Source organism: Solanum verrucosum, unplaced genomic scaffold, assembly GCF_900185275.1.
Source record: "Solanum verrucosum unplaced genomic scaffold, falcon-dt-bn FXZP01000208.1, whole genome shotgun sequence".
Lineage (NCBI taxonomy): Eukaryota > Viridiplantae > Streptophyta > Magnoliopsida > Solanales > Solanaceae > Solanum > Solanum verrucosum.
In genome coordinates, this window is record NW_026020329.1 from 3,738,457 (window position 1) to 3,810,545 (window position 72,089).

At 35.7% G+C, this 72,089-nt stretch overlaps 2 protein-coding genes across 2 annotated transcripts; both read right to left on the reverse strand.

The window, feature by feature from the left end:
* Positions 1-12,890: 12,890 nt before the first annotated feature.
* LOC125836003 (putrescine N-methyltransferase 2) lies at positions 12,891-17,978 on the reverse strand. Its single transcript, XM_049515096.1, has 9 exons — positions 17,741-17,978; positions 16,874-16,950; positions 16,613-16,735; positions 16,404-16,508; positions 16,214-16,286; positions 15,243-15,314; positions 14,766-14,961; positions 13,331-13,463; positions 12,891-13,187 (listed from the first exon to the last, which is right to left on the reverse strand). The coding sequence occupies exons 1-9, from the start codon at positions 17,925-17,927 to the stop codon at positions 13,131-13,133; spliced, it is 1,023 nt and encodes a 340-aa protein (XP_049371053.1). The 5' UTR covers positions 17,928-17,978; the 3' UTR covers positions 12,891-13,130.
* Positions 17,979-28,347: 10,369 nt separating this feature from the next.
* Positions 28,348-48,731, reverse strand: LOC125836098 (uncharacterized). The gene is given in 14 exon segments (XM_049515177.1): positions 28,348-28,704; positions 30,108-30,164; positions 31,740-31,838; positions 32,371-32,403; positions 32,405-32,548; positions 32,660-33,778; positions 33,824-35,043; positions 35,128-35,871; positions 35,874-36,493; positions 36,581-37,018; positions 37,492-37,565; positions 37,613-37,675; positions 37,791-37,816; positions 48,611-48,731. Coding segments are annotated over 14 exon segments (5,115 nt in total).
* Between the last annotated feature and the right edge of the window lie 23,358 nt (positions 48,732-72,089).

The window sequence follows — 72,089 nt, forward strand, 5'->3', positions numbered from 1 at the left end:
ACGGCTCACCAAATTTACATCATGGCATGAGTTTTTTTTAGCTAGCAAACACAGATATACAGGGGTGGGCCCACGTGGTCTTCAGCAGTTCATCCGAATACCCTCGGTAAAAAATTACACTATATATGGTAAATTTTATGAATTTATGTAGATATAATAATTTTGATCCTCTTAATGAACAAGAAGTAAGTCGTAGTGTAGTGGTAGATATCATTTTAAATTGTCCCTCATGTCCAAGGTTTGATTCCCATTGTGGTAGCTTTATTTTTTTTTTACCTTCTCTTCATTTAGTTTCAGGACCATCTTTCACTTTTTTGTTTTTTTCTTTAAAAAAAGAGAGTAGATTTTTAAATCCAAAAAAATTCAAAACGTTCTAAAAGATCTCTGCTAACGGAACTAACTTTTTGTACTTATAAACTATATACTAGTACTTCCTTGGAATTGTATTTTATTGGCTTATTCACACGTTTCAAAACCCTTGAATGAAAATTCTAAATTCGCCACTACAGATATAACAAATAATATAAGTGCTATTATATCATTGTAACCACTTAATAATAAAGTATGTGTGTGTATATTTGGCGCATTTGAAATCTTTGAGAAAAATAATAAAGGGGACAACAAACAAAAAAAGAGCATATATATTATATTTATGTTTACCTCTTTTTCTTTCTTATTAATTAATTATACTTATCCATCTCCAATCTTGCGTATGTCATTTACACACTTTTTTACATCCATGTGCGGGGTTGGAATTGGAAAAGTAATTGAATCAAAGAATCGGATTCACTCTGATATATGTCGAAGCCAGCCTGTGGAAAGAGTTGGGCAAAGGTAGCCCTCAATCACTTACTAACTTATTCGGTAAATTAGCAAGCAAGAGGTCAATCCTTAGAAATTTGATTTCCAAGATAAACCATTTGAATGCTACTAAACGACGTGAATAGTCTATTTGAACAGGACACATGCATCACACGTAAGAAAGACGCTGAAAGACTTACCATGAATTTGTCTGTTTCTTTTTACTTGCCACAATTGATTTTATTATTAAAAGTCATCTTAATTAATTGTTGAAGTTTAAATTGGCTAAGAATAATTTAAAATCTAGATATTTGAAAACTACATAAAAATACTATATATTGCAATTCTTTTCATATCAATATAATGAAAAAATATATTTAAGATATTGATCATAAGATATATAATTTGACTTTTAAAAAATAAAATATGACAAATAAAAAGAAACTAAGTAAGTAATACTAATTTCAGTGTATCATAAAATTTGTTACTTGACTATGGCTATGTTCACTTGATTGATGCAATTTCCAAAAACGTCATATAATAGTTTTGTACAAGACAAAGCTTACATACATTTTAATATCAATAAAAAGTAATCTTGGCCTATTTTCCATAAAATATTGTCAGAATATCTTGGTCCATTCTAAGAATGATAACAATAATTTTTGCATAATTATATTACTCTTTTGTCCACTTATGGTAAGAAAATCCCCTTCATTATTGGTGGCTTACCTTATTTTATTAGATTTTATCGAATATATTATTATTGTGATAAAATATGGACCAATTAATTGAACATATGATTAAAGAAAAATTGTTAAATATATTGCTAATATAAACATCAACAAATTGGGGGGGAGGGGGGCATAACCTCTCTTTTTTAAAATAAAGTTGGATGAAGACCAAAAAAAAACTGTGAAAGAGATGATGATGAAAAGGAGATTTTGGAAATGGATGAATTTAATATGAGATTAACTCTTAACTCACAATGATTTATTTAAAAATAAATAAAAAATAATAATAGTAAGTCGCTTAAATATTAATGACTTAATTTTATTTTTTATTAAAATAGGAAAACGGGCATTTAAATAGTCGTTATTAATTTAGATAAGTTGCTCTATGTCTAACGACTCGATAATGTGAAAAAGTATAAGCCTGTTTATGTATTTTAGATAAGAAAAATGACCTTTTCATAATTCCAGATAAGATTATATTATCTTCATTCATAGAATAATTTTCTGCCAGAAATGTGCTCAGTTGCATTTAACCCTATGTCATTTTTCATATTTCCCTATTTTAATTTATTTGTCAGAGTTTAGCTTGATAAAAAAAATAAATTAAGGAAGTGAAAAATATTTTTGAATCTTGTTTTCTAAATTAAAGATAAAATATTGTATCAAAATATTTTTTAATTATTTGATCTTAAATATATTTATGTTAGAAAGTTGAAATTAAAAAATTATCAAAAAAAGTAATAATATTATTTTATAAATAAACAAAAGTAATACAAACAAACTGAAACCCCGAAAGTATTATTTACGCTTTGACGTTTTAGACTTGTATGGATTTATTTATTGTATGAAAATGAGTTATTAGTAGGGTAATAATTTACTCATTCCCAAGTAGAGCCGTCAATATGGGCTAGGCCCGTTAGGCTGGTCTGGTCTAACCCGTGATTTGATAGGGTTGAGCTACGATTTTTAGCCCATTTAAGAAAAAGGTTTTCTAACCCAGCCCGAATAAGCTTGCCGCTTTGTGGGGCTTGAGAAATATGGATAGGGCCGGCCCGTGGGCCAAAAAAAATTAATTAAAAAATAAAAATAAAATAGAGTATTAAAAATAACAAGAGTGTAAACTCAAAATTTGTTTAAAGTTTGAAATATTACAATTTAAATACAAATTATGTTTATAAAATATGTACTACATAAAATAAAAATTCCCTAAAATTTCTAGGAAATCACTACATAGGTCACGGGCTATGGAATATTGTCATAGTTTTTGTGTATTTATTATGATCATTGGAAAATAATTAGGTTAATATTTGGGAAACTTACATAAATATACTATAATAAAAAAATATTTACCATTTATAGCAATAATTTTTTTTTTCACTCGAGCTGTCTGTAACATCCGGTAAGTTGAAATAACTATGAAAAGACTTGAAATTGGAAATAGTCATTTTTGGAATAAAATTCAAAATCTGGAAATTTGGTGAAGTGTGGGAAATCAGTGAGTTTTGGCCAACTTTGAGCAGTCATAACTCCTAGCTCAGAATGAGTTAGGAGTAGTTCCAGTTATATTTGGAAAGCCCTTGGAATGATCTTTCCAACTCCACCGAGTTTGCTCGATTCCGAGTTCGTATGAGCGAGTTATGCCCTTTGAAAGTTGGACAGTTGGCAGGGAATCCGTCCGAAAATTTTAAGGGCATTTTGGTCTTTTCCCTAGCCATTTCTTTTGGGGTTATATTGTTGTGTTAGGCTGATTTTTGGATCATTTGGTCCCATTTTAAAGAGTGAGAGCTAGGGCTTGAGAATGAAGAGGAGAAGAAGAAGAAAAGAAGAGGAGAAGAAGAGGAGAAAGAGGAGATCAAGCAAGTTTACGTCGTGGATATCGTCGGGGGTGATCCCCACTAGGTATGTGAGTTCATAGTGTTGGTTGGTTCTTTCCCCCACACGCCAAACTCATTTTTATTATTGAGAAAAGATTGGTTGTGTTGTTGAAGTTGTTGGTTGTTGTTGATGTTGTTAATTGATTGTGTTGAAGTTCTTGTTGATTTGGGACATGTTTCCGGTTGTGTTGTGAGTTGAAATCTATTGTATGTTGAGGGGTTTATGATTCTAAGTGTTTGGGGATGGATCCATTGAAGTTAAGGAGGTTTAGAGTTGAAAAAATGAAGGAGAAGAGTCGGATTTTTGGGGGAAAAGGCCGGGGCGTCGCGCCAGCCAAAGCGTCCTAACAGGGGTTCTGAGGTTTTACCCTTGGCGTGACACGTCTCTCAGAGCGCCAGCGGGCCCCTTCTGAGCTTCGAGGACTGGCGCTCCGCGCCTTCAGAGCGCCAAGAATGCCAAGGTTCCCCATTCCTTCCCCACTTTCTCATAGGTATTATACCTATGTTTCCTAGTTGTTTCCAACACTCCAAAGTACTTCTAAACGTCAAGAACTCATCCAAAAACGTGTGATCATACACCTTGAATCCATAATCCAATTCAAGGCGAGTTAGTATCAAGTTAAAGTGAAGTTAGAGTCAAGTCAAGCAAAGTTAAGAGGTAAGTTCAAGCAAGTCTCTAAAGCTTTTCAAGAGCCGTTATTAAACGTTTTACCTTCGTTTTAAGGTTCAAGTTTCAAGTCGAGTAAAGAGTATAGTGTTCAAGCCAAGTGAAGAGTCTCAAGTTTCAAGCTAAGTCAAGAGCATAAAGTCGAGTCCATTTCTCAAAAATTATTAGGGAACTACGTATTTCTCGAAGAAGTTTCTAAATGTTTTTGTTTTACATTTGAGTAAGAAAGGAACTATGATTTCAAAAGAGCCTTTAGGCTAGTTTTCAAGAAAAAGGAACATTGATTCCAAGTGAGCCTTTGGGCTAGATTTTGAGCAATTATCTCAAACTAAAGAAAGATGTGTTTAAAACACTTATGAGCTAAAGTATATTTTTGGGAGTAGTCTTAAGCACCGAGTTGGGGACACGAGTTCATATTAACTCAACTCTCCATAAGAACCATGCGGCCAACATGGGATTTTCTCGGGTCATACTTTTTAGATGATCACGAAAGTTAAGCTACTGGATCCACTTAGTAAAGATAGCTTCTTATATCACGGCCAGGTATATGATGGTCCTTGGGTAACGTGAGGTAAAACGTTGTACCACCACTAGGGCTCATAGTGGTGGTTTTCGGTTAAAGAATCTCCCACTAAAGTTATATTACTTTTATATAAGTAAAGTTGAGTTGTTATTGTTTTATCATTAACGAGCTAAGTTATTTACACTATTTTGCAAGCTTTATATATTGAATGTGTCTTAATGCTTTATATATTGAGTTCAGTTATTCATAAGTCAAACAGAGCCAAGCTAAGTGTTCTCTTGTACTCTTTTCAAGCTTAAGTTGCGGTTTAGCTTTCCATCTCGCATACTCGTACATTCAATGTACTGATGCCAGTTGGCCTGCATCTTATGACGATGCAGATACAGGTACCCCAGATCAGCATCCTGCACGTCGTTGATCCAGCTGAGCACTCCAGAGTCAGTGGTGAGCCTCCTTGCATTTTGGAGGACTCAATTATTTTGTGTTCTTAGTTTTGTTTTATTAGGGTGTTGTGGGGCCTGTCCCAACATCCATCTCAGTATTTTAGAGGCTTCATAGACAGACAGTCAGTCAGTTAGTTTTGAGTTTCTCATCTATGTATATATGTAAATATCCTATTTTGAGGTTCGAGTTGCCTTTGTGGCCAGATTTTATAAGTTAAGTTGTTTTGTAACCTTGCGTTTGCATTGAGTTATTCTGTTGAGGTTTTCGATGAGTTAAGAAAGCCAGGCCAAGGGTTCGCTTGGAGCCAGAAATGGTCTTCGGGTGCCGGTCTCGCCCAGGGTGTAGGTTCGGGGCGTGACACTATCACGACCTAGACCATCGTGATTGGAACCACACTAACCCTCCGGTGGGAGAACCTCTACTACAACCCAAACCAAGCAACTAAACCAAAAACTAAAGCATTTAAGTTACGGAAGCAAGTTAAATAGCTAAGACTGAAGTTCCCATAAACTTCCAAAAGATCTAACAACTAAACAATGCGAAAAATACACCTAGAACCTGAAAGTCAATGTACCAAAACATCTAAAGTTCAACAAGTCTAAACAAGAAGGGATACAACCCTAAACTAACGAACTAAGAACTAACTAGAAAAGTCTAAGTCTGGAATGTGGACATAGACGGAAGGAGAACTCATGGCAGCTTGGAAGAACTGGCTCACACTTGAATTTGAACGATGATCACTGATCTTCTAAGAGAGGTATGTCAATAGCCGCTTGAAGATGCCCTGTACTCAACAAAGAAAGAGCAAGTGCAGTATCAGTACACAACCACAGTGTACTAGTAGGATCACACGACTATCTCACTAAGTGCAACATACATAAGTCAATACAACAATATAATCATATGCATAATATCGAACATATACAATATCATCATCATTTAAGAACAACAAACAACTTCACATTTCTCAAGATATACAATTATGACAAGTCATTGGTCCTCTCATGGATCCCAAACCCAAACAGTTAACATGCCAAAATGTGGTACCCGATCCAATGATTATGTCAGAACATGGTAACCAATCCTATAATTATGTCGGAACGTGACAACCGATCTAAGTTAGTGTGTCGGAATGCAACACTCGATCCATTCAACAAGCCCCAATCACAATAATAAAGTACATTCTCATAATCATACAATCAAGTCATGATTCATGACATTCATCATTCATATATCCTCATTTACAACAAGTGTGATCAATAATGCAACATCCGCATACATACATGTATTATAATGAAGCAAGATAAACATATATCACACAATCATAGAATCACAACCATCACCTACCTCGAAACAAGCTTGAAACCTAAGAAACTTGATCCTTCCCTTTTTGGATTCATTCCGCTTGTTCTTGGTCTACAAACAATCAATATAATACGGGAATCAATAAACAATCACTAATTACCCAAATTACTAACAATCCTATGCACCATAGATCAAACCAATGATTCCAAGTATCCAAATTAGGGTTGTTTCCACCATAGATTCCAGATCAAAACCCTTCCCCCATCGATATTTACCCATTAGATTACGTTCTACAGATCGAAAAATGGATTTGGTGAGTTAAAATCTTACCTTTAGCCTCAAGAATGGTGAAACGGTCAAGAACTCGTATGGGGTCGTCTCCTAGCTCTCAAAGTAAAAAATTGCAGAATAAAATATTTTTGGGGTTTATTTATGACCTTAAGTCGCGTTTGGCCCGCCATAGCGGCCCTCACCCCGCTATAGCGACCCCGCCAGAGCGACCAAAACTACCGTCAAAGCGGCTTGCACGAAACAGTGAGCTATTTAAAGATTCCAAAACCCCCACTTCACAATACACCTTCAACCAACGACGCTCAGAAAATACCGTCCACACTAAGATCGATTCGGGGAGTTCTACTCACCGGAATTCAATTTCATAAAGTCGTACGAATTCCTTAACGACTTATCTAACTACTCATGTAATCAAAATCATAAATAAGTCACCCGATTGCCACCAGATTTCCCTACACCTTAATGACTTCGATTTCATCCAAATCTGGACTAGGTTGGAAAATTCCAAGTTACTACGAAAAAGTTTTCCGGCCCAAAAATTTTCCCCATTGGCTTTTCCATAAAGATGGAACCCGGTCGTTACATGAACACTTTTAATACATTTATAATACAGTTTTAATACATGTTGCAAATAACAATTTATTATTTACATATAATACAAGTTCTATTGATGGATAATACATTTATCACACATTTTAATACACTTACAATATAATGTGTCAATTTCTTACCAACAAGCATAATATATTTTTAAAAAACAGTTAAAATAAATATATATTGCATACATAATTCACTTTTAATACAAATTACAGATTTAACATAGTATTGATATGTATTGCTATAAATGGTAATAAATAAAAATTATCGCTAAAAACATAAATTATTTATTAAAAGGTACAAATCCAAGTAATTTTTTCTTAATATTTCTATTTAGCTATTTACGCTTTTACTTGAAATCAAACTTAATATATTATAAAGATAATTTTATTTGTGGATTTGATTAATAATTAGTAACACTAACACCATGTTATATTGTGTTGTTAATATTTATGATAATATTTTTAAATTATAATTAATTTAAAAAATTATAAAAAATATACTTTTGAGAAAAGAGAATTGGCCCGGCAAAGCCCGTAGTCCACGTACTTGTGGATTGGGCCGACCATATTCTAGCCCACACTAAAATGGGCTAGCCAGACCTGACCCGTCTCCGAATGGGGTGGATCAGTTCATATTGGCAGCTCTATTCCCGATGTTTAGCGTTACACCTTAAGCAATTTGATTGCTTTTATTTTTCTATCTCATGTATTAAAACTAGACACCATATTACCCTTCAAATTGCTAGGCAGGCATGTTGACCTCCTGTCTGGTTAAGCTGCTTCAATTGCCTCTTATAATATATATATATATACTAGATGTTTATTGGCCGTGCTGAGGACGGGCCCGACATGTGATTTTGAGTACTTTTTACATGTTTGGATCCAAATTACGGAGATGCACCAAGGAAATATTATGAACTTGTTGATCTTGAATAGACAAAAATGAAATTACAAATTTACTGGTCTTGATTGATGTTGCAATCAGACTAATCAAGCTAGAAATGTAAATTTTCTAGAGGAACAAATCCAATTAAATAAAGAATCTCAGTAAACCGCTACACTCCTTAAGTGGTGTAAAATATATTCCAAACGAAATCGAGCACTCAAAACAGAGCCTTATTCCGCTAAACAGTTTTCTCCATCATTTAGCTTTTACCAATCTGCAACCAAAAGTTTACAGCCTTGAGTGCATATAGTCAGGTAAATGGTTGACAAATATCTTTGGAACAACTTTTAGTAAAATCAACAAGTGCAATGATAAAATAGCTTTCATAATTACAAGTATATATCTCCCTAAATATTCTGAAGAACACAATAACTTATTTGATGATACAACTTTAATTGTATTCTTATCTTTATTTTCTCTATTTGATCAACTTGTATTTAACCGACTTGATATTTTAGAAAGACAAAACAAAATTAAAAATAATAATAATAATTCTGCACAAACTACAAATGGCTCAAATAGCAGAGGAAATAAGAATAAAATCAATAGCATTTTGATCACAATGATAGCTCATACTTGTATATATTTTTAGTTAGAATGCCAGCTCTAGTAGAATTAATTACCTAAATGGTCGTTCAAGTTCACCCAATTACGCACTTCTTCTTAATTGGAGTAAACTCACTCAGCTATTACATTGTTTTTCTTTTAAAAAAATCATAATAGCTATGAAAATCTCTTTCATAAAACAGAAGGATGAGTTGACATTTTTTGGTTCATTTCCTAGGTGATTTAGGAAAAGATCTTTTTAAGTAAGTTAATCGATCCACAAACCCATATTCTAATTGACAGTCCATACTAGAATGTTTGATGCAAAAGCTAGTGGTATATTTATAGAGAGGAAAATAAGGAAATTTAAAGCACACATAAGAAGGCACATTATGAAAAAAGAAACAGCATGGTCATGGCCATGGAAGAAGAGACGGAAGTAAACAAAAATCCATAATCGATTTAATTTACTGAAAATATAGCAGAAATAAAAGCAGAAAAATTCAATGAAAGGTGATCAATGATGAAAATAGACACAATCTTAATCTCAGCAAACAACAATCTAATTGAGGAGAAGAGATCAATTATAGAAATGAAAAGTCAAAAAAGAAAAACAGAAATGATGAGGGAGAGTTCCTGAATAGAGGCCACATGTCCATACATTGATGCGGTGGCTCTTGAATTTTACTACAAATGACACGTTGAAATTTTATCTAGCCTGAAAACTCTGAATTACCCTTATATTAGAATATATTGTCTTTAAGCATACACGTTGATACCACTTTTAAATCTCATTCTTCTACTATAGTAGAAATATATATATATCTATATTATCTTAAAAAACATGAACTCCTAACTTGAATGTTAAATTACTATAATATTCTTAACTTAGGTTCTGACTTTTTCGATGAGTTGTGACTTTTCTAATAAGTTGTGACTTTTTCGATTATATGTGGCTTTTATGATAAGTTGTGACTTTTTTCGAAGGGTTGTGATTTTTCGATGAGTTGTGACTTTTCCTAAGAATTGTGACTTTTTCAATAAGTTGTGACTTTTCCATAATTTTTTTTATTCTTCTACTCTCTTCTTCTTGCATTTTAAATTTTAAAAGATTTTGTGTGATTAATTGTCATTGAGTGGGTTCGAATAAGGCTGTAAGTGATGCCTTTGCTCTTAGTATATGTTGATTAATGTCGAGTTTGTGATTGGAAAGAAATATTTATTTTTGGTGAAAACAGAAAATGTACATTTTTGTCGGTGTATTACTTGTGCCATTAGTTGTATGACAGCCTGGTGCTGCCTTTTTTTGCAATAATTTTATCATATCAAAATTAAATCATTTGCTAATAGTGGTCCATTTGTAAGTTGCTAAGTGCATGGTTGTGGTGTTAACTCCCCTTTGATGATATGCTTCAATGTTCTATCAACAATAGAAGAATTAAGCAAAAAAGGAGAAATTTTATCTTGAGTATTACAGGAAACGTGTATGGCCTTTCCCTTCACTCAATATTTTTATGGTGTCTCTACATTGCATTTTGTACATTCACCTTTTCTCTTCTTTTTAACAATTTGTGAAGAAACACACCGTCTTTATTATTGTCAAAATGTGGTTGTCTTTACCTCCCCTTTTGATAGTGATCTTTGATGTTTGAGTGAATTGCCTTGTTTTTTTTTCTCAGAATTGTTGACTGATGAACTTCTCGATTGGCACTACGAAAGGCCATCAATTTGCATAATATTTGCATTAGTATGTAATGTTGCAATATATGAATTTAACACGATGTAGTCTAAATTCATTTGTTTTTTTAACAATTTCTCATGTAATGTAAATATATGCTTCTAAACATCTTTTTCCAAAATTATTAAACTTCTCAAGAGTTAGAGAATTGTCACAATTTGCTTTTTTGATGCTCAAGACAAAAAAATAATTTTATTTATCAATGTTGCTTATGTGATTTATAATGTTAGAAAGTTTGCTTCAAAAATAGTTATTACTATATAAACATTACCCTTTTATTTTACTTATTTACTATTTCTTAATATTACAGTATTTTAGACGAAGATCTTCTAACTTCAAGTTAACAAGATCTTCTAACTTCAAAATATATTATTTTAAATTGTTTCGAGTTCTTTTTTTTTTTAAAAAAATCTCACAAATGTGAAAATATGTGAATATATATGAATCGTTTAAAAACTATCATTTACAAAATAAATTTTATTTTCAATAATATGGAATAAACATTTTCATTTTGTCCCTACACTAAATTAAAATCTAATAACTATATAAAAAATATAGCAACATTACTTAAAAGTCCTATTTATTTATGTAAGTATAATATTTATTAGAAATACAACTATTGCACATTAATTCTTTAGTTATAACATTATAAAATCTCTTAGTTATTACTAATTACTGCAAATGTTATTCACACTCTTTAACATTCTTTAGTTATAAGATTCTAAATTCTCATAGCTATTACATTAATTATTTCTATCTTTCAACTTTTCGTATCGTAATTTTTTACCAATAATTTTTCATATTATTATACAGTCCATGTATATGTGATAACACAGTGTTGTTATTTTTCCTTGGACGAATTATGCTTTATTGAATAAATTGAAAATTGTTTATAAGTATATGAACTACATCTTTGTTGGGTGTAAGATAAACAGTTGATTACATATATGATTTCACAGATATAATATATTCTTTAATTTCAGTTTTTTGTTTTTCCTGTAAAAAAAAAAAGGAAACATTTCTCAGTTAACTATGGATAGTCAGATAACTAGCTTTATTTATTTACACAACCAATTGAGAAGTCAAATATGAGAGTCAACAACAAGAACGTCATTTATTATATTATAACTTATTAAATAAAAATTAATATACAAAAATTAGTTCTAAAAAATAAAATGTAGTTGTTCTCTTCACATGTTCATATGACATTTGAACAGTTTAACGTGAAATACACGTGCAAACATATCTGGTTAGATGACAAAAAAAATACACAACAAATATTGTCTATAAGGTAATATTATTGAGATACAACCAATTACATGATTGAACCTTAGGAAATTGAAATAAATACATGCATTTAACTAATACAAATTTTCATTGACCATCTTCATAGATTCGCGTGGATAAAAGATATATATAATGATCCATATTGAACGTTCACAAAAAATCTGCAATATTATTTTTTGCAAAACTTATTATTCAAATCTTTGCTTAAATAAGCAATACTATTTACTATAACATATATTTTCTGAATTGAAAATCACGTGCAACGCACGTGTCGAAAAACTAGTATATATATATAAGAGAAAATTATAAGAGAATGAGAAAATTATAACTCAATCTTTTTTCATTTAAGCCGTTGATTTTAATTATTGTTCATGTAAGATTTATACTAGATTTGACAAAACTCAGGTTGTCTTGATAATAAGGCCATTAAAAGTAATCGCTTATGCTTCGTTTTTTCTTGGGATCCCAAAATATATATACAACTAAAAAAATAAGGTATTTTTATGAAATTTAGCTTTAGGCGCCCAAACTTGTTGAGATGATCCTGGATAAACTGTTCAATTTACCTCCTATACGTTCTTGATATCCCAGTTTTAACACCACGTTTCTTGAATTATGACCTTTTATAGGCTCATATGATATTTTAGATTTTTTGGTAGATGTTGAATTAGGTTTTGCGCCTAACTTACACTTTAAAAGACAAAAGCTAATTTAACGGAAGAACCAGATAAGGATTATCTAAGTTTTATATCAGGATTTCATTCATTCATCGATGTGGAACGTTCCATTCATCACCCCTCTCATATTCGAATATGAATATTCTTCATTTGGAATTTTATTATCTAATTTGACACGTGTACATTCATGAACCAGGTGGCATTATTTGATTTTTGAGTGAACATGGTGCAAAAGAGGTTTTAAGCTTTGATGAAAAACAATCTCACATTTTTTTTATACATGAACAAATAAATTTGAATTCTTTTTATATTTAACCTCCCTAAAACTAAAATGACAAAGAAGCTTAATTAATTTTTGTTTCCTATTTTATAGTTTGTCATACTCTTCGTAAATAATAAAATTTCACTTTTTCGACATCAAATTAACCATTTTGGTAACTATTAAAAAAAAATGGACACAATTTGTGAATCAGGAAATTAATTAATACTGATATTTAATATGGAATTCTTCTACTATACGTACATATCATATTTGATGCCCGGTAACGTATACTATAGTTTTATTTCAAGTGATATGAAAAATAAAATTACATAAATTAACCGATCTCTAGAGGTCGATATTATTACATATAACAAATAAAGCAAAACTCAAGAATTCCAATCCCTCAACTCCTAACCATCAATCTTGATTCTTTATTTGATTAAGACTCAATCAAACTTCTGGCAAAAGATGGCAAAATAAAAGCTGCTTTATGAATCTGGAAAGAAAAAAAAATGTTAATTATAAAATTGAATAAGAAGATAATATATATATATATAATAATAATAATAATAATAATAATAATAATAATAATAATAAAAGGGAATTAAAAGAATAAATTGTGAGATATAAAATTATTACATCAGTGTTGTAGAACTTGAGAGGTTCTAATTTTGACTTGACATGAGTTGTATCTTTGTCAATTGGATTCACTGGATTCTTAAAGTCAACTTCTGGTCCCTCAGTAGAGCAAAGCATGTAACCAATTACACCACTATAAAAATAAAAGTACAAGAAATATTAGATCGATGTACAATTAAATATCTTTATATCAGTATCGTTTGTCTGAATATCTTTTGGGGTTGCTACAGCGATATGTTATTATAGAAAATATATTCTCTCCGTCTAAATTTATGTGATATAGTTTGATTGGATAAGAAGTTTAAAAAATATGATAAGAATTTGAAATGCTTCAAAACTATACTTAAAAAAGTAACACCTTGAACCTTTTTTTTTTGTCATATAAGTGTGATCCTATATGGGTAAAACGTTGATACTTGATAGTGTCGTTAAATAATTTTCAAATATAATAAAGAAATATATCATATTTTTGTACTAACTAATACTCCCTCCGTTCCATATCAGATAAGCATCTTACTAAAAATAATTGTTTCGTACTTCCTTCGTTCCTTTTTACTTGTTAGTGTTGACTTGACACACCCATTAAGAAAATAATTATTGATATAAATATTTTACCAAACTATCCCTATTAAATGAATGATGTTTAATTAGGTCTTGAAAAAAAGGGTAAAACATGAAAGAAAAAAAAAAGTACTCCTTCCATTCCATATTAATTGAATTTTTGAGGTGTTTTACACCCTTTAAGAAAAGTAGATTAAGACATAAATTGAACATATTTTTTCATTTTTACCCTTATTAATTATTGTCAAACTTATTGAAGTCATCACATTGAAAATCCAAATGAAGAGTAAAATTGGAAGAACACTCTAAAAGTAGTCTTGAAAACTGAACAATTAAGTTAATTTGAAAAATGAAAAATGCCTCAAAAATTCAATTAATATGGAATGGAGGGAGTAATTGTTTTTCTTGAAATGTTAAACATGACAAGTAAAAAATAAAAAAACTACTTTAGGAATAAGTGACAAGTAAAAGTGTACGGAGAGAGTATTATTTAATTATTTACTAAATCAAGATAAAATTAATTAAATTTTTCATATTTTATCCCTACAATTAATATGACATTTTATATGTGAACAATTCCCAATACTAACTTATTTTTGTAGGCATTGACATAAAAAAGGGGCAAAATAGTAAAGTTAATCAATTTATCAACGATTTTTTAATCATCGTGTAAAATAGAAAGTGTCCATTTAATATGGAACTGAGGGAGTAAAAAGAAAGGTATGACACATAAATCAGAATAAATAGAGTGGTACAACATAACCTGAAAATCAATTTTGAAAGAATAGCAGACTATTACAATAAAATTAAGATTGTTATAGAAAAGTCTGACGTTAGATAAACGTAACAAGATAAAGAGAAAGAAAATACATACGTTGGATATGTTGGAACAGTAGTCCAAGCATAGTTAACAGAACCTTTAAAGACTAGTCGACAATTAGCAATAATTTGTTTAATAATATGCATATGAAGCCATATACTTTCAGCTTGTGTGCATATAACTCCTCCTGGCCTAAGAGCTTTGGCTACTGCCTCAAAAAATGGCCTCTCAAATAAATCTTTTGCTGGCCCTGAAAATATGATTTTGAAACAAAACATGAAAATATCGATAAGTTAATGATCAAAAACACATTTAAATTCGTAACTGATAACTTAACTATTCATTGTTTGATTTATCTACCTAAATTGGTCGATATCTATATGTAATTATATTTTAGATGATCTAATATAAATATTTTTTTACATCATTAGTGTATATAAAAGTTAAAATCATTTTATAACCAGATTATTAACCTTGTTATGGTTTATTTAACATTAATTAATTATGTTTGTATTAAATAAAATAAAGTACCAATAGGATCAGAAGAGTCCACAATAATAGCATCATAATACCCTGCTTGTGCAGCCTTTACAAATGCTGCTCCTGAAAAATAAAATCGAACCAAGAATAAATAAATTAACCAAAAAAAAAAGAAGAATAAAACAAATGAAAATAAAGTAATACTAAATTATACTGCCTCCTCCGTTTTAATTTATTTTGTCCTACTTTTTTTTAGTCATTTTCATAAATAAAAATGTTCATTTCTTTTTTTGACAGCTCTTTAATTTTAAATTTCATATGACATATTTTAGATCATAAAATTAAAAAATATTTTGATATATTTATCATATCTTTAATCAAATACCACAAATTTCAATTTTTTTTTTTACTTTCTTGAGTTGTGTCAAATAAAAAAGGAGAAACTACCTAATTAGACAAATATTCTTACCATATTTACTAATTTTCTCTATAGTTTGAAATAACTACATTTTATATGACTAAATAATAATTTCATGCTAAATTTCAAGTCAGATACACCTAGATACATTGTAATAGGAAGAGAGGCAACCGAAAATATGAGTGAGGTGGGCGAGATTTGTCTATATATGTATTTGAGATACATGTGAATCACACTAGGTACACATGACTAGATATATGTATCTGCATGTATCTGGTCTGATTCACATGTATATTTCAAATACATAGGAGAGTCACAAGCGAGATGGGAGGGAGACGAGCAAGATTTGTTTGTGTATCGTAGATATATGTAAATCCACTTGATACAATGTATCTAAAGTAAATTACACCTAATTTTGATACTATGTATCTCGAGATACATATATCTGGACGTATCTAAAAGCACCAAATTCTGATAAGATTCGTAATATCGCAAAGTAGCATGTATCTAAGCAATCATTTTCTAAATTAATGAAATTTTATATATTATCCCATTAAAAAGTAAAACAATCAAATTGAAATGATGAGAGTAATAGTACACATACCATCGCCGAGAACCAGAGCTACACGAGGATCATTAAAATTAGCAGCAAGGTAGGGGAAAAATTTTCTAGACACCTGTATGAAAAAAAAAAAGATTATATTTTATTTTCCTTTCAAAAATGTTTTTTTCAAGTATTAAAAGAAAAAAAAATCACAAAGAGTAAGATTTTTTTAAAAATTATTTTTACTTACATCGACCACCACGTCATCAATCTCAACAATATCTATTTTTTCTATGGTAGAATAACGAAGCACTTCGAATAATGTAAAACCAATTCCTCCACCAATGATCAACACCTATTAAATGGAATCAAACAATATAAATATCAAAAAATATATATATATATAATAATTATTAAAAAATAAGATAAAATAAACTAAAACGAACAGAGTAAATAAACCTTTTTGGGAGTTGGGATTGAACCAAGTGGTAGATGAACAATCATTTCAGTATATGGAAATCCACCATTTTCTGTGTGTTGAATTGCTCCATCCAATGTTAGAACTTTACCATAAGTTGCTGACTGTACACATATTACAATATATAAATAAAAAGTAATTTAATTTACAAATAATAGAGTATTATATATGTTACATATGACATAAAATATATATAGAGATATTTATCAAATATTTATAACATAAGGTTGATTAAATATTACCTCAAATAACATGACATCTTGGTAATCAGACTTCCCTTGAAATAGCAACTTCTCAATTTTTACTGAGAATGCTTCACCTACAAAATTTGATAATGTATGTGAATTAGAATAAGGTGATATGCGTTACACTATTAAAATAAAGTTTTTTTTATATTGCGAATGAGTGGAAAATTTATGTTATAAAATATGATTTTTTTTTTCATTTTTCATTAAATTAGCTCGCTGGAAAAAGTATGATGAGAAATAGATTCTCATTGAAATAGTGAGAGGTTTTCTAATTATTTCGTATGAAAACATTACTATTTTTTCTTTTTTTTCATTGATTCAATCAAAATATCTATGAAAATAATAACTAATATTTTTTTACTGGAAAATCACTTAGTGATTTTTTTAGTAGTGTCACTATTAGAGCACTAGATAAATTTTGAACTAGATTCATTTTTATCAAACACACTCTTAATTTTTTTAATGGCATAATACATAAAATGTGCCCTTTAAGTTGGTTTCAATTGACTGACATCCATGTCCTCCAACATTGGGTATGCACAAGTAGACACTTAAACTATCCGAAAGTTGAGCAAGTAGACACATACGTCCTATGTGGCATCTTACATGCATGACAATTCATGTCCTACATGGCTACCTACGTGTATTATGTCACATAGAACACATATATCTACTTATTTAACTTTTGAATAGTTTAACTACATGTTTGTGTAGACTCAAAGTTGTAGGGCATAGATATATTTTTTGCTTACATTACTTTCGTCACTAAAAATTAAGAAAGACACTCACATGTTTAAAATTTCAAACCAAATATTTTCTTTCATATCAAATACGCCCTTAATTTTTTTAATTAATACCAACCTGGCCATAACGCGCTAAACTCTGAAAACCAACGAGGCTTAATAGAGTTGGAGTTTCCCAATAATAGCTTATTGCCATTGTCATGAATTGTTCCGCCGTTTCGGTGATCGGACTTGCCATTATTGTGGTGGCCGTTGGTGGTGATTGTGATGGCAGAGCCATTTGTGTGAGTAGATATGACTTCCATATTAATTGGAGAATAGAAAGTATGTAATATTATGTTTGGGAGAAAGTAAATATTGTTGTATACTACCTCAAGGTTTCGATGTATTTATAGCAAGTGTTTTGGACATGAAGGAATGGAGATAATATATTAATATATACAACGTGATTATATTGAATCATTGCAGAGGGATTTTTTGGATTTAAAATATATAATTAATGTTGTCTGAATTCAATTATTTGTACAAAAAGATTTTTTGACCTAGGAGCAAACTCCCACCCCAATATGGAATCCAACCAGGACCAGGCTCCCAATCCCAACTCGAGACCCAATACTAAATTGGGACCCAACTTTCAACCCCAATTTAGGACCAAAATCTCCGCCCTGAGACTCGACTCTTGACCCTGACCCTAAATCAAAATCCTAGGCCTGACGCGGACTTGAATTATAATGTTGACCCAAGATTTAGTATCCCCAACTCCAACACAAGACTCTCGACCCCATCTAGGGACTCAACTACAACCCAGACCCAACTTCGATCCCCATGCGACACCGAACCCGACCCTAAATCAGGACCAATCTCTCAACCTTGATCTTGACTTGAGACTTGACTTTTGACCTAAACCTAACCTAGGATACGACACCTACCCTAACTTGGGACCTGATTTCCCACCCCAACACTAATTTGAGACCCGACTCCAGATCTTAATCTTAACCCGAGACCTAACTCTCGACCTAGACTCGAGACCCAACCTTGATCTTGACCACTCGACGTGACTCCTAACCCTGACCTAGTATTTGTCTCCTAACCCCAACTTGAAACCCCACCCAATCCCCGCCATTACTAAGGACACCCAACTCTCGATCCTAATCCCAACCCGAAATCTGAATTTCGACCCTAATCTTGATCTAGGAACCGACTCCCGACCCATACCTAGGAACAGGGGCGGACCTACATATTAAGTTGTGGGTGCTCGAACACCCATTGACCCAGACGTAAAGTGTATATAGATATACAGAAATACCAAGAAAATGGATATAAAAAGCTAGTTTGGGGTGGGCATGGTATGATATATACTGAATTACCATATCATACCTAAATTTTAATATCGCGATTTTGATATTATGGTATTTGGTATGGTATATGGTATACATTTAAATTTTTTCGGTATTCGGTACGATATTTGGTATTTAGAAATAACATACTGAAATACCGAATACCATACCGAAGTATATAGTTACATAAATAACATATATATATATATATTATTATTATTATTATTATTATTATTATTAAAATACTAACAAATATGCAACCTAGTATTAGTATAAACTAATTGTTTAGAAGTTGAAACTTTGACTACTCTATTTTGATTGAAATGTATTTGAAATTGTAATTGATTAACAAAATGAGTTGTTTGTACTTTATTTTGCATATTGATTCCTACATGTGTAATGTGTTAGTATGATACAATTGAAGCCTTTTTTTAATGAGCAACTTTCACATATAGCAAACATAAAAATCATATTTGTATGTTATAATTATAGTTTGCATAATTGTGCTCTATAGCAAATTTTATGTTTGCTATGAAGCTTTTGATTTGTATAATTCGCTACAAACATCCGATTTATACAAATTGTTTAGTTTTGTATAAAATCATTTATACATTGTAATTTGTATAATAAAATCTGTATTTGTATAATTATAAGTGTATAGGACGAAAATATATGTATTTATATTTGTATATACACTTTTCTCTCGCTTTATACAAACACAAACGAATTTTATACATTTTACCGAATTGTATAAAATGGCTAATTGTATACCGAAAATGGTTAATTGCATACCAAATCATATGGCAAAAAAATGGGATGTTTGTTGCGAATTACAATTAAAATAAACTATGACTATAGCATTTAATTTGAATTAGTAGTTTGCTATTTCATACAATTTTCCCTTTTTTTAATTGTCGAAGTCATAATACTCTATTGTACGAGTATATAATAGTTGAAGTTAAGAAAATTATGGTTACCGATTTACCATACCGTAAAATATCTAAACCGAACTTCAATATACTGAATCATACCAAATTAAATTGGTATGCTAATGATATAATGTTTAAAAAACCGAATACCGAAATTACGTTATCGAAACTTTCAAATATTGTACCGTACCATACCATGTCCACCCCTAGAGCTAGTGAGCACCCACAACATATCAGTCTAGTTAAGAGTGGGTGCTGAAGGCCTAAAGTTCCCGCGCGTGAGGGATCAAATCCCCCTTAGAGCAAAGGTTGTTTTCTTAAGCACCCACTATCACAAAAAGTTGGATCCGTCACTACCTAGGAACATGACCCCAAGCCGACCCCAACTCAACTCAAGGTTGGGTCCTGCTCGAGTTTGGAACTTTGATCAAGTTTTAAAATTTGAATAAGTTCCCAAATTGGGATCAGGGCCAAGGTTATGTCTCAGGTCAAGTCACGTTTCGTGTTTGGGGTCGAGATAGGGATCTGAGTATATGTTAAATGTTAAAGGATGGATCTGGTTTCGTACTATTTGTCTAAATTATATCTAAATGCTTTAAGATAATATTTTTTTTTTACTAATCAAACACTAATAAATTATAAATGAAATAATTACTTATTTGTTTTCGTAACAAGGGTGTCGCTCCCCTATTTTTCTTGCCATAAGTTGACAAAGAGAGGTGGTGTAATTAATCATGCAAAAATTATTGTTATCTTTCTTAGTATGGACTATGGACCTTATATTCTGAGAATATTTTAGGGGAAGTAAGCAAATACTCCATAAAAACAAATAATTACAAATATATATCCCTTTATATTCATATCTCACTAAAGAATATATATATATATATATACTCTTATAGTACCATTGACTAATGAGTAACTTTTGAACAAAAACCTTAATGATACTACAACAATATACATATATTCTTACAGTATCATTGACTAATGAGTAATTTCTGAACAAGAAACATTGATGATACCAATATAGTATATATATTGATTTGTAATCAGTTAAGCGAAATTATTAGCCTTAATGATACCAATACAATATCTGATACTAATTTTGTATCAGTTAAGCGAAAACTATCAGTCTTAACGAATTGGGGGTATGTGCTGCAATTATTTATGAGAGAACATATATTTCAGAAATTACTTTTGGCTTAGATATGAATTTATAATTGTTCTGAGTTTTATGGTCCATCTAGATAGTTTTTCCAATATTTTATGGAAAATGGGCCAAGATTACTACTCTTATGTAATCTTTGTCTCCTATTTAAAATATAGATTAATTAGTCTAATCTAATAACTCAAAGATTAGATTTAATTAATTATTAATAATAAGAAGAAAGAAAAAGCAGCTAACATAAATATAATATAGTGTATTATTTTTTCGTTTGTTAGCTTCCTCCAGTGTAGACTGTCCCCTCATTATTGTTCTCAAATCTCAAGATTTCAAATATGCCAAATATACATGCATATACTTTTATAATTAAGTGGACAGAATGACATACTATATGATTAATACTTATATTATTTTTATTATCTATGTCTTCTAGCTCAAACTCGTGCCACAATCTAAATTTAGTGAGTCGTGACTGACACCTAATGTCTAATACCACTAACAATGGATGATTGTTTCATGTTGTTTCATTATGTATCATATTATATTATGTTGTATTGAATTGTACTATATTATTTTAATGAATGCAATGTTAAGATAAATTGTATCATTTTTCGTCGTTACATAATGTCGCATATCCATAATTTGAATGATAAACCTACCAGAAAAGTAGGGTACAAGGTAGAAATATTATAAAAGTAGAGTAAAAGATGAAATACAATTATTAAATAATAAATAAAGATAAAATGAGGAGACAATATTAAGGTAACGGCTCGATCACACCAAATCGGTCGTTCGATAAAATGGGTCTTTTCATCGTCACCTAACGATGAATTTAAACGATACGATACAATAAAATTTAAGTAACGATCAAAATAAACATTGAATTATCTAATAGAACGGGTAACAACCATCCAAACAAGGTGTAAGCAAATCATATAGTAATTTATATCATAATCTCTTAACTATATTTCGAATATTCATGCAAGTTGCAACCAAAATTAAATAAATGCACAACAAACCATTATATAAATAGTTGGGCTGTAGCCAAAATATACTACTCCAAAATTATGATCTTATGCACTATAGAAAGTAATGACATGCATATATTTAAGTATCTAATAAGTTAACTATGAATCCAAAAGAAGTGTTGATTAATTATTAAATAAAATAAAATTAATATATCTCTCAAATAAATCCAATTCTAGCTCAAAACTGTCACGCCCCGAGCCTACACCCTGGGCGGGACCGGCACCCGGAGACCATTTCTGGCCCCAAGCGAACCCTTGGCCTGGCTTTCTTAACTCAGTGGAAACCTCAACAGAATAACTCGATGCAATGCAATATTACAAAACAACTTAACTTATAAAATATGGCCATAAAGGCAACTCGAATCTCAAAATAAAATATTTACATATATATATAGATAAGAGACTCAAAAACTAACTGACTGACTGTCTGTCTATGAAGCCTCTAAAATACTGAGATGAATGTTGGGACAGACCCCGCAACATCCTAATAAAACAGAATTAAGAACACAAAAATAATTGAGTCCTCCGGAATGCAAGGAGGCCCACCACTGACTCTGGAGTGCTCCACTGGATCAACGACGTGCAGGATGCTGATCCGGGGTACCTGAATCTGCATCATCAAACGATGCAGGCCAACTGGCATCAGTACATGGAATGTACGAGTATGCGAGCTGGAAAACTAAGCAACAAAGGCTAGAAGGAAAACTGGAAGGAACTGAATAGCTTACCTAGCTCAACTCAACTCAACCTGACTGACTTCTTTCAATATAAGGCAATTTAAAACAAGTGCGATATAAAGAAAGACTGTTTAAAACATGCTATAAACTCTGTGTGTATACAAAGATACGATAAGCCTGAAATGTATATAGAAATACAATGAACTGATGTATATAAAAATACAATAATCTCTGTGTATGAAAATACAATAACTGCTGTGGGAGCTTCTCTAACCGACAACCATCACATAAGAGCTATAGTGATGATACAGCGATCGACCTCACGCTGCCAGAGCATCTTATACCCGGCCAAAGGTATAAGACCTGAACTGCCTAATGGATCCACTAGTCTAATATGAAAAGGATTCATCTAAAAAGTATGATCCTTTTCTACCCATGGTGGCTAACATGGTTCTATGGGGGCTGTGGGTTCTTTGAACGCTCCCCCAATTCGGTGCTCGATACTACTCCCAAAAAATGTACTGGCTCTTATGTTTTTTTTTTAAAACATATTTATTCCTGCTGATATGAGATAATTACTCAAAAACTAGCCCGAAGGCTTTTTGGAGATCTCAGCTTCCAACCTTGTTTAAATGTAAAGACATTTCTTTAAAACTTCTTTGGGAATACATAGTTCCCTAATAACTTTGAGAAATGAACTCAACTTTAAACTCTTGACTCTTTACTCTTTTACTTGACTTCTAACGTCACTTGACTTGGAACTATCTTTCCTTGAATCGGAATTATGAATTCAAGGTGTTCGATCACATGTTATGGAGGGATTCTTGAAGCTTAGACGTACTTTGGAGTGTCGGAAACAACTATAAACATAGGTATAATACTTTGGAGCATGCATGAGAAAGTGGGAAAGAGATGGGGGAAACTTGGCTGAGACTTCAGATTTTTGGTGACACAGATGGCACTTACGGACGCCATCGACGGACCGTAGATGGACTCACGGTCCGTCCTGCAGGTTCGTAGATCGCGTCAGAAACTTCCCCGAATTCATTTTAAAAAAAAAGACTAAGTGTTGATCCACGGTCCGGACTTACGGTCCGTAGGTCGGGTTACGGACCGTGGGTCGTGCCCGTAGATCGATGCCCCAAAAACTCAACTTCTGTCCGTTTGACGGTTAGCCAGTACGGACCGTCAATCGATCTACGGTCCGTAGGTCACGTCCGTAGATGGGGATCGACAGCCCAAAACTTGTTGAGAATTGATGGTGAATCAACTTCAAAGAGTCATAACTCTTAGAATCGTAATTCCCTCAACATACCATAGGTTTCAACTTAAATACACAACCCAATCATGTCTCACAACGAACAATAACTTCAACAACACCACCAACAACATCAACAACAACTAACAACTTCAACACTTCAACAACAAATTCCAATCCTTTCTCAAATCATAGAATAAACTTAGTGTGTGTGAGGGAAAGGATCAACCCACACGAAAACTCACATACCTTGATAGGGATCACCCCCGACGAAAATCCACAATGATCTTGACAGTTCTTGTTGATCTCCTCTTTCTTCTCTTCTTCTTCTTCTTCTTCTCCTTTTCTCTTCTTCACTCTCAAGAACTCCAACTCCTTCTCTTAAAAAAAAGGGACAAAAAGATCCAAAGATCAGCCTAATACAACAATGTAATCTCAAAGAAAAAATTTGTGAAAAGACTAAAATGCCCTTAAATTTCCGGACGGATTTCCATTCCAACTGCCCAACTTCTAAAGGGCATAACTCCCTCATACGAACTCGGAATCGAGCAAACTCGGTGGCATTGGAAAGATCATTCCACAAGCTTCGAAACCATAGCTGGAACTACTCCTAAATCATCCTGAGCTAGGAGTTACGACTGCTCAAAGTTGGCCAAAAATCACTGATTTCCACACTTAGCCAAATTTCCAGATTTCAAGCTTCCTCAAAGCCACTTCAAATTGTCGGATGTTACAATATCTCCCCCTTGGGAACATTCGTCCTCGAATGAGGTTACTCTTACAAAGCTAAGGGTGTAACATCAATTCAAACACCCAACAAGCCACTATGCAAACACAACAACAACAACAACATGCTCATTATAATTAAAAGAGCACTAAGAAGGAAATTAATACCTTAATCTCATTCCTCCGGATTCAAAGAGATGTGGATATCTCTTCTTCATGTCCTCTTCGGCTTCCCAAGTAGCTCCCTCAACAAATTGGTTCCTCCATAGGACCTTTACTGAGGCTACATCTTTCGTTCTCAACCTACGAACTTGACGATCCAAAATTTGAACAGGAACCTCCCATAAGATAAGTTATCATTGATCTTTATACTTTTCAGTCGATAGGATCAATGAAGGATCGCCTATGCACTTCTTCAACATGGAGATGTGAAATACCGGATGAACTGCTGCTAGTTCTGTGGTAACTCCAACTCATAAGCAACATTGCCAATCCTCTTGGCTATGCGGTAAGGTCCAATATACCGGGGACTAAGTTTCCCCTTCTTACCAAACCTCATAACACCTTTCATGGGTGAAACCTTCAAATATACCCAATCATCTATTTCAAATTCCAACGCCCTTCTCCTAACATCGGTGTAGGATTTCTGACGACTCTGTGCTGTTTTCAACCTCTCTTGAATCACTTTCACCTTCTCCATAGCTTGGTGAACTAAATTTGGTCCTATCAACTGTGCTTCACCAACTTCAAACCATCCAATAGGAGATCTACATCTTCTCCCATAAAGAGCTTTATATGGAGCCATCTGGATGCTAGAGTGATAACTGTTGTTGTAGGCAAACTCAATGAGAGGTAGGTGATCATCCCAACTCCTTTGAAATCGATTACACAAGCCCTCAACATATCCTCTAAGGTCTGAATAGTGCGCTTTGCTTGCCCATCCGTCTGAGGGTGAAAGACAGTACTTAAGTTCACCTTTGAACCCAAGCCTTTCTGAAAAGATTTCCAGAACTGTGCACCTCTATCTGAAATAATGGAGATTGGGACTCCATGAAGTCTCACTATCTCTTGAACATACAACTTGGCATAATCTTCTGCTGTATTGGTAGTCTTTACCGGTAGAAAATGAGCTGACTTTGTCATTCTGTCGACAATCACCCAAATAGAATCATGTTGTCTGCGAGATCTTGGCAACCCTGTGATGAAATCCATATTGATCATCTCCCACTTCCACTCTGGAAGTTCTATCCTCTGAGCCAAACCACCGGGCCTTTGGTGTTCAACTTTCACTTGTTGACAATTTGGACACTTAGCAACAAACTCAGCAATGCCCTTCTTCATGCCATTCCACCAATAAACTTCTCGCAAATCGCGATACATCTTGGTGGAACCTGGATGAACGGAATATCTGGAGCTATGAGCTTCCTCCATAATCTTCTCTTGGAGTCCATCTACCATAGGTACACACAATCTACCTTGATATCTCAATGCACCATCTCCCCCTTGTTCAAAAGTTAATACTCTTTCTTCTGAACATTTTCCTTCAACTCAAGCAAAATGGGATCTTGATCTTGCTTCTTTTTCACTTCTAACACTAATGATGACTTGGCCCTATTCGCCATCCGCTATTCCTCCTTTTGCGGAATCTGTAAACTGACTCCCAGGCATGCCAGTCTGTGCACATCTTTTGCTAATCTCTCCTTCCTTCTTCAATATGGGCGATGCTACCCATAGACAACCTGCTTAAAGAATCAGCAACGACGTTAGCCTTACCTGGGTGGTAAAGAATACTAAGGTCATAGTCCTTGAGTAATTCTAACCACCTCCTCTGTCAGAGATTAAGCTCTTTCTGAGTAAGCACATATTGAAGGCTCTTGTGATCAGTGAATATGTCGACATGCACACCATACAAGTAATGACGCCATATCTTCAAAGCAAATACTACAGCAGCTAGCTCTAAGTCATGGGTTGGGTAGTTCTTCTCATGAACCTTCAACTGTCTGGAGGCATAAGCTATAACCTTGCCATTCTGCATTAAGACACAACCCAAACCAACTCTAGATGCATCACAATACACCACAAAACCTTGAGTACCTTCTGGTAGCGTCAAAACTGGAGCAGTAATCAACCTCTTTTTCAATCCTGAAAGCTTTTCTCACAAGCTTCAGACCATTGGAATTTCACCGTCTTCTGAGTCAACTTGGTCAAAGGAGATGCAATAGTCGAGAACCCTTCAACAAACCTTCTATAATAGCCAGCAACCCAAGAAACTCCTAATTTCAGTTGGAGATGTGGGTCTAGGCCAATTCTGCACTGCCTCAATTTTCCGAGTATCAACTTTAATTCCATCACCGGACACCAATGTGGCCTAAGGAACGCCACAGACTTAAGCCAAAACTCACACTTAGAGAATTGGCATATAACTCCTTGTCTTTCAAAGTCTGAAGAACTGTTCTGAGATGACTAGCATGATCTTCTTCATTCCTTGAATAGACTAGTATATCATCAATAAAGACAATAACAAACATATCTAAATAAGGTTGAAGACTCTATTCATCAAATCCATGAAAGCTGCAGGTGCATTAGTCAAACCAAAGGACATGACCAAAAACTCATAATGACCATACCTGGTTCTGAAAGCTGTCTTTGGGATATCACATTCCCTTACCCTTAACTGATGATAGCCTGATCGGAGGTCAATCTTTGAAAAACAAGCGGCACCCTGAAGCTGATCGAAAAGATCATCAATCCTCGGAAGAGGGTACTTGTTCTTGATGGTAACCTTGTTCAACTGGCGGTAGTCTATCACATTCTAAGGGAACCATCTTTCTTTTTCACAAACAAAACCGGAGCGCCCCAAGGGAGACACTTGGTCGAATGAAACCCTTTCTAGGAGATCTTTCAACTGCTCTTTCAACTCTTCTGCTGGTGCCATTCTATATGGCGGAATAGGATAGGACGAGTATCTGGAATAAGATCTATGCCGAAATCTATTTCTCTCTCAGGAGGAATTCCGGGTAGATCTCAGGAAAAACTTCTGGAAACTCTCTTACTATAGGAACCGACTGGAAATGAGGTATCTCAACACTAGAGTCATGAACTCGGACTAAGTGATAGATACAACCCTTCGAAACTAACTTTCTTGCCTTAAGGTACGAAATAAAACGACCCTTAGGCACTATGAATTGCCACTCCACTCTATGACTGGCTCATTTGGAAATTGAAACTTGACGGTTCGAGTTCTACAGTCAAATGATGCATAACAGGCATGAAGCCAATCCATACCTAGAATGACATCAAAATCTACCATGTCTAACTCAACCAAATCGGCCTTGGTGTTCTTGTGACTGATGAAACAGGACAATCACGATAGACTCTTTCTGCTAGAATAGATTCCCCAATAGGTGTAGAAACACCAAAGGGTTCACAAAGTCTTTCAGGAAGAACCTCAAACTGTTTTGCAACATAAGGAGTTACAAACGATAAACTTGCTCCTGGGTCTAGCAAAGCATACACATTAAAAGCAAAGACTTTAATCATACCAGTGACAACATTTGGAGAAGTCTCTTGCTCATGGCGACTGGTGATTGCATAAAGACGGTTTGCTACTCCACCGTACTAGAGGTAGCTCCTCTAGATGCCATCCTGTCTGGGGGAGCAGCTGGGGAAGATTGGGCCCTGCTGCCCAAATTTTCATTACTTTGCTTATTCTTAGGGCACTCCTTCATGAAGTGACCCTCTTGCCCACACCTAAAGCAACCTGTCTGGCCTTGACGACACTTCCCTGGATGAACTCTACCACATTTTGCACATGCAGGAAACGAATTACCTCCGCGTGCCACACTACCTGAAGACTGTGCTGGTGTAACCTTGAAGTCCTTCGAATTCCGGCCATTAAGTTCCCCTCTGTATCGGGGTGCTGGCGCCCTAGCAGATGATGTAGCAGGTCCCTTCTGCCTTTGCTGAAAGGAGGAACGGTTTGAATTACCTCTCTGCTGCCCGGACTCGTTCCCGATCTTAGCTCTCTTATTTCTGAACTCTTCTCTGTCCCTCAGCTTTTCTTCCTCAACCTGCTGTACATAGACCATTAATCTGGATATGTCCATGTCCCCGATAAGCATTGCAGCCCTACCTTCCTTACTCGACAACCGAGACAGCCCAGCAACAAACAAGCTCGTTCTATTCCTCATGTCCGCAACCATCTCCGGAGCATAGCGGGAAAGTTGGGTGAATTTCAGACTGTACTCATGAACACTCAAGGACTCCTGCTTAAGTGTGAGGAACTCACGTACCTTGGCCTCTTTCAATTCTCGAGGAAAGAAATGCCCCAAGAAAGCTTCTTCAAAACAGGCCCAACTCGCAGGTGGTGCATCCTCAACTCTGCCCCTTTCCATTGGTCGAACCAAGTTCTAGCTACATCCTTCAATTGATACGCAGCTAGTTCAACCCGCTCAGTATCTGACACATGCATCACATCAAAAATCTTCTTTAACTCCTCAATGAAATCCTCTGGATCCTCAGTAGTGCTCGAACCCATGAAACTCGGAGGATTCATTCCCAAGAACTCACGAATCCTAGAAGTGTCAGCTCCTTCCTGTCGAGCTCCCCTTTGCTGACCAATCTGATTAGCTACAGCTTGACTCAACATTCTAATTGCCTCTCTGAACTCGGCATTAGAAACTTCCCCTTGATCTTGCACTCTAGGTGCATCAGGTAACTCATGCTCATCAACATAACGTCTAGGAAGACGCCCTCTGCCAACTCTTCGTGGAGGCATGACTATCTGAAACACGCGCAAGCACGAATTAGAAAGAAACTTTTTAGAGATCAACTCTAACGCACGAATTGAGTGTGAAAGAAATGAGAAATCTTCCTAAATGTAGCAGCCTCCCAGTTATAGATGTGGCGCGCTTCACACCGATAACTAGGACTCTACAGACACGGCTTCATAGACTCCCTAGGACTCTTGAACTCTGTGCTCTGATACCAAGTTTGTCACGCCCCGAGCCTACACCCTGGGCGGGACCGGCACCCAGAGACCATTTCTGGCCCCAAGCGAACCCTTGGCCTGGCTTTCTTGACTCAGCGGAAACCTAACTCAACCGAATAACTCTATGCAATGCAATATTACAAACAACTTAACTTATAAGATATGGCCACAAAGGCAACTCTAATCTCAAACTGGAATATTTACATATATATATATAGATGAGAGACTCAAAACTAACTGACTGACTGTCTGTCTATGAAGCCTCTAAAATACTGAGATGGATGTGGGGACAGACCCCGCAACATCCTAATAAGACAAAACTAAGAACACAAAAATAATTGAGCCCTCCGGAATGCAAGGAGGCTCACCACTGACTCTGGAGTGCTCAGCTGGATCCGCGACGAGCAGGTTGCTGATTCGGGGTACCTGAATCTGCATCATCAAACGATGCAGGCCAACTGGCATCAGTACATGGAATGTACGAGTATGCAAGCGGGAAAGCCAAAACACAACTTAAGCTTGAAAGGAAAAATACAAGAGAACACTTACCTCGGCTCTGTACGACCGACTCATGACTAACTGAATTTAATATATGTAGCAATAAGACGCATGCAATATATATATATAGCTTGTAAAACAGTATAAACAACTCAACTGTACTTATATAAAAGTAAAATAATTACGTGGGAGGTTCTTTAACCGACAACCATCACTATGAGCCCTAGTGATGATACAACGCTTTACCTCGCGTTGCCAAGGACCATCCTATACCTTGCCGTGATATAGGAAGCTAACTTTTACTTAGTGGATCCACTAGCTTAACTTTCGTGATCATCTAAAAAGTATGATCCGAGAAATCCCATGTTGGCGCATGGTTCTTATGGAGAGTTGAGTAAATCAGAACTCGTGTCCCCAATTCGGTGCTCAATACTACTCCCAAAAATACTTTGGCTCATGCTTTTTAAACAACTTCTTTCTTAAGTTCGAGATAATTACTCAAAGCTTAGCCCAAAGGCTCTTTTGGAATTAATGTTCCCTTTCTTTGCTCAAATGTGTAAAAACATTTATAAACTCTTAGGGAATACTTAGTCCCCTAATAACCCCTTTTTCTCCCCCTTGTTTTTTTAAAAAAAAAAAGGAACTCAACTTTAATCTCATGACTTTACTTGAAACTGAGACTCTTACTCGACTTGAAACTCTATACTCTTTTACTTGACCTCTAACTTCATTTGACTTAAAACTATCTTCCCTTGAATCGGAATTATGAATTCAAGGTGTTCAATCACATGTTATGGAGGGATTCTTGAACGCTTAGACGTACTTTGGAGTATCGGAAACAACGATACAACATAGATATAATACTTAAGAACATGCATGAGAAAGTGAGAAAAGAATGGGGGAAACTTGGCTGAGACTGCAGATTTCTGGTGCTACAGATGGCATCTACGGACGCCATCGACGGACCGTAGATGGACTTACGGTCCGTACTGCAGGTCCGTGGATCGCGTCAGAGATTTTTCCCCAGAATTCATTTAAGAAAAGAAATATGACCAAGTGTTGACCTACGGTCCTGACTTACGGTCCGTAGGTCAAGTCACGGACCGTAGGTCGCGACCGTAGATCGACGCCCCAAAAACCTAACTCCTGATCCGATTGACGGTTGACCAGTACGGACCGTCGATCGATCTACGGTCCGTAGGTCAGTCCCGTAGATGGGGATCGACAGCCCAGAAATTTCTGCAAATCGATGGTGGATCAACCTTTAAAGGGTCATAGCTCTTAGAATCATAATCCCCTCAACATATAATAGGTTTCAACTTAATGCACAACCCAATCTAGCCTCACAACGAACCATAACTTCAACAACCTCAACAACAATATCAACAACAACTAACAACTTCGACACTTAAACAACAATTCCCAATCTTTTCTCAAAGCATAGAATAAACTTGGTGTGTGTGAGGGAAAGGATCAACCCACACGAAAAACTCACATACCTTGATAGGGATCACCCCCGACGAAAATCCACAATGATCTTGTTGATCTCCTCTTTCTTCTCTTCTTCTTCTTCTCTCCTTCTTCAATCTCAAGAACCCTAACTCTTTTCTTTCAAAATGGGGCAAAAATGATCCAAAGATCATCCTAATACAACAATATGAGCTCAAAAGAATTGTCTAGGGAAAAGACTAAAATGCCCTTAATGATTCCCGGACGGATTTCCTTGTCAACTGCCCAACTTTCAAAGGTCATAACTCCCTCATACGAACTCGGAATCGAGCAAACTCGGTGGCGTTGGAAAGGTCGTTCCACGAACTTTGCAACCATAACTGGAATTCCACCTAACTCATCCTGAGCTAGAATTTATGGCTGTTCAAAGTTAGCCAAAATTTCACATTTTCCATACTTAGCCAAAATTTCCAAAACTTTAAATTCTTTCCAAAAAATGAAAATTTCCAATTCTAAGCCTCTTCAATTATTTCATATTACCGGATGTTACAATATCTCCCCCTTGGGAACATTCGTCCTCGAATGAGGTTGCTCTTACAAAACTAAGGGTGTAACATCTAACTCAAACACTCAACAAGCAATTATGCAAACAACAACAATAACGATATGCTCATTATAATTTAAAGGGCACTAAGAAGGAAATTAATACCTTAATCCGCATTCCCTCCGGATTCAAAAAGATGCGGATATCTCTTCTTCATGTCCTCTTCGTCTTCCCAAGTGGCTTCCTCAACAAATTGGTTCCTCCAAAGGACCTTGACTGACGCCACATCTTTCGTTCTCAACCTACGAACTTGGCGATCTAAAATCTGAACCGGCACTTCCTCATAAGATAAGTTATCCTTGATCTTAACACTTTCAGTCGGTAGGATCAATGAAGGATCACATATGCACTTTTTCAACATAGAGATGTGAAATACCGGATGAACCGCTGCTAGCTCTTGGGATAACTCCAACTCATAAGCAACATTGCCAATCCTCTTGGTTATGCGGTAAGGTCCAATATACCGGGGACTGAGTTTCCCCTTCTTACCGAACCTCATAACGCCTTTCATGGGTGAAACCTTCAAATATACCCAATCGTCTACTTCAAACTCTAATGCCCTTCTCCTAACATCAGTGTAGGATTTCTGACGACTCTGTGCCGTTTTCAATCTCTCTTGAATCACTTTCACTTTCTCCATAGCTTGGTGAACTAGATCTGGTCCTATCAACTGTGCTTCACCAACTTCAAACCATCCGATAGGAGATCTACATCTTCTCCCATAAAGAGCTTCATATGGAGCCATCTGGATGCTAGAGTGATAACTGTTGTTGTAAGCAAATTCAATTAGAGGTAGGTGATCATCCCAATTACCTTTGAAATCGATCACACAAGCCCTCAACATATCCTCTAAGGTCTGAATAGTGCGCTCTGCTTGCCCATCCGTCTGAGGGTGAAAGGCAGTACTTAAGTTCACCTTTGAACCCAAGCCCTTCTGAAAAGATTTCCAGAACTGTGCAGTAAATTGTGCACCTCTATCTGAGATAATGGAGATTGGGACTCCATGAAGTCTCACTATCTCTTGAACATACAACTTGGCATAATCTTCTGCTGTATTGGTAGTCTTTACCGGTAGAAAATGAGCTGACTTTGTCATTCTGTCGACAATCACCCAAATAGAATCATGTTGTCTGCGAGACCTTGGCAACCCTGTGATGAAATCCATATTGATCATCTCCCACTTCCACTCTGGAAGTTCTATCCTCTGAGCTAAACCACCGGGCCTTTGGTGTTCAACTTTCACTTGTTGGCAATTTGGACACTTAGCAACAAACTCAGCAATGCCCTTCTTCATGCCATTCCACCAATAAACTTCTCGCAAATCGCGATACATCTTGGTGGAACCTGGATGAACGGAATATCTGGAGCTATGAGCTTCCTCCATAATCTTCTCTTGGAGTCCATCTACCATGGGTACACACAATCTACCTTGATATCTCAATGCACCATCTCCCCCTTGTTCAAAAGTTAATACTCTTTGCTTCTGAACATTTGCCTTCAACTCAAGTAAAATGGGATCTTGATCTTGCTTCTTTTTCACTTCTAACACTAATGATGACTCGGCCCTATTCGCCACCGCTATTCCTCCTTTTGCGGAATCTGTAAATCTGACTCCCAGGCATGCCAGTCTGTGCACATCTTTTGCTAACTCTCTCCTTCCTTCTTCAATATGGGCGGTGCTACCCATAGACAACCTGCTTAAAGAATCAGCTACGACGTTAGCCTTACCTGGGTGGTAAAGAATACTCATGTCATAATCCTTGAGTAACTCTAACCACCTCCTCTGTCTGAGATTAAGCTCTTTCTGAGTAAGCACATATTGAAGGCTCTTGTGATCAGTGAATATGTCGACATGTACACCATACAAGTAATGACGCCATATCTTCAAAGCAAATACTACAGCAGCTAGCTCTAAGTCATGGGTTGGGTAGTTCTTCTCATGAACCTTCAACTGTCTGGAGGCATAAGCTATAACTTTGCCATTCTGCATTAAGACACAACCCAAACCAACTCTAGATGCATCACAATACACCACAAAACCTTGAGTACCTTCTGGTAGTGTCAAAACTGGAGCAGTAATCAACCTCTTTTTCAAATCCTGAAAGCTTTTCTCACAAGCTTCAGACCATTGGAATTTCACTGCCTTTTGAGTCAACTTGGTCAAAGGAGATGCAATAGTCGAGAACCTTTCAACAAACCTTCTATAATAGCCAGCTAATCCCAAGAAACTCCTAATTTCAGTTGGAGATGTGGGTCTAGGCCAATTCTGCACTGCCTCAATTTTCCGAGTATCAACTTTAATTCCATCACCGGACACCATGTGGCCTAGGAACGCCACAGATTTAAGCCAAAACTCACACTTAGAGAACTTGGCATACAACTCCTTGTCTTTCAAAGTCTGAAGAACTGTTCTGAGATGACTAGCATGATCTTCTTCATTCCTTGAATAGACTAGTATATCATCAATAAAGACAATAACAAACATGTCTAAATAAGGTTCGAAGACTCTATTCATCAAATCCATGAAAGCTGCCGGTGCATTAGTCAAACCAAAGGACATGACCAAAAACTCATAATGACCATACCTGGTTCTAAAAGCTGTCTTTGGGATATCACATTCCCTTACCCTTAACTGATGATAGCCTGATCGGAGGTCGATCTTTGAAAAACAAGTGGCACCCTGAAGCTGATCGAAAAGATCATCAATCCTCGGAAGAGGGTACTTGTTCTTGATGGTAACCTTATTCAACTGGCGGTAATCTATGCACATTCTAAGGGAACCATCTTTCTTTTTCACAAACAAAACCGGAGCGCCCCAAGGTGAGACACTTGGTCGAATGAAACCCTTATCTAGGAGATCTTTCAACTGCTCTTTCAACTCTTTCAACTCTGCTGGTGCCATTCTATATGGCGGAATAGAGATAGGACGAGTATCTGGAATAAGATCTATGCCGAAATCTATTTCTCTCTCAGGAGGAATTCCGGGTAGATCATCAGGAAAAACTTCTGGAAACTCTCTTACTATAGGAACCGACTGGAAATGAGGTATCTCAACACTAGAGTCATGAACTCGGACTAAGTGATAGATACAACCCTTCGAAACTAACTTTCTTGCCTTAAGGTACGAAATAAAACGACCCTTAGGCACTGATGAATTGCCACTCCACTCTATGACTGGCTCATTTGGAAATTGAAACTTGACGGTTCGAGTTCTACAGTCAAATGATGCATAACAGGCATGAAGCCAATCCATACCTAGAATGACATCAAAATCTACCATGTCTAACTCAACCAAATCGGCCTTGGTGTTCTTGTGACTGATGGAAACAGGACAATCACGATAGACTCTTTCTGCTAGAATAGATTCCCCAATAGGTGTAGAAACACCAAAGGGTTCACAAAGTCTTTCAGGAAGAACCTCAAACTGTTTTGCAACATAAGGAGTTACAAACGATAAACTTGCTCCTGGGTCTAGCAAAGCATACACATTAAAAGCAAAGACTTTAATCATACCAGTGACAACATTTGGAGAAGTCTCTTGCTCATGGCGACTGGTGATTGCATAAAGACGGTTTGCTACTCCACCGTACTAGAGGTAGCTCCTCTAGATGCCATCCTGTCTGGGGGAGCAGCTGGGGAAGATTGGGCCCTGCTGCCCAAATTTTCATTACTTTGCTTATTCTTAGGGCACTCCTTCATGAAGTGACCCTCTTGCCCACACCTAAAGCAACCTGTCTGGCCTTGACGACACTTCCCTGGATGAACTCTACCACATTTTGCACATGCAGGAAACGAATTACCTCCGCGTGCCACACTACCTGAAGACTGTGCTGGTGTAACCTTGAAGTCCTTCGAATTCCGGCCATTAAGTTCCCCTCTGTATCGGGGTGCTGGCGCCCTAGCAGATGATGTAGCAGGTCCCTTCTGCCTTTGCTGAAAGGAGGAACGGTTTGAATTACCTCTCTGCTGCCCGGACTCGTTCCCGATCTTAGCTCTCTTATTTCTGAACTCTTCTCTGTCCCTCAGCTTTTCTTCCTCAACCTGCTGTACATAGACCATTAATCTGGATATGTCCATGTCCCCGATAAGCATTGCAGCCCTACCTTCCTTACTCGACAACCGAGACAGCCCAGCAACAAACAAGCTCGTTCTATTCCTCATGTCCGCAACCATCTCCGGAGCATAGCGGGAAAGTTGGGTGAATTTCAGACTGTACTCATGAACACTCAAGGACTCCTGCTTAAGTGTGAGGAACTCACGTACCTTGGCCTCTTTCAATTCTCGAGGAAAGAAATGCCCCAAGAAAGCTTCTTCAAAACAGGCCCAACTCGCAGGTGGTGCATCCTCAACTCTGCCCCATTTCCATTGGTCGAACCAAGTTCTAGCTACATCCTTCAATTGATACGCAGCTAGTTCAACCCGCTCAGTATCTGACACATGCATCACATCAAAAATCTTCTTTAACTCCTCAATGAAATCCTCTGGATCCTCAGTAGTGCTCGAACCCATGAAACTCGGAGGATTCATTCCCAAGAACTCACGAATCCTAGAAGTGTCAGCTCCTTCCTGTCGAGCTCCCCTTTGCTGACCAATCTGATTAGCTACAGCTTGACTCAACATTCTAATTGCCTCTCTGAACTCGGCATTAGAAACTTCCCCTTGATCTTGCACTCTAGGTGCATCAGGTAACTCATGCTCATCAACATAACGTCTAGGAAGACGCCCTCTGCCAACTCTTCGTGGAGGCATGACTATCTGAAACACGCGCAAGCACGAATTAGAAAGAAACTTTTTAGAGATCAACTCTAACGCACGAATTGAGTGTGAAAGAAATGAGAAATCTTCCTAAATGTAGCAGCCTCCCAGTTATAGATGTGGCGCGCTTCACACCGATAACTAGGACTCTACAGACACGGCTTCATAGACTCCCTAGGACTCTTGAACTCTGTGCTCTGATACCAAGTTTGTCACGCCCCGAGCCTACACCCTGGGCGGGACCGGCACCCAGAGACCATTTCTGGCCCCAAGCGAACCCTTGGCCTGGCTTTCTTGACTCAGCGGAAACCTAACTCAACCGAATAACTCTATGCAATGCAATATTACAAACAACTTAACTTATAAGATATGGCCACAAAGGCAACTCGAATCTCAAACTGGAATATTTACATATATATATATAGATGAGAGACTCAAAACTAACTGACTGACTGTCTGTCTATGAAGCCTCTAAAATACTGAGATGGATGTGGGGACAGACCCCGCAACATCCTAATAAGACAAAACTAAGAACACAAAAATAATTGAGCCTCCGGAATGCAAGGAGGCTCACCACTGACTCTGGAGTGCTCAGCTGGATCCCGACGAGCAGGTTGCTGATTCGGGGTACCTGAATCTGCATCATCAAACGATGCAGGCCAACTGGCATCAGTACATGGAATGTACGAGTATGCAAGCGGGAAAACCAAAACACAACTTAAGCTGAAAGGAAAATACAAGAGAACACTTACCTCGGCTCTGTACGACTCATGACTAACTGAATTTAATATATGTAGCAATAAGACGCATGCTATAAATTATGTATACGTAAAACAGTATAAAAATACTCAACTGTACTTATATAAAAAGGTAAAATAAATACGTGGGAGGTTCTTAACCGACAACCATCACTATGAGCCTAGTGATGATACACGCTTTACCTCGCGTTGCCAAGGACATCCTATACCTTGCCGTGATATAGGAAGCTAACTTTTACTTAGTGGATCCACTAGCTTAACTTTCGTGATCATCTAAAAAGTATGATCCGAGAAATCCCATGGTGGCGCATGGTTCTTATGGAGAGTTGAGTAATCAGAACTCGTGTCCCCCAATTCGGTGCTCATACTACTCCCAAAAATACTTTGGCTCATGCTTTTTTAAAACAACTTCTTTCTTAAGTTCGAGATAATTACTCAAAGCTTAGCCCAAGGCTCTTTTGGAATTAATGTTCCCTTTCTTTGCTCAAATGTAAAAACATTTCTTTAAAACTTCTTGGGAATACATAGTTCCCTAATAACTTTGAGAAATGAACTCAACTTTAAACTCTTGACTCTTTACTCTTTTACTTGACTTCTAACTTCACTTGACTTGAAACTATCTTTCCTTGAATCGGAATTATGAATTCAAGGTGTTCGATCACATGTTATGGAGGGATTCTTGAAGCTTAGACGTACTTTGGAGTGTCGGAAACAACTATAAACATAGGTATAATACTTTGGAGCATGCATGAGAAAGTGGGAAAGAGATGGGGGAAACTTGGCTGAGACTTCAGATTTTTGGTGACACAGATGGCACTTACGGACGCCATCGACGGACCGTAGATGGACTCACGGTCCGTCCTGCAGGTTCGTAGATCGCGTCAGAAACTTCCCCCGAATTCATTTAAAAAAAAAAGACTAAGTGTTGATCCACGGTCCGAACTTACGGTCCGTAGGTCGGGTTACGGACCGTGGGTCGTGCCCGTAGATCGATGCCCCAAAAACTCAACTTCTGTCCCGTTTGACGGTTAGCCAGTACGGACCGTCAATCGATCTACGGTCCGTAGGTCACGTCCGTAGATGGGGATCGACAGCCAAAACTTGTTGAGAATTTGTGAAAAGACTAAAATGCCCTTAAATTTCCGGACGGATTTCCATTCCAACTGCCCAACTTCTAAAGGGCATAACTCCCTCATACGAACTCGGAATCGAGCAAACTCGATGGTGTTGGAAAGATCATTCCACAAGCTTCGAAACCATAGCTGGAACTACTCCTAAATCATCATGAGCTAGGAGTTACGACTGCTCAAAGTTGGCCAAAAATCACTGATTTCCACACTTAGCCAAATTTCCAGATTTCAAGCTTCCTCAAAGCCACTTCAAATTGTCGGATGTTACAAAAACATACCATCTAAACCATAGAACATCTAAAAAATTACATAAATTTATTGTCAGGTACAACCCCCCCCCCCCCCCCATAAAAAGTAAAATAATAAATAAATTTATGATATCCTACTTCAATGAAAGAAGAAAGTTAATTTTTTAAGATAATCGAAAAAATTATTTTTCAAAAAAAATTACAATTATTTAACATTTCCGAGTGCAATTCCAATACATAATCGGAGTTGGCAGATTACTTGCATCGGAAAATCTACATTTATTTTATTACGGAATTTATTTCTTTCAAAAATCTTTCTATTATCTCTCCACTCTATTCCATTCATCGATTAGATTACCTTATGATGAAGACGGTAGAAGGATTTAGGTAATTTTTTCATTCAACTGATAAGAGGTTTAAATATTTTGCATATCTCCAATTGAAACTCTAAAGTTATTCCTTACGATTGCAAAAACATTTTCATAGGCTGGAATATTTGTAAAATTATTCTTTTCGGACTTGGTTTTTGAAAGGTTTCAATCTTTTGGGTGGATAAAGATAGCGAAGAGAATTTTTCAAGACAAGATAAATAAAACTATTCAGGAATAAATCTAAAAGCTCTGATACCATGTGGAATAACATAGTTGGTGTTGGATTTTAAAGGTGTGAACAAGAAATGAAGGGTTGTGACCTTTAAGAAAGGTTGTGTCTTTTCTAAAGGGTTGTGACCATTTGAAAGGTTGTGCCTTTTTCCAAAGTGTTGTGACATTTCTGAAAGGTTGTCTTCTTTCCAAAGAGTTGTGACATTTACCCATTGTTGGCTATAAATAGAGAAACTTTATCTCATTTTTCTGGATTGAATTCTTCCTTTCTTCTGCATACATTTCTTACAAAACAAAATCGATCGATCGTGTCTGTATGTGTGATTCGTTGCTGTCATTTTGAGTTCGTTGAAATTATTGAGGTTTGAGGTACCACTACTTCTTTAATGGTTAATTCGTTTTATCTTGGGAGGAATTATCTGCAAACTCAGGTACTTGTGGGGATTAAATTTCTTAAGAACACACAATGAGTTATGTGGACTCGGATAGTTCTTTTCTTTTTCTTTTCATCTTTTATTATTTCTGGTTTGATAATTTGAATACATGAAATAACAAGCTTAAGAAATTTAAATTGTTGGTATTTTCTGTGGTAACGAAATTACTTTTATTTTCTGTGTTCCTTTTATTGGGAAAAACAAGATGAAAAAGAGAATTATTCTATCATATGATAAAAGAGATTTGGGATGAATTAGTACTACTTTAATATGTTCGAGTATATTTTCTGTAGTATGCTTTCCTTGGATGGGTAAGATTATTTTTATTTTCTTCCCAAGTGCATTGAAGCAATTCACTCGTTCAGTTTTCTTTTCAATAAGAAAGGTTATTCTATGCATAAATGTTAAGATATGCACTTTAATTTTTTCCATATATTCTTGGTTTTATATAACTATGAGAATAAGTAAATGAACAGATGTTGTCTCCTAACAATATTTGAACATGAGTTTAGTTTCTCGTTGAAATTCATTGTCTTCTAAGGAAAATTAGAATATGATGGAAATTGGGAAAGAAAGAAAAAATAATAGCAAGAAAAGTGACTTGCATGGAATCATTGCTGACAGATAGAATATGATTCAATGAGAGTAAAAATCAGGTTCTATCTTTATTTCCCTTGATTATTATTTTTCTATCCTTTATAAGTTATGAGATTTATTTCATAAATGTTAGGACAGATGATCATTATGTGATGGTTTCAAAATATATTTTTATTATTATTAATATGTATTCTGTTTAGAGGAGGAAAAAAGACTTTTGTAGTTTTCTACTCCATGTGAAATTTGATTGTGTCTGACTTTTGGAGACTAAAATCTTCTAATATTGTATTCCTTTGGTTTGAAGAATATAAGAACTTTACGGACAAATTAGATTGTGCACTAGTTTGAAGAATATAGAAACTTCACCAATTTGTTAAATACTCTGTTAGAATGAATGTTATGACTTGAAGAGTACAAAATTTTCGTCAGAAATGTTAAGGCTAAATGATTAGAAAAAGATAAAATCTTCATCATTAGCTAGAAACAGTGTTGTATTTGAGATTTCTAGAGATTAAAACATTTTTGGTTTGCTACTCTGTCTGAATGTGAAACTGATTCGAAGAATATAAAAACTTCATCAGAATTCAAGGTTCATTCGGTTAACGATTAGAAGAATATAAAAACTTTATCGTTAAACTAGAAACAAGTTGTATAAAGATTGATTTTTTATTGTTAATATTCTAAATACGAAATGGTTTGTCTAATTGTGATAGAAAGGGAAAAAAATACTAATGACATAAAATTAGTGATTTTTGTGCTTGTACTGGGTGTTTCTATGGATTAAATCTCCAAAAGAAGGCTTCGTGTTGCCAATGTTTGTTTTAATGGTATACAATTTGAAAGCATGGGAAAAAATATGTGGAAAATAATTTCAAATACTTGAAAACTATTTTTGAGAACATATTTAAAATGAGGGGGGTTCTTTACTTGTGATAAAGACAAAATTAGACTTACTATCTAATTTAAATTTCAAAGTACAAGATATGAAATTTAATGACGTTCTTGTATTATGTTAGACCCATAAAATTATTGAAGTACATTTGATATTGTGGTCGTTGAGTCTCTGTTTACTAGTATATGATATGACTAGTATAAAATCACAAAATTATATTACTCGTACAAAAGAATTGTATTCTTTGATGAAATAGTGTCACTTAAAATATTGTGAATTTTCATGAAAAGATATGTCTATTTGTATAGACATGAACATTGGTGAAAAGTGATTTGTTATGTTTGTGTTGTAAAACAAACATTTGGGTCATATTGCCCTTATTGGACTGATGAGACTATGATCATGGGTAATTCTATAACAAATTGAATGTTATGGAAATGTCCTTCTGCAAAGGACATCTGGCAAGGTGCTGACTCTAAAACAATGTTTGTATTTGACAAAGTTATAAAAAGTAAAGAACAAAATATATGTAGGAAAAAGTTATGTAATGACCCAGAAATCTAGTAGGTGAAACTAGAGCCTAATGAATTAGTTTTTGAGTTTGATATGGGGTTTGAAGTTGTGAAATATCTTCCCGATCTTAGGTTGAGGAGTTTAGGGGTTAAACATCAAGGTACGCCCCCCCAAGGACCAACCAAGGGTCCTTGAGAGGGACCCTAAAGTCTAACCCCCAAAGCTGTCAAAAAAGTTGTGACCCACGGATGGGACCTACGCCTCGTAGGTCCATCCACACCCCTTGGATGGCTTCCGTGGGTCAAGGCCCAAAATGGTGACCCTCATACCCAAACCATGGACCAGAAGGACGGGGCGTCACCCCACCTACGGTCCGTAGGTCATGGGTCGTAGGTCACCACTAGTTTGCTGTCAAGTTTCGGCCAAGGAAAGGGCAAGGTGGTAAATTCCTTTTTAGGTGAGTTAAGTTAGAGGACGGTTATTATTGATTAACTAAAGTATTTTAAGGCTTTTAAAAGTATTAAAACACCTTTTCTAATTCATTATTCCCAAACACAAATTAGAAACTACCTTTCCTCTCCAAATATTCTCTCTCTAGAAACTACCATTGGAGAAGAAGGAGTCAAGCTTTGAAGCTCAAGATCTCACCATTCTCACCCAATTTTCATGGAGTTTCTTCCATAAAGGTATGGTAGTCTTCATCCTAGATTAAGTTTCATTCAAGGAGCCCCTTCAAAGATGATTTCAAGTTTCCAAAATCCCCCCAAAACCTAGGGTTTTCAATCTATGCATGGGTTCAATTCCAAAATGTTTTCAAAGGTTTTTATATGATGAATTATGAATGGATTGTTTAATTAATGATGACTTATGGTGAATTTCCTCTATGAACCCATGTTTCCCCAAAATCCTAAGTTGTGAATTGTGATTGAGAATTGATTGATCATGAAAGTATGTTGAATTGTTTATATTTGTATTGAATTAGTTATCGAATCATTTTAATTCCCTTATCTAATGTATTATTCTAGATGTTTGGGTTGAGATTGATTCATAGCCTTGAAGGGCAATTTCATGAAGGATTTATGTATGATTATGAGGTGAAGTATATATGTGTGATCTCAATGAAAGTATTATGATCATGTTTAGAATGCAATTGTGTTATTATTGAAAGCATATTCTCAATTAACACTCATGAATGATGATGATAGAATGTGAAGGGTTTCTATAATGTGATGTTACATCTTGAATTGGTAGGCTTAGGACATCATCTTCTTGTAAAAATGAAAGTAATGTGGATTGATGTATCTTGAATTGGTAGGCTTAAGACACTTTTTTCTTGTATTGATGAATGTGACCTTGAATGTTGTATCTTGAATTGGTAGGCTTAGGCATCCTCTTCTTGTGTAATGAATGTGACTTGACTTAATGAACATGGAATCGGTAGACCTAATGTTGGTAGCCCTTTCATAAATGACTAATAAAGTATTGTAAGGCTTTGCCTTGAATCGGTAGACCTAATGTTGGTAGCCCTTTCCTAAATGAATGATGAAGTATTTTAGGCTATGACTTGAATCGGTAGACCTAATGATGGTAGCCCTTCATGATGAGTCTAGAAACTAATGTGATGATAAACCTTGATTCGGTAGACCTAATGGTGGTAGCCCTTTCATGTGTGAAATGATGAATCTTGATTCGGTAGACCTAATGGTGGTGGCCCTTCTTGGATTCAATGAGCTATCCTTATAATGTACCTTGACCTTATGGTGGTGGCCCTTTCATGTGTAATGTACTTTGGGTCGGTAGACCTAATGTTGGTGGCCCTCTCAAGTACAATAATGTCAATGAAAATGAACTACTCTATGGGAATGGAGGCTAAGTACCGAGTGGATATGGTAAGATGAAAGTTCTCCCTACGTATTAGCTAACTATGTGCCCATATAGGGTATTAGCTAGTGGATCCACCTAAGCTAAAATGTACCTAGTTCTACCTTAGTCAAGTAGGACACCTTCTTTCAGTGTGGGGTCATCTATGACACCGGATTTCATGGTTTTCTCTCATGGTCTATGTCGGTTAATGCTTATTCCCATCATGTGAGATGTGCACTATGGTTGCTTGAGAGGTTCTATGAAGTGTGGGTAGTAGTATCGGATGTCATCCATGCATTGCACGAATAGGCTTTGAGAGGGCTATAGTGAGTTCTCTAATGTCTTAATGACTAATGAATAAATGTGCTCATAAAGAAGCTAATGAAGAATGTTGACTTATATGCTTAATGTAATGATGCATGCTTTACTTGGATGGTATTATGAGTTACTTTCCTTGTCATGACTTATGAAATATTTATGTTCCTTATGTATGAGTTTTGTCTAAAGGTGAAAAAGACGAATGGTAAGTTCACTTTTGGTGGCCTTAATGTGGTACTTAGTGTGGATTAGTGGTATGGGACGTTATTCATACATTGCACAAAGTATAACTTGGGGTTAATTAAGGTGAAGGCTTTAATGTGATGAAATGTCTTATACGTTGATTATGTTCTAAAGTGATGAAATGCCTTGTATGTTGATTATACTTGTATCTTATGCCTCTTATACTTACGTTCATGAAGTTTTCTCAAAATTGGCATAGAGCATGACTTTCAAATAAAATGTCCGTTTTAAGCATGGTTTTTGCATGATTATCATACTTAGTACATTAAATGTGCTAACCCATATTTCTTCTATTCTTTTACAAAGTGTAGGTTCCGGCAAATGAGTTGAGTTCTTCTAGTTGAAGCTTGGATTGAGCTCTTCCAAGACTTGTGGTATGCCCTCATGGATTCGAGGACAAGTAATTTTGATGTTTCATGTCTTTCATTGTAATAGACTCTTTTTAGACTTTCTATTGTAAAGGGCCATGACCCTACTTTTGATTCGAAGATTGTTTTTAGATGGCCATGTGAGACTAGTAGACTTCCGTTGTTTTAAATGATGTTTTCGGTTGTATGGATTAAAAGAGTTTTAAATTTCATACTATTTCTATTATCTTATGTGATGACATGTTATGAGGCTTGTATGAGACTTTTCGGAGTCTTGTACGCCGTGTCACTTCCGGGGTGTAGGCTCGGGTTGTGACAAGTTACGTCAAGAAGGTTTTTTCAAACCCATTATTTATGTTTGTTCTTACTTAATTGAATCAAATTGTTTGTGACATGACCCAAACCGTCGTGATTGGCACCCGCACTAACCATCCGGTGGGAGAATCACTACTACACCTAAACTAAGCAACTAAAACAATACTAAGGCAATTAAGTTACGGAAGCAAGTTAATTAACTAACAAATGCGGAAATTTAATACCTAGAACCTGAAAGTCAATGTACCAAACATCTAAACAAATTATCCAAGTCTAAACAAAAAGGGATATCTACCAACTAATGAACTAATCAACTAACTAGAACAAATATTTATGTCCGGAAATGATGGACATAGACGAAAGAGAATCCCATGGCAGCCCGGAAGAATTGGCTCACCCTTGAATTCAAAGCGATGATCATTGATCATCTAAGCGAGGTCTGTCAATAGTCGCGTGAAGATGCCTTGTACTTAACAAAAACAAGAGCAAGTGCAGAATCAGTACACAACCACAGTGTACTGGTAGGATCACACTGCTATCCCACTAGTGATAAACAATTCAAACAACATTATAATCACATACATATATATCAACATCTATAATATTATCAACAGGATCATCAATAAACATTTATCACAAATCATTGGTCCTTTCACGGAACCCAAACCCAAACCCAAACAGTTAGCATGCCGGAACATGGCAATCGATCCCATATTTATGTCGAAACGTGGCAACAAATCCTATTTTTATGCCAAAACGTGGCAATCCGATCCAAGTTAGTTATGTTGGAACGTGGCAATCCGATCCCATTCACATACCATAATCACAAACACAAGTACATCATCAAGATCATACATTTAAGTCATGATTTCATGACAATGATATTTCATCTATCTCATTTATAACAAGTGTGATCAACATTGCAACATTCATACATATACAAGTATCATAATGAAGCAAGAACAAGCATACATCACACAATCATAGAATCACAACCATCACTTACCTCGAAACAAGCTTGAAACCCTAAGAAACTTGATCCTTTCCTTTTCAGATTCGTTCCGATTGTTCTTGGTCTACAAACAATCAAATTAACAAGGGAATCAACAAACAATCGCTAATTACTCGAATTACTAACAATTCTATGAACCCTAGATCAAATCCATGATCCCAATTGCCCAAATTACGGTTGTTTCCACCATAAAATCTATAACAAAACCCTCCCCAATCAATATTCACCCATTTTATTACGTTCTACGGATCGAAAATGGATTCGGGGAGTTAGAAGCTTATATTTATCTTCAAGAATGGTGAAAAATGACTAGAAATCGCATGAGGTTCGTTCCTTAGCTCTAAAAGTCAAAAAGTACCAAATAAGGTCTTTAAGGGTTTGTTCACGACATTAAGTCGCGTCTGGCCCGTCATAGCGGCCCTCATCCCGCTATAGTGGCGGCGCCAGAGCGATATCAAGTCCCGCCAAAGCGGCATTTTTGAACTAGTGAGCTATTCATCCTTTTCTACGATTCTAAGTCCCATCGTACCGGCCACAGCGCCCCATATCCCGTTGTAGCGGCCCCGCCAGAGCGGCCAGACTCCCGCCAAAATGACACAAACGGAACCAGAGAGTCAACTGAAGAAATTCCAAAATCCCATTTCACTTTACACCTCTAACCCACGACGATCAGAAAATACCTATCACGCTAAGATCGATTCCGGGAGATCTACTCGCCTGAATTCAATTCCGTAAAGTCGTACGGATTCCTTAACAAGTTATCTAACCACACATGCAATCAAAACTATAATTACTCCACCCGATTGTTACCAGATTTCCCAACACCTCAGGGACTCCGATTTCGTTCAAATCTGGACAAGGTTGGAAAAATTCAAATACTACAAAAAAGTTTTTCCGGCCCCAATTTTTCCGCCGTTGGCATTTCTATAACAACGAAACCCGGTCGTTACAATAGATACCAATTTACCCATCACCCATCCTTGAGTGACAAAACTTAGGGAAAGTAGTCTAAGGAAAGAATGAAGCAGTACATGATTCAACGAACAATTGGGGATACTTGTCTCGCATGTCCCTCTCGATTTCCCAAGTAGCTTCCTCAACTGGACGATGCTTCCATTGAACTTTCACGAACTTAATCTCATTGGTCCTCAACTTACGCACATCACGATCAAGAATAGCAATCAGTTCCTCCTCATATTGGAGGTCTTTGTCTAGCACAATTGAGTCCCACTTAATGATATAATCTCTGTCACCTTGATATCTCTTCAACATAAACAAATGAAATACCGGATGAACATGAGATAAATTAGGGGGTAGAGCCAATCTATACGCCATGGGCCCTACACATTCAAGAACCTCAAATGGACCAATGTATTTAGGACTTAGCTTACCCTTCTTGCCAAATCTCATCACTCCTTTCATGGGTGATACCTTAAGAAGAACGCTCTCACCAGTCTGAAATTCCATGTCTCTTACTTTATGATCCGCATACTTCTTCTGTCTACTCTGGGCTGCTAGAAGTTTAGCTTGAATACTCCTCACCTTATCTTGAGCATCCTTTACTAAATCAACCCCCAAAGGTTTCACATATCCAACCTCAAACCAACCTATGGGTGATCTACAATCTCTCTCATTTAATGCCTCAAATGGTGCCATATCAATGTTGGAGAGATAACTATTGTTATAAGAGAACTCACACAAAGGTATGAATTTATCCCAATGCCCTCTAAAATTAATCACACATGCTCTCAACATGTCTTCCAATACTTGAATAGTCCTCTCAGATTGTCCATCCGTCTGTGGATCAAAGCCTGTACTAAAAGTGAGTTGTGTGCCCAATTCATCATGCACTTTCCTCCAAAACTTGGAAGTGAATTGGGTACCACGATCTGAGATGATAGAAAGGGGCACCCCGTGCAACTTCACTATCTCTTTCACGTACACCTTAGCCAATTGTTCAGCGTTATAATCTGTTCTTACAGGAATAAAATGGGCTGACTTGGTCAATCGATCAACCACTACCCAAATAGAATCAAACTTCCCCAAAGTCTTGGGAAGACCAACCACAAAATCCATAGCTATTCTTTCCTACTTCCACTCCGAAATTGGCATTCTTTGAAGTAAACATGTAGGCCTTTGATGTTCATAATTCACTTGTTGACAATTTTGACACTTAGCCACAAACTCCGCTATATCTTTCTTCATGACCGACCACCAATAAATTAGTTTCAGACCTCTATACATCTTGGTCACACCCAGATGAATAGAATATCGCAAACCATGAGATTTTGGTAATAATTTTTTAATCAAGTCATCAACTCGAGGAGCACAAATTCTCCCCTTAACACTGAGTTCACCATCCACATCAAGAGTAGTCTCTTGTGCCTTACCATTCGCCATCTTCTCCTTGAGTTCGTTCAAATTTTCATCCTCAAATTGTTTGGCCTTGATCTCTTCAATGAATGTGGCCTTAACTTCAATGCTAGCTAACACCCCGCCTCTTTCAGAGATGCCTAACTGCATGAACATAGACTCTAAAGTCTGAATTTTTTTAGCCAAGGGTCGCTTGGTTACACTCAAGTAAGCTAAGCTACCTATACTTACCACCTTTCGACTCAAAGTGTCTACTACAACATTTGCCTTACCCGGATGATATTGAATTGTCACATCATAACCCTTGAGTAACTTTATCCATCTTCACTGTCTCAAAATCAGATCCTTTTGAGTGAACACATGTTGCAAACTACGATGATCAGTAAACACTTCACACTTAACACCATAAAGATAATGCCGCCAGATCTTAAGAGCAAATACTGCCGCCGCCAACTCCAAATCATGGGTTGGATAATTTCTCTCATGCACATTCAATTGGCGCGACGCATAGGCTATAACATTCTTATCCTACATTAACACAACGCCCAATCCAGAATGAGAAGCATCACAATAAACTATAAAATCCTTACCTTCTACCGGTAATGCTAGAATGGGCGCAGTGGTCAAGAGAGTCTTGAGCTTTTGAAAGCTCTCCTCACATTTTTCAGTCCATTCAAATGGTATCTCCTTTTTGGTAAAATTGGTCAAGTGCGTAGCAATTGAAGAAAAATTCTTAACAAATCAATGATAATAGCTAGCGAGTCCCACAAAACTCCTAACTTCCGTCACAGAGCTAGACCTAACCCAATTCCTAACCACTTCAATCTTTTGAGGATCTACTATTACACCTTCTTTTTGACACTACATGCCCCAAAAATACAACCGATTTCAACCAAAATTCACACTTTGAAAATTTAGCATATAACTTTTGTTCCCCAAGAACACCTAAAACAGTACGAAGATGGTTGACATGTTCTTCTTCACTTTTTGAATAAACCAAAATATCATCAATAAAGACTATCACAAAGGAATCAAAAAATGGCTTGAACACCCCATTCATCAAAATCATGAAAGCTGCAGGCACAGTGGTCAAACCAAAAGACATAACCAAAAACTCATAGTTCTCATAACGAGTTCTAAACGCCGTTTTGGGCACATCCGGGCCTAATTTTCAATTGATGGTAACTGGATCTTAGATCAATCTTTGAGAAAACTGTTGCACCTTGCAATTGGTCAAAGAGATTATCTATTCTAGGCAAGGGGTACCTATTCTGAATAGTGACCCTATTTAATTGCCGATAATCTATACACATTCTCATACTATCATCATTCTTCTTAACAAACAAAATTGGAGCACTCCATGGGGAAGCACTAGGGGGAATAAATCCATTATCAAGGAGCTCTTGGATTTTAGCCTTAGCTCTCTTAATTCTACCGGAGCCATGCGATATGAAGGGATAGAAATGGGACGAGTATCAGGCTCCAAATCAATGCAAAAATTTATATCTCTATCCAGAGGCACCAGATAAGTCATTAGGAAACACTTCACTAAATTCAGATACCACAGGAATATACCCAATGGATGGAACCTCAATCTCAACATCCCTAACATGAGCCAAATAAGCCAAACAACCCTATTCTACTAATTTACTAGCCCGAATGAAGGATATAATCTTAGCTTGTTAGGCTTGTTCACCCCTTCCAACTCTAATATTTCCCTTCCCAGAATATCTAGAGTAACAGACTTAGAATTACAATTAAGCAGAACATAATAGGGAGACAACCACGTCATGCCTAAGATTATGTCAAAGTCAATCATATCCAAAATCATCAAATCAACCCAAGTCTGAAAACCCATAAACAATAGGACAAGCACGCGCGATAGACATGGGTGACTATGACTGACTCTCCAACAGGGGTAGAAACACGAATGAGGGCATCAAGTATATTACAAATCATCTCAAATCAGAGACAAATATCACAGATACATACAAATAAGTAGAACCCAGATCGACTAACACATTAGCCATTCGGTCACAGACAAGAATAGTACATGTGATCACCGTGTCGGATGCCTCCGCCTCTTTTTTCCTCGAGAAAGCATAACATTGAGCTCTATCATCTTGACGAACCACTTCCCTACCTGGTTGCGCGTTACCCCTACCTCCATTACCATTGCCATTTCCTCTACCTTCACGGCCTCGCTGATTACCTCTTCGCCCACCTTGTGGACGTCCTCTACCATTATTACCAATTTTCGCGGGTACCACTGCTCTAGACTGCTGCTGCTGCACGGAATCTAACACAAGCGGGTAGGGACAATCTCTCCTCATATGCCCAGGTTCACCACAGTTGTAGCAAGTACGATCAAAAGATAGTCTACTGCCCGTCGAAGGCACGACCCTCTGACTATCCTGAAAATTATGAGATGGGGCTTCCGAATAGTTACCTGTAGAGGCGGGCATAGTAGACTGAATTGGCTTGGCTGCAAGTGTTGGCCTTCCAGACCCCTTAGAGTAAGAGCCTTGAAAGTTACTAGAATTCTTTGCCCTTTTTGCCCAAGCCTTAGTTTGACCGTCTCGCCTCACCCGTTCCACTCTCTTAACATAGTCTGTCACCTCATTAAAACTCCTTCATGCAGAAGTCATATGAATAGATAATACTTGCAACTCAAAATTCAAACCTCTAATAAACAATCGGATCCTCTCCTCCTCAGTAGTAACCAACTGCGTAGCATATCTGGATAAGGCATGGAACTTGGCCTCATAAGCAGCCACAGACATACCACCTTGCTCTAAAGCCATAAATTCATCCTTTTTGCGTCCCTCAAAGTTCTGGGCACATACTTTTCTAGAAATAGAGCATGAAATTGGGTCCAAGTAAGTGGAGGTAAAGTAGAGGATCTGCACTCCATATAAGCTCTCCCCCACTGCTTGGCCTCACCTTGAAGTTGGAAAGATACGAACTCAGCCCCATGTTGGTGAACAATGCCCAATTTATACAGCATCTCATAACAGTCTAAGATAAACTCATAAACATATTCAGTTTCAGAACAAAGAAATACCGGAGGCTTAAGCTTCAGAAACATATCATGCTCGTTCCGAGTCATAACAGAACCCAACAGAGGACGGAAGAAAGCATCACTACCTGCCATTCCACCTGTCTTAGGCACAGTGCCAGCAACAAGGGGATTAGTGGAAGCCTGAGTTGCTTGGGCAAATGGAAGCACTCCAGGACCAGCCAACCTCTTCAAAAAGGACATGATTTGTTGAGCTAACACCGGATCTAAATGAGGAATGCCTGCATTTCCAACCTACACCTCTTCCTCTTGTCCAATCTCTTCAACATCTTCGACATCCATATTCTCATCTATCTCCCCATTATGCGTAGGAAGGTTCTCATTCACATGCACATTCTCAATATGTACCTCATTTTCAGCATGCGCTACTCTTCCACGGCCTCTACCTTTAACTCTTCCTCTACCTTTGCCTCGACCGCAACCTCTTGCTGCAGAATCATCAGCTAGAGCATTGACAGAAGCTACGGGCCTAACAGCATTATACCTAGTATTAACCATCTGCGAACAGAAAAACGAAGGAGGTTAGATACCAATTTGAATCGCCAGATACCAATTTGAATCGCCAGATACCAATTGGAATCAAGTCATAGCACGAAAGGAGACAAGAGAAAAATAGAGATTTCTGAAAGTCCTATAGCCTCTCGAAGAAAAGTAAAGGCGTCCCCATACTGTTTCGCGAGACTCTATTAGACTAATTTCGGTACATCGAGATCAACGAACTTAGGCTCTGATACCAACTTTGTCATGACCCAGACCGTCGTGATTGACACCAACACTAACCATACGGTGGGAGAACCACTACTACACCCAAACTAAGCAACTAAAACAATACTAAGGCAATTAAGTACGAAAGCAAGTTAATTAACTAACAAATGCGGAAATTTAATACCTAGAACCTGAAAGTCAATGTACCAAAACATCTAAACAAATGATCCAAGTCTAAACAAGATGGGATAAATCCCCAACTAATGAACTAATCAACTAACTAGAACAAATATCTAAGTCCGAAATGATGGACATAGACGAAAAAGAATCCCATGGCAGCCCGAAAGAATTGGCTCACCCTTGAATTCGGAGCGACGATCAATGATCTTCTAAGCGAGGTATGTCAATAGTCGCGTGAAGATGCCCTGTACTCAACAAAAATAAGAGCAAGTGCATAATCAGTACACAACCACAGTGTACTGGTAGGACCACACGGTTATCCCACTAGTGCAACATAAACAAGTCAAACAACATTATAATCACATGCATATATCAATATCTACAATATTATCAACATGCTCATCAATATACATTTATCACAAATCATTGGTCCTCTCACGGAACCCAAACCCAAACAGTTAGCATGCCGAAATGTGGCAATTGATCCCATATTTATGCCGAAACATGGCAATCGATCCCATTTTTATACTGGAACGTGGCAATCCGATCCATGTTAGTTATGCCGAAACGTGGCAATCCAAACCCATTCACACAACACAATCACCAACACAAGTATATCATCAAGGTCATACATTTAAGTCATGATTTCATGGCAATGATATTTCATCTATCTCATTTACAATAAGTGTGATCAACATTGCAACATTCATACATATACAAGTATCATAATAATGCAAGAACAAGAATACATCACACAATCATAAAATCACAATCATCTCCTACCTCGAAACAAGCATGAAACCCTAAGAAACTTGATCCTTTCCTTTTCGAATTCGTTCCGCTTGTTCTTGGTCTTAAAACAATGACAATAACACGAGAATAAAAAACAATCATTAATTACCCGAATTACTAATAATTCTATGAACCCTAGATCAAGCTCTTGATCTCAAATGCCTAAATTAGGGTTGTTTCAGCCATAGAATCTATAACAAAACCTTTTCCAATCAATATTCACCCATTCTATTACGTTCTACGGATCGAAAATGGATTCGGGAGTTAGAAGCTTACCTTTATCCTTAAGAATGGTGAAAAATGAGTAGAAATTTCTTGGGGTTCGTTCCTTAGATCTAAAAGTCAAAAAGTGTCAAATAAGGTCGTTTAGGGGTTTATTAACGACATTAAGTCACATCTGGCTCACCACAGCGACCCTCATCCCACTGTAGCGGCGGCGCCAGAGCGACATCAAGTCCCGCCAGAACAACATTTTCAAACCAGTGAGCTATCCATTATTTTCTACGATTTTATGTCCCGTCGTACCCGCCAGAGCGGCCAGACTCCCGCCAAAGCAGCACAAACGGAACTAGAGAGTCAACTGAAGAAATTCCAAAACCCCATTTCACTACACACCTCTAACCCACGACGATCATAAAATACCCCTCACGCTAAGATTGATTCCGGAAGTTCTACTTGCCCGAATTCAATTCTGTAAAATCGTACGGATTCCTTAACAAGTTATCTAACCACTCATGCAATCAAAACTATAATTACTCCACTCGATTGTTACCAGATTTCCCCACACCTCAAGGACTCCGATTTGGTCCAAATCTGGACAAGGTTGGGAAAATTCAAGTACTACGAAAAAGTTTTTTCGGCCTCAATTTTCCCCCCGTTGACATTTCTATAACGATGGAACCCGGTCGTTACAACATGTCAATCACAAACTTGCAAAAACTGATCAATTTAGAAATTTTGCCTAACTTCTAGTGCAATAAATCAAAATGTCAAGTATGTGTTGAATCTAAGTATGTTAAGCATATTTATAAATTTGTTGAAAGGAATTTTAATCCTTTAGAAATGATTTACGCTGACATTTGTGATATGAAGTCAACACCATTTCTTAGTGGAAAAACGTGTTTCATAAATTTTATTGACAATTGCACTAGATAGTGTTATGTATATTTACTGAATGGTAAGGATGAAGCAATAGAGACATATAGGCAATATAAAACTGAAATTGAAAATCAGTTGGATAAAAATATTATCATGATTAGAAGTGGTAGATGTGGAGAATATGAATCTTCTTTTGTAGAAATATATATTTGGAAAATGGAATCATCCATCAAATTACTGCACATACTCACCTCAATCTAATGAAATTGTTGACAGGTTAAAACCAAACTTTGAAGGAAATGTTGAATGTCATACTTATAAGTTCAGGTTTACCACAAAATTTGTGGGGGTGCTATCATTATAGCAAAAGAGAACAACAAAAAGTTTGTCTGTTCAAAAATAGAGGAACAAAAGTTTTATTTGTTAGTAAAGGGAGAAACAAATAAAAAAAACTTTTGTTTTTTAAGAAAGGAAACAACAGAAAGTTTTGTTTGTTCAGACTTTGTTTTATCCTGATAGAGAACTGCTTGTCTCCCTTAAAAGTATATACAAGCAATAACTCTTGAAAGAAAGTGATCTAACAATTTCCAATACAGCCTATTCCATATGACAAATGGAAATGAGGGAACTATTCACAAACGGGTCAAAATAGGACCTAAGACTGTGGATTGCATGTTCATTGGATATGCTACAAATAGTAAATCATGTCAATTTATGGTTCATATGTCCGAACCGTTGGATAGTTAAGTGAAGGGTCTAAACGACCTTGGAACGAACCAAAGGAGAATCTATCTATATATAATAGGAGAAGAAAAAAATGTCACATGTCAGCACCACAAATTTTCAGAATTTTAAATTATAAATAATTAAATATTATAAAACTAATTAAATATTATAAATTGAAATAAAAATTCACTTGTCAAATAATGACAAATGTCAGCATTTCTATAAAAAAAAATTTAATATTTTTTAAAATCCAATTTTTAAATTAGTAAAAGATAGTATTTTTAATTTTAATCTAGGACATATTTACTATTTAAAAAAATATTTATTTATACTCTTTTAAAAAGCAGGCAGTTCTATAAATGACAAATGTCATCAAATTAGATGAACACCGACAAATGTCAGAACCCAAAAAAGTGTATGTTTTTTTTTAAAGTTCAATTTATAAATTTGTAAAAATTAATTTTTTTTAAAAGAAAAATCATTTAATCTAGGCTGGTTTAATAATAATAATAATAATAATAATAATGATAATAATAATAATAATAATGATAATAATAATAATAATAATAATAATAATAATGATAATAATAATAATAATAATCTATAATAATAATAATAATAATTTAGTCATTTTAATTTAAATTTTAAAAAATTTAAAATATATTTATATTTTAAACGTATTCTTTTTAAAATTAAAAAATTACCACAGTGATAAATCTATTTTATATTTTAAACGTATTCAATCTCAACTATTTTAATTATCTTTCCACAACTTCTCCTTATTTATAGAAAAATAAATGCAGATAATATTAATAATATAAATAATAATAATTATCATAATAATAATAATAATAATAATAATAATATAATAATAATAATAATAATAAATAATAATAATCATCTTAATCTATCTATATATCATAGGAGAAGTAAAAAATGTCACGTGTCAGCACCACAATAAAACAATAATTATCGTTATAAATAAAAATAAATTTAAAAACAGATTGTAAAAAACAAAAATTACCATTAAAAATAAATTTTAAAACTTATTGTAATTGTTTTTTGAAGACGGTGGATTCTTAAGGAAATGGGGTGGTTTTTATTCCCTTTATTTTTAAAAATTTATTAAAAACAAATTTAATAACTGTTTTAAGCAGAAACAATAATTACCATTAAAAAATAAATTTAAAACTTATTGTTAAAAACTATGGATTCGTAGGGAAAATGAGGTAGTTTTTCTTCCCTTTCTTTTTAAAAATTTATTAAATTCTATTCACATAACCTGCTTTATTTTTAATAATAGAAAGAAAAGTCTTTCAATTTTAAAAAGAAAAAGGATATCACGTCCCTTTAAAAAAAACCTCAAAATTATCCCCCAATAAAATACTTGAATAATTAATTTAAAATTCAAAATTTCAAATAATAACTAACCTTATCCTTAAAAAGAATATCAACTTCCTAACCCACATCTTTAAAAAAAAGTTACTATTCTAAAAGAGCATCATGCACATTTTTTTTAACCAAACTCTTCAAAATGCGAATTCAAACATTTGTAAAACAAAAATTACACTCAAACAAAAAATTTATTACACTTATGTGAGATCATAAAAGAAAATGAGGGCAAACATAGTAGTGTATTGCGTTTATATATTCCATTTTTCTAAATTGTTTGATCTGAAATTATTTTGTTATGATGAAAGGAGAAGGATCACCATACTCTCCAATGCAACAAAGAAAAAGAAGAAACAAATGATGAATAAATGGAGGAATTCTATATATTTCATAGTAGTGGACCATGTATGTCAGTCACTATTTAAATTTGGTTGGCGTTCTTTACTTATGTTATTTTCATCTTTTTTAGATTTCAATAAATGTTCAATTTTTGCAAGAATAAAATCAATATAAATAGTAACGAGCATGATGATGAATACATATCGTTGTAATTTTTATATTCTTCGTTTTCAAATACTTTATTAGTTTTAATATTTACGTTTTTAAAATTTATATGCAGATTGTGATGGTATAGTATGACCCTATATTGACATTTAATTATTCTTTAGTTAGATCATTTTGATTATTATTATGATCATTTAACATTTGATTTATCTAACAATAGTCTCCTCACTTTTAAAGAAATCCACACACATATAATATGGATTGTGTCAACGCATTTGTGATTTTGTTTAATTTAAAAAATAATTTAATTGATTAATTTTAAATATAATGTTCTAAAAAGTATAATTTAAAAAAAAGAGATATTTTATCTAGCTATTTCAAAAAAAAAAAAACAGAAAATGACAAGTAAAGTTTCTTTTCTTTTTTTTTTTTTTTGTAAAAATGTAACCGAAAAAATAAGAAAAATGCAAGAAAGAATAATAAACGATTGTTGACTACACAAGTTCCCTGGTCAAAATATGTTTTCTCTGAATGAAAAGACTGCTTTAAATTATATCTTATCATGACTTAATAGTCACAAATTATTTAAAATTGAGGCATCTCTTTTTTAAATTCCCTTCCATATATGTTTTTTTTTTAAAATAGTTAAAGCAAATGTCACAAACATATAATATCATTAAAGAGTGGTGAAGTCAGATAAGGCTGAGGGTTCAACTAAATCTCTTTCGTCAGAAAATTACACTATTTATACAGAGTTATAATCATATTGTATTATTTTAATGTATGTATGTATATATAATATAATATAATTTTATTTTATTTTATTTAATGTCATGACAAAAAATAAATAAAAAGTAAAACAGTTGATGAAACAAAAAGAAGAACAAAATATTAATGAAGGGATAGTTAAAAATACGTAGATTAAATTTTTATTAAAAGACACATAAAATTTGATAAATAAAACAACTAACTTAAATCATCCCTAAAATTCCTCACCCACTTACTTAACTATCCTAATTTTCAGTTTGATTATTTTCTTTAATCTTTTTTTGATAAATATTTATATAAAAATCTTTCAACTAACACTTTCAAAAAAAAAAATACTTATAGAAAAAGACTCAAAATTCTTATAAATTATCACTACTTCCACTTTTATCTTTTTTTTTCCCTTAAAAATAATTAAATTCATACTCATAAAATCTTCAATCACAACGAAAGTCACAATATCTAAAGATCTCATATTATTAGTGTAATATTTTTAATTTATTAGTTGCTTTTTCCTTATTATCATAACAGATTTTTTTTAATTGAAAAAATATGCATTTTTTAAATATTTTGTAGTGCTTGAATTCTGGATGTTGATGCTAACGATACCAATGCCAATAAATTAAATTAAAAAATTTCATAAAACATATTAAATAAAAAATAATTCAATTAAAAATAAAAACATTAATAAATAATAAAGTAATAGTTAAAAATACGTATGTAAAAATTTTTAAAATAAAAAATAGATAAATATTAGAAGAGAAAAAACAAACCTAAAATTCCTCAACCACCTACTGTCCTAATCTCTTAAAACTCAATTATATATTTTGATGTTCTACCTACTTAAGCGGAAAAATAAAAGAAAATCGTCTTAAAAAAAATTTCAAATTTTCAGTTTACTTGTTTTCTTAAAAAAATTATCTCAATTTTTTTTGGGAAACTTGATAAACAATTATGTACAAATCTGATTTTTTCATCTTTCAATTTTTTCTTTGCACTACAAATAGTTTATTTTTATGTGGTATGATATTGCTTTGATTATAGTATTTTTGATATTTGAAATTCATTTTTTTTGCATCCTTATTTTATGAAATTATGTTTGATTAAATGAAAATCATCTTATTTTGCAAGATTAAATGAGAGAGAAGTATGCTAAAGAGGTTGCAATATGCTTTGCAAATTATATTTATATTTTAGCTAAAAGTAGAATCATAATTTGAATACTAGGTTATAGATTGATCTTTGAATTTAATTTTTTATTAATTAAAACAAATATCATTTCAACACATGCAACATATGCCATTAATCTTCATTATACTAAAAGAAGAATAGTTCTTTAGAATAATGTTTGGTGTCTTTGAAGAACATATCCTCATCGCACATAAATTAAGGTAAATTTTTGTTAGCATTAACTGTATATATAAAATAAAAAATTATAAAAAGTAATTATACATGCACCTTTTAAACTTAATAATAATTCATATTAGTTTTTTTAAGTTTTAAAAAATAATATTTTAAAATATCCGTGCAACGCGCGGGTACGTATACTAGTGTACTTAATAAAGAGATTCAGAGGCGTAGTAAATGTCAATGGACAAATTACTTCCTTCGATTTTGATTTTGTAACATTTCTTCTTGAAAATGAGTCTCATGAATTCGAACAAGCTATGCCCTCCATGGACTCATTCTTTTTGGAAAGAGGCTGTCAATAGTAAGATAGATTCAATCTTGAGAAACCGTACTTGAGAGTTGGTTGATCTTCCTCCAGGAAATAAACCTTTGAGTTCAAAGTGGATCTACAAAAGGAAAAGAAAGTTGATGAAACTATTGACAAATGCAAAGCAAGACTTGTTGTCATAAGCTTTAGACAATAAACAAGCTTTGATTATTTTGACACATAATAGCCACTAACTAGGATTACATCAATTCAGATGTTAATTGCGCTAGTTGCGGTATATGACCTTCAAATTTGTCAAAATGAATGTGAAAATATTTTTATAAAAAATGGATAATTGGACGAAGAAATTTACATGGAACAGCCTGAGGTCTTTGTGGTTCCTGGTAAAGAAAAGAAAGTCCGTAAACTTGGTAAGTCACTTTATGAACTAAAAACAAGCGCCCAAATAATGACATGCGAAGTTTGACCAAACTATGTTGGCAAATGAATTCAAGATTAATGAATGTGATAAATGTTTTTACATTAAAGACACTCCAAATCACAAGGTCATTGTTTTTTTTTACGTTGATGACATGTTAATCATCAGACATTTCTGACATAAATGTTACTAAGCACATGCTAAAAAGTAACTTCCATATGAAAGACATTGAAGTTACTGATGTGATTGAAAAGGTACTTGACCAGTTCAAGTATTTGTATTTCAATATTGACAAGACTCGAATAAATGTGAGATTTGTACTTCAAAAGAATGAAGGCAAAAGTGACTCACAATTGGATTATGCTAGAGTATTGAGAAATATGATATATATATATATATCATGAAGTGTACGCGATCAGATATAGCATGTGCTATTAGTTAACTGAGTCAGTTCACAAGTAATCTCAATCAAACTCATTGGAGGACAATGAAAATAGTTTTGGAGTATTTAAAACATACTTAAAAACTATTGCTTTGCATTATAACTAATATTCATCAGTATTGAAAGAATATAGTGATGCAAATCGAATCACCAGGTCAAATAAAGTAAAATCTATGAGTGAATATGTATTTACTCTTGGTGGAGGAGCAGTCTCTTGGAAATCTTCCAAACAGAAATGTATCGCTCGCTCTACTATGAAATCTGAGTTTATCACTCTAGAGAAGGCCGGTGAAGATGTTGAATGACTCCAAAGTTTCTTGAAAGATTTTTGGCCCAAACCTTTAACTCCAGTATGCATATAATGTGAGAGTTAATTTGCAATAGGTAGGGCATGGAGCATGATGTATAACAGAAAGTCTCGTCATATATGGCGTATACATAATATCGTTAGAAAACTACTCTCTACTGGAATTATCTTAATTCACTATGTAAATTCAAAGGATAATGTGTCGGATCCACTTACGAAAGGCCTAACTAGAGAGGGAGTTGATAGATTATCAAAAGGAATGGGACTATGGCCGAGGAAAATTCATTGTGGCGGTAACTCTACCTAGAAGACTGGAGATCCCAAGATCTAGGTTAAAGGAGATCAAACAAAGTCATTGATGACGGTTCAACATTGTCAAATATTTTTTTATGGTCCATTATCATGATAAGACAATGTCCAGTAACAAGGATAAAGACATTAGGACTTTTTAATGATTCGGGGTATATCTGTCACGACCCAAGGGTACCCCCTAAACGTAACAAGGCACATAGAACCCCGAAAGGCCCTATGTAAACCACTTAGCATACCATAACATAAAGTATTAGAACAATAAGAGTAAAAAGACATTTAAGTTCAAAAATCTTTATAAGGGAAAGCGGAAATCTAGACTTGTCTCAATTAGCCATCTATTACAATTCATGAGTCAAAATAGGGGTCACATCCCCAACAACATAATTCGAAATATAAAGTACTAAAAATTAAACTCAAAGTGAATCTCTCGTCCTCGAATCATGAGGACTCGCCACAAGCAAGGAGAATAGTCAAATCCAAGCTCGAACCGAATGATTACCGCCTTAAGAACCAGACCCTACACTTAGGGGAAAATGAAGAAAAATATGGGTTAGTACAAAATGCACCAAGTATGATGGTCATGCACAAAATCATGAAAACATGATTAAACATATATTTTTGTTAAATGCATGTCATTTACTAGTTAAAGCATCATTTTGAAGATAATGGAGAAGCATAAGTCATAAGCATATTCATTGCATAAATACTCACATCATAAGAGAACCTTACCATTTGTACCCCAAATCATACTTGTGCAATGCATGAATAAGATCCCATAATCCAACCCAAGCTAAGTAAAGCTTATTGAGTAACCATCATTCATATTTCATGTTCTTGTTGATATTCTTGTCATAGTGGGAATAAACAAGCTAAGTAAAGCTTATTGAGTAACCATCATTCATATTTCATGTTCTTGTTGATATTCTTGTCATAGTGGGAATAAACCTTACTCGACAGACCATGTGAGCTAAACATAGAATTCGGTGTTGCTCACACCGAAAAGGGTTGTCCTACTTGATTAAGGTAAGACCATGACTTGTTAGTTTTTAGGTGGATCCACTAGATAAATAACCTATAGGGGCATAGTTTATGGGATAAAGAGATTGTTACTTAACGGGGGAGCTTCCATCTCATGAGATTACTTCTAGAAATCCGTCCTTACTTAACGGTAGAATCTATATCTCATATTCAATATTCACTCGGTGGTAAGCATAATTCCCATGGAGTATATATTAAGTCTTGACTTAAGTTCATATTTATGGAAGAATGCATTGACACTCAATCCAACATAATTCATAAGATAGCTCATAGATTCAATAGGTGAGAATATCCTTTCAACCTTAGAATCATCATACTTGTGAGGAAACCACCCACATCATATCATATTCATACATAAGTGTGTACATGAGGATAATCATCCAACAACACAACAATTAGATCATAATCATATCCAATCAACACATCTAGAATTATTACATTAGACATGGATGATAACATAATTCAAGTAGCTAAATTACTAGATGCATAATTCTATCATATTCTACTTGCATCAATCAATACCCACACTTTGAGATCCAATTTGGGAAATTAGGGGATTTCACGGATTCTTGGGGAATTCAACATAAAACGATATAAAAGCATCAATATATCCATAATAAAGCATAATCCAATCATTAAAAACAAATTTGAAAGGAATCCATGAGATATAGTCAAACCCTAACTTTTGGGATTTCTAACTTTGAAATTGGGGGTTTTGAAGGGGTTCCATGGATGAAGAGCTACCATACCTTGGTGAAGAATTCCAACGAATTTGAGTGAAAAAGCCTCCTTCTTTAAACCCTAGCTTGATTTTCTTCTTCTTTTTCTTCCTTGGGGTTCTAGACAGAGTTTTTAGGGAAAAGTTGATTTTGATTTGGGATTTAGAAATTATGCTTTAGATGAGTTAGTTTAGAGACTTAAACACCTAATATAGTTAGTTTAATTTAGTGTAAAACGACGTCACTTAACATTTAATTAAAAAGGAAACCCCAAAACACTCCCAAAGACAACTGCCAAAAAGGCAGTTTCCAGGCCCCATCCACGCCCACCACTGACGGACCGTGGTAGGACCCACGTCCAGTGCTGGTGAACTGTGGTAGGGGTTCTAAGGCTTGTTTCCTGGGGCCTCAACCAACGGCCATGACCCACGAGGAATGGGTCCACCTACTGGCCGTGGTTCCCCCTCGTGGGTGGACTGCCCAAACACCTTTTTTTTTCACCTTTTGAAGGGTCCTCCTCAAGGACCCATGGTTGGTCCTTGGGGGGTCGTACCTTGACGTTAAAATCCAAAAACATATATATTGAGTACTAGGAGTTATTTACAACTCTAACCCTTACGTTAGGATCTAGTTTAGTCTACTAGTTTTCGGAATGTTACATTATCTCCCCCTTGGAAACATTTGTCCTCGAATGATGATCTAGACACTTTACGAAATTAAAGACTCAAGACTAGCAGCCCATCATGCATGAAACATCAAAATAATGCACAATTCAAATGAGGAAACATCAACTCCATCTCAAAAGATAGTCAATGCAGTACAAGGAAGTAGGAACTACATCTAACAACCCATTATGCATGAAACTCAATATTTCACATATTCATAGGAGGAACTACCTTCTCCAACTAAAATCATGCTCAACACAATATCATGGAGTCAATATGCACTTACTCTCAACAGCACATTAAAGCATGTTCATCAACTCATCTCATGAAGTCAAATAGGCAACTCATACTAAATGCACAATAATATAAGCAACATAAATCATGAAAACTCATTTTCTTACTAAACATGAATTCCATCAAGGACATGCATAACATAAGGAAATCATGGAAAAGTTCATACAACACACATGACTTCCAAAACACTAAAACTCAAGAGGAACTAATTACCTCAAGCTTTAATAGGAGTAGACGGAAAAAGATGAGGATATCGGGACTTCATATCAGCCTCGGCCTCCCAAGTAGCACTCTCAACTAGATGATTCCTTCATAAAACCTTAATGGAAGCTATTTCCTTATTCCTCAATCTCTTGACTTACCAATCTAGGATTTCTACCGGAACTTCTTCATATGAAAGGCTTTCGTCAACTCCTACCCCTTATAGAGGAATAATGGACACCAGATCCCCAATACACATTTTAATCATAGAAACGTGAAATATTGGGTGAACCGGGGCCAACTCATTTGGCAAATCCAACTCATAGACAACTTTCCCAATACGCTTCAAAATTTGATATGGGCCTACATAACGAGGACTAAGTTTCCCTTTTTTGCCAAACCTCATCACACCCTTCATGGGTAAGATTTTCAAATAGACCCAATCATTGACTTCAAATTCTAGGTCCCTTCTTCTCAAATCGGCATAAGACTTTTGCAAACTTTGGGCCGTTCTCAACCTCTCTCTAATGAGCCGAACTTTCTCAATAGCTTCATAAATCGATTCGGGACCAATAAGAGCAATATCACCTACCTCAAAACAACCAATCGGAGACCTACACCTTCTACCATACAAGGCTTCAAAATGAGCCATACCGATACTTGAGTGGTGACTATTAAAGAAGGCAAACTCTATTAATGGCAAGTGATCATCCCAATTACCTTTGAAATCTATAACACATGCCCTCAACATGTCCTCTAAGGTTTGAATGGCGCGTTCCGCTTGACCATCTGTTTGAGGGTGAAAAATCGTGCTAAGCTTAACTTTAGTACCAAGCCTTTTTTGGAATGACTTCCAAAAGTATGAAGTAAATTGAGTACCCCGATCTGAAATAATGGACAAAGGAACCCCATGTAACTTAACTATCTCTCTTATGTACAATTTAGCATAGTCTTCCATCGAATAAGAAGCTTTGACGGGAATAAAGTGGACTGATTTTGTCATCCTATCAATAATGACCCAAATAGAATCATTTTACCTTCGAGTGCAAGGCAAACCCACAATAAAATCCATGTTCACATCTTCCCACTTCCATGTAGGAATAGGAATATTTTGTGCCAAACCTCCCGGCCTTTGGTGCTCAACCTTAACTTGTTGACAATTAGGACATTTGGCTATAAATTTTGCAATATCTCTCTTCATACCATTCCACCAATAGACTTCCCGTAGGTCACGGTACATTTTGGTGGTTCCCAGATGAATAGAATATCGAGAACTATGAGTCTCCTCTAAGATTTTCTCCCTTAACCCATCAACATCCGGAACACATAACCGCCCTTGGTACCTAAGTACCCCATCTCCCCCTTTAGAGAAAGCCTCCACGGACTTCTTGAGTATCGACTCTTTCAATTCAACCAATATAGGGTCAAGGCTTTGCTTAGCCTTCACATCCATCACAAAGGATAATTCAGAACCATGATGGACCATGACTCCACCCTTGGTGGATCCCACTAGTTGGACACCTAGTTAGGCCAATCTATACACCTCACGAACTAATTCTTTTCTTTCATCCTCTACATGAGCCACGCTACCTATGTATAATCTACAAAGTTCATCCGCTACAACATTAGCTTTGTCGGGATGGTAAAGGACACTCATGTCATAATCCTTCAAAAGTTCTAACCACCTTCTTTGTCAGAGATTCAAGTCCTTTTGACTAAACACATATTGAAGACTCTTATGATCGGTGAAAACATCCACATGGACCCCATACAACTAATGTCTCCATAATTTCAAGGCAAACACAACCGCCGTTAATTCAAGATCATGGGTCATATAATTCTTCTCATGCACTTTAAGTTGTCGTGAAGCATAGGCAATACTCCCTGTCTTTTAGTAAAAGAAAAGAAAAGAGTGGAAGCGGGCTAGTCAATCACTTTATCGTTTTTCATGAGGACACATCCCAACCCTACTCTAGAGGCATCATAATAAACAACAAAACCATCTGTACCCTCTGATAAGGTCAACACCGGAGTGGTGGTAAGTCTATCTTTCAAATCTTGGAAGCTTTTCTCACAAGCCTCCGACCACTCAAACTTAGCCTTATTTTGAGTCAAAGTCGTCAACGGAGAAGCAATAGAGGATAACCCCTCAACAAACCTCTTATAGTAATCGGCCAAACCAAAAAAACTTCTAATGTCGGAAGGAGTTGGAGGTCCAGGCCGAATTTTGACTACATCCGTCTTTTTAGGATCTACCTCAATACCCTTGCTTGACACAATATGACCAAGGAAAGCTATGACCCTCAACCAAAATTCACACTTACTAAACTTTGCAAAAAGTTGTTGGTCCTTAAGAACTTGTAACACAACTCTCAAATGGTCCATATGGTCATTCTCACTCCTTGAATATATCAAAATATCATCGATAAACACAATCACGAACATATTAAGGTATTATCGAAACACGTTATTCATTAAATCCATAAATGTCGCTGGGGCATTTGTCAACTCAAATGACATAACCACAAATTCATAGTAACTATACCGGGTCCTAAAGGCCGTCTTGTGAATATCAACCCCTCTCACCCTTAATTGGTGATAACCCGAATGAAGGTCAATTTTGAAGAAATAGCTAGCCCCTTGAAGCTGATCAAACAAGTCATCAATTCTCGGAAGGGGATATTTATTCATAATGGTCATTTTGTTCAATTGACGATAATCAATGCACATTCTAAGAGACCCATCCTTCTTTCTAACAAAAAACACCGGAGCACCTTATGGAGAGATACTCGGTTGGATAAAACCCTTGTCTACTAAATCCCTCAGTTGCTTTTCAACTCTTTTAACTCCACCGGAGCCATTCTATAGGGAGGAATGGAGATAGGTTGCGTATTTGGTAAAGATCAATGCTAAAATCTATTTTTGGCTCGAGAGGAATACCGGGTAAATCAGTGGGGAAAACTTCCGAAAACTCATTCACTACCGAAACTGACTCTAAAGAAGGGGATTCAGACTCAACATCCATCACCCTAACAAGATGGTAAATACACCATTTGGAGATCCATTTCCTAGCTTTAAGACAAGAAACAAATTGACCTCTAGGGATAGAATTTCCTCCCTTCCACTCTAAAGTAGGCTCATTTGGAAATTGAAATTTAACAACCCGAGTCCTACAATCGATAGAGGCATAACATGCATTCAACCAATTCATACCCAAAATCACATCAAAGTATAACATGTCTAACTATACCAAATCCACCAAAGTAACTTTATGGGACAAGGAAATGAGACAACTTCTATAAACTTTCCTAGCCACCATCGAGTCACCAACCGGGGTAGAGACCGAAAAAGGTTCTACTAATACTTTGGGGAGTATTTCAAACTTCATGGCCACAAAAGGTGTCACAAAGGAAAAAATAGCACCAGGATCTAACAAGGAATATACATCAATAGAGAAGACTTTTAACATACCGGTCACCAAATCCGGAGAGCTCTCTTGGTCATCTCGGTATCAAAGAGCATAAAATCAGTTTTGCTTTTGGGCATTGGAGTTTGAACCGCTTGGAGGAGCTTGCTTTCCTTCTGTCCTCTGGCCGTAAGTGTTGGGCAATTTTTCAATAGATGACCACTCTTACCGCACCCATAACAAACATCGGTGCCAGCTAGGCATTTGCCATCATGATTCTTCCCATATTTTGCGCAATTTAGCTTACTCTCATAAGAACCACCACTATTACCTCCTTGAGGTTTAGGGTTAGGAACCGTATCCTTGTTGACCATTGGAGAAGCACTAGAGGAACCTTGGTTGGAAAACTTTTGTTTAAACCTTTGTCGCTTTTGTCCATCGGACCTAGCATTGGAGAACTTCCCATCACCGATTCTAGCTCATTTCACCTCCCTATTCATTTTTTTGAGCTTTGACTCCTCAATTTGTTTGGCATGCACCATGAGACGTGAAATATTCATACTTGGAATAAGCATTGACGAACAACATTCATTGACTACCAAGTCGAATACTCTCATCACAAATTTATTCATCTTAGCCCTCGAATCTGCCACTATAGTTGGACCATATTTGGATAATTAGGTGAACTTAAGAGCATACTCTTACACATTCATACCCCTTTGTCGAAGGTTTATGAACACTTGCATATTTAGTTCCCTCAACTATAAGGAAAAAAACCTATCAAGAAACTCTGATTTAAACGATTCTCATCCTATCTGACCCGCTCCCAGGGGTCTCTCACCCTTCCACTGATCATACCAAACTTGAGCCACATATTTTAGTTGGTAAACGGCTAGCTCCGCCTTTCTCACGCCCCGAGCCTACACCCTGGACGTGACTGGCACTCGGAGACCATTGTTGGCCCCAAGCGAACCCTTGGCCTGGCTTTCTTAACTCAGCGGAAACCTAACTCAACAGAATAACTCAATGCAATGAAAGGTTATAAAACAACCAGCTTAAAACAACATCTGGCCAAAAAGGCAACTCGAGTCTCAATAATAGAATATTTACATATATATATACTCAAAAGAGAGACTCAAACTAACTGATTGACTGTCTATGAAGCCTCTAAAATACTGAGATGGATGTTGGGACAGACCCCGCAACATCCCAATAAAACAAAACTTAAAAACATAAATAATTGAGTCCTCCGGAATGCAAGGAGGCTCACCATTGACTCTGGAGTGCTCAGCTGGATCAACGGCGTACTGGATGTTGATCCTGGGTACCTGCGTCTGCATCATAAAACGATGCAGGCCAACTGGCATCAGTACGTGGAATGTACGAGTATGCGAGCTGGAAAGTTAAACCACAACTTAAGCTTGAAAAGAGTACAAAGGAACTCTTACCTTGGCTCTGTTCAACTCATGAATAACTAAACTCAATATATAAAGCAATAAGACACATGCAATATATAAAGCTTGTAAAACTACTTAAAACATGACGTAAAAATCATATTTATAATATCATGAAAATACCATGCTTCCTTTCGAAGTCTACTTGTGCAATGCATGAATGAAGTCCCATACCCCCATCCACACTAAGCAGAACTTCTCGAGGAACCATGATCTTTTTACTGTGGGAGTTCTTTAATCGATAACCACCACTACATGCTTAAGTAGTGATACAACGTTTTACCTCACGTTGCCCAAGGACCATCCTATACCTTGCCGTGATATAGGAAGCTAACTTTAACTTTTGCTTAATGGATCCACTAGCTTAACTTTCGTGATCATCTAAAAAGTATGATCCGAGAAATCCCATGTTTGGCTACATGGCTCTTATGGAGAGTTGAGTTAATATGAACTCGTGTCCCCAATGCGGTGCTCAAGACTACTCCCAAAAATACCTTAGCTCATTAGTGTTTTAAACACCTCTTTCTTTAGTTGAGATAATTACTCAAAACTTAGCCCAAAGGCTCTTGAAAACTCTTTCTAAAAAGAACATCTCAAAACCATATTTTTAATATGATCATTGATGACTCGGGATATTCATGCTGCTTAAACATTGATGGTATATCTAGAGACCATATTGTTTAAACATTGATGACATACTCGATTTGTCATACTAATCATGTTTTAGAAACTCTTTCGCAAAAACTCATCTTTTCTCAAAAAGAGATAGTACTCAAACTTCTCTAAACTCTTTTGGAAATCTCAGTTTCCTCTCAACTTAAATGTGAAAACGCTTATAAACTTCTTTGGGAAATACTTAGTTCCTTAATTACTTTTGAGAAATGAACTCAACTCTTGACTCTTGACTTATCTCGAAACTCTTGACTTAACTTGAGTCTTGAGACTCTTTACTTAGCTTGAAACTCTGAGCTCTTTGCTTGACTTGAAACTCTATACTTAACTTAGAACTCTATACTTAACTTGGAACTCTATACTTAACTTGGAACTCTTATACTTAACTTGGAACTTGAGCCTTAGAATGAAGTTAAAACGTGCAATGAAGTCTCTTGAAAAGCTTTAAAGACTTGCTTTGACTTGCTTAACTTCTAAGCTTGGCTCTAACTTCACTTGACTTTGATCCTAACTCACCTTGAATTGGATTATGGATTCAAGGGTAATGATCTCATGTTTACGACACTTCTCATTTTCTTACTCACTTGCTCGAGTCTTGAAACAAGTTACTAGAAATTGTAGACGACTCCTCACAAAGACTCAAAGGGATTTCCTTAGAATATTTGAAAGAATTCTCAAAACATAACTCTCAACTCTTCCTTGAATTTGAATTATGAATTCAAGATCTTGATCATGTTAGGAATGACTTTTAGGTGTTTAGAAGTAGCTTAGAGTAGTTGGAATCGAAAAGGAGTAAATGTGCACTTTAAATGAACTCAAACGGGGCAACCGACGACAACTAGATGGGGCAAGTCACCCTGGCGCTAAACTTCAGAGGTGAGTTTGGGGCGCTCTGGCAGGCGCGTCGTGCCAGGCCCCCAACCCAGAAATTTCAGCGAGTTTATTTTCTTGTTTTCTCACCTTATTTCACCTAAAATCGAATGGTTTCTTCCCCAAATCACTTAGAATCATTAAAACCCTCAATATACCATAGATTCAACTCAAAAACACCACCGGAAACATACATCAAGACAACAAGAAACTTCAACAACACAATCACAAACTTCAACCAACACAACCACAAACTTCAACAAGAACAATAACTAACAACTTCAACAACTTCAACAACAAATCCAATCTTTTCTCAATTAATAAAATGAGTTTGGTGTGTGGGGGGAAGATCACCCAACACTAAAAGCTCACATACCTTAATAGGGATCACCCCCGACGAAATCCACGACGATCTTGACGAATCCTTGCTTCTTCTTCTCCTTCTCCTCTTCTCTCAAGAACCCTAACCCTCACTCTCACTCTTTTAAAATGAGCAAAAATGATCAAAATCAGTCTAACACATTAATATATATCCAAACACAAGGCTAGGGAAAACACCAAAATACCCTTACAATTTCTGGACAGATTTCCTGCCAACTGCCCAACTTTCCAAGGGAATAACTCACTCATACGAAGTCGGAAACGAGCAAACTCTATAGCGTTGGAAAGATCATTCCACGGACTTTGCAAACATGACTGGAACTACACCTAAATCATCCTGAACTAGGAGTTATGACTGTTCAAAGTTGGCCAAAAATCCATTATTTTCCATAGTCAAAATTCCAGATTTTTAAAATTCTTTCCAAAAAAATGACTATTTCCAATTCAACTCTTCTTGGAACTCAATGTGCTACATATAGGGACGTTAACTTAACACTCAAGAAATTTTTATTCCTCGGAAAAATCTCACTCCACATGAAGGACGGCTCGAGTCTTATTTCAAAAAAATTCTCTGGGGCGTTACAGCCTCCTCCTACGAAGACACCCCATAGCATCAAGCACTTTGCATACCTCATCGATAAATCTTTGAGGATCCTCTTCCACTTTGGAGCCAAGAAACTCAGGAGGGTTCATTCTTGCAAAATCCCTCAATGTTATCACGGCTTGAGCTTGAGCCGTCATGGCTTGGGTCAACATTTGGATAGTAGATCTAAATTCCGTCTGGGTCACATTCTGAATCACGGGATCAACCGGAGCTTGGTTACCTTGAGGAAGAGCTCCTTGATTTACATTCTCATCTTTCACCCTTCTAGCATTAGTCCTTCGTGTATTCATATCCTGAAGAAACAAAAGAAGGATTAGAAGAGTGACTTTATAGAGTTAAACTCTAAGGCATGACTTCAGAGTTGTGAAAGAAATGAAATTTCCTAAACATCTTATAGCCTCTCACTCATAAATGTGGCGCGTTTCACACTCATGAACAAGACTCTACTAGACATGTCTTATGAGACATCATCCTATAATCATTCTAAACCTTTTGCTCTAATTACCAAGTTTGTCACGACCCAGTACCCCCTAGATGTAACAAGGCACATAGAACCCCTAAAGGTCCTATGTAAGCCACTTAACATATCATAACATAAAGTATTAGACCAATAAGAGTAAAAACACATTTAAGTCCAAAAATCTTTATAAAGGAAAGCGGAAATCTAGACTTGTCTCAATTAG

What these genes read in the sequence shown, in the direction of transcription:
- LOC125836003 (XM_049515096.1), bottom strand. Translation starts at nt 17,927, where the DNA reads ATGGAAGTCATATCTACTCACACAAATGGCTCTGCCATCACAATCACC. An exon ending in AGCTCTGGTTCTCGGCGATG is followed by an intron (nt 15,315 to 16,213) that starts GTATGTGTACTA and finishes TTTATTTTTCAG; the next exon opens with GAGCAGCATTTGTAAAGGCT. An exon ending in GGACTCTTCTGATCCTATTG is followed by an intron (nt 14,962 to 15,242) that starts GTACTTTATTTT and finishes TCATATTTTCAG; the next exon opens with GGCCAGCAAAAGATTTATTT.